General features: G+C 47.3%; 2 protein-coding genes and 1 long non-coding RNA gene across 3 annotated transcripts; 1 reads left to right on the top strand and 2 right to left on the bottom strand.

The window, feature by feature from the left end:
• The first annotated feature begins 2,759 nt into the window (after positions 1–2,759).
• LOC127329260 (uncharacterized) lies at positions 2,760–3,912 on the top strand. Its single transcript, XM_051355791.1, has 2 exons — positions 2,760–3,470; positions 3,544–3,912. The coding sequence occupies exons 1-2, from the start codon at positions 2,760–2,762 to the stop codon at positions 3,910–3,912; spliced, it is 1,080 nt and encodes a 359-aa protein (XP_051211751.1).
• A 54,774-nt stretch (positions 3,913–58,686) lies between these two features.
• On the bottom strand, positions 58,687–60,578 carry LOC127330547 (peroxidase P7). Its single transcript, XM_051356724.2, has 3 exons — positions 60,366–60,578; positions 60,085–60,276; positions 58,687–59,244 (listed from the first exon to the last, which is right to left on the bottom strand). The coding sequence occupies exons 1-3, from the start codon at positions 60,576–60,578 to the stop codon at positions 58,687–58,689; spliced, it is 963 nt and encodes a 320-aa protein (XP_051212684.1).
• A 6,663-nt stretch (positions 60,579–67,241) lies between these two features.
• LOC127335448 (uncharacterized) lies at positions 67,242–70,942 on the bottom strand. The gene is made up of 3 exons (XR_007872797.2): positions 70,104–70,942; positions 69,125–70,010; positions 67,242–68,644 (listed from the first exon to the last, which is right to left on the bottom strand). It is a non-coding gene; the product is annotated as an uncharacterized lncRNA (long non-coding RNA).
• Between the last annotated feature and the right edge of the window lie 1,147 nt (positions 70,943–72,089).

Genomic DNA, 72,089 nt, shown 5'->3' with positions numbered 1-72,089 from the left:
ACACCGACACTCGCCGTAGCGACTACCGCTTCAACGCCCGGCCAAGCAACGGGAAGCGCCGCGCTGATGGCGGCAACACCGATTTCGTCTCCAATGCCGATTACGAGTAGCGCGACCCGAAGTCCTTCAGCCGAGACAACCGCGCACCAAGGGAAGATCGCCCCCAGGGCAAGCGGTTTGACGCGCGAAGCCTGCTGGATGCACCATGCATCTACCATAGCAGAGAGGGCAAGCCCTCCAACCACACGACTGGTAACTGCTTCTCCATGAAGCAGATAGAGAAGGCCCGCCACGCCAAGGAAGGCAACGACGGCAACCAGAACAAGGATCATAGCAAGGACCAGGACCAGCACAAGGAAGATGGTTTCTGTCGCAGCGCCGGCTCGCTATACACCTTCACTGAGGTCGGCGATCTCCGCGACAAGAAAGTCCTCGCGCGGGCGGTGGTTGTTAACGCCGTCGTCATGGACGTCCCCTGCTGGCTCAACTGGTCCGAGCATAGCATCACGTGGAGCCGCGATGACCACGCACCGCGCATCGCGTATCCAGGGCGAGTGGCGCTAATCATCCGACCCAAGGTTGCTGACTACTGGCTACCCAAGACGCTGATGGACGGAGGAAGCTCCATCAACATCATGTATTACGACACCTTCCGGCGACTCGGATTACCCGACTCACGCCTCGAGCACACAAGCGTCACCTTCAATGGCATCGTCCCGGGACGGAAGGCCTTCCCAATCGGCAAGGTCACGCTACCGGTAACCTTCGGCACACCTGTGAACTACCGCACCGAGCGGATATCCTTCGAGGTGGTCAACTTCCGCAACCCATACCACTGCGTCCTCGGCCTCCAGACGTTCGCCAGGTTCATGGCCACGCCTCACTACGCCTACAACATGATGAAGATGCCCGGGCTGCGCGGCGTCATCACCATCCACGGCGACCCGGACCTAGCCGTGTAGTGCGAGGACAATGTCGCTAAGCTCTCCGACGCTGTCATCGCCGATGAACGCGACAACACCGTCGAGCTCGCTAAATACCCAGTCGACCGCAACGACCCCGCCATCTTCGAAAATCCGACTGAGCTCGACTCGTCCGCAGCAAATTTCAAGCCTACAACAGATACTCGACAAGTAGATCTAGTAGAAAATGACTCCAGTAGGCAGGTTACCATTGGGACGGGCCTGTCCGCCCAATAGGAAAGCACGCTCATCAAGTTCCTCCGTGAGAATCGAGATGTCTTTGCATGGAATCCTTCTGACGTGCCAGGTGTCCCGAGAGAACTTGCTGAGCACAAACTACACGTCGACCCCACCGCACGTCCTGTTAGGCAGGCGATGCGACCCATGGGGGAAGAGCGTCGGCGTGCAATCGCCGAAGAGGTGAACCGGCTATTCGCTGCCGGGTTCATCATCGAAATCAAGCACCCAAAATGGCTGGCAAACCCAGTCTTGGTGCTGAAGAAAAACAAGACGTGGCGAATGTGTATCGATTACACCAGCCTCAATCGCGCATGCCCCAAGGACCCATTCGTCCCACCGCGAATCGACCAGATCATCGATGCGGTAGCGGGGTCGGAGTCGCTGTGCTTCCTCGACGCATACTACGGGTACAATCAAATAAAGATGGCAGTAGAAGACCAGGAGAAAACAACATTCATCACGCCACTCGGCGCCTATTGCTACACAGCCATGACCTTCGGCCTCAGAAACGCCGGAGCCACCTACCAGCGGTGCATGAACAGCTGCCTGGAGAGCCAGATCGGTCGCAACGTCCATGTCTACATCGACGACATGGTGGTGAAGTCGACTCGGCAGGAAGACCTGGTCGCCGACCTCGCCAAAACATTCGCAAACCTGCGGCGCTACCAGATCAAACTCAACCCCCTGAAGTGCACCTTCGGGGTCCCGCACGGACAACTCCTCGGCTATGTCGTTTCCAAACGCGGCATCGAGCCCAACCCGGAAAACACTTCGGCGGTCATGCGAACCAAAATACCAACCTGCCTGCTCGACGCACAGAAACTCGCCGGGCGAGTCGCGGCACTCAGTCGCTTCATCCCCCGACTCGGCGACAAGGCCACGCCACTCTACCGTATATTGAAGAAATCGGACTCGTTCGAGTGGACGGACGAAGCACATAAGGCCCTGGAAGAACTCCAGAACGCCCTGAGAAACGCTCCTGTCCTCGCAGCCCCGCTCCCGCAAGAAACCATGCTGATGTACGTTGCCGCGTCAAATCGCGCAATAAGTGCGGTCATGGTCATCGAGCGCAAGGAAGAAGGAAAAGAGCAGCTCACTCAACGACCAGTCTACTACATCAGCGAGGCCCTGATCGAGTCGAAGCAGCGATACCCGCACTACCAAAAACTGGTATACGTAGTACTCAGGGCCCAGCGGCGACTGGCCCCCTACTTCCATGAGCATCCTATCAAGGTGGCCGCCTCAACGCCACTCGATGATATCATCCGCAACCGCGACGCAACCGGTCGGATCGCCAAGTGGGACGTTGAACTCGGCGTCCAGAACATCACGTACGAGTCACGCCATGCGGTCAAGTCTCAAGCGCTAGCCGACTTCCTCGCCGACTGAGAAGAAGCCCAGCAGCCGAGCTCCCCGACAGACCTCAAGCATTGGACTCTGCACTTCGACGGCTCCAAGAACTTCGAAGGAGAAGGGGCAGGGGTCGTTCTCACCTCGCCAAAAGGCGACGTCGTGAGATACGTCCTGCAGCTCCGATTCGAACCTTGCACCAATAACATGGCCGAGTACAAGGCACTGCTGCATGGCATGCACATCGCAATGGAAATGGGCGCAACACGCTTACGTTGCCTCGGCGACTCCGACCTCATCGCCAGCCAAACATCCGGCACCTGCGACGCCACCGACGCCAATATGATAGCCTACAAGCGCGCGGTCGACAAGGACGGCGCCAGCTTCGCCGGCCACGTTGTCGAGTGGGTCGACAGGCGCAAGAACGAGGAGGCAGATGCTTTGGCCAGACTAGGGTCTAAGCGACTGCCACCTCCTCCAGGCGTCTTCCTCGACATCCTCACCCACTCGTCGGTACACGCGCCCCGAGAAATTGACATCGCCGAGCCGCCCGCACTCGACTCCACGCTAGTCGTCGTTGTCTCCGATGCTGCAGGATGGACAGAACCATATATGAACTTCCTCGAGCAGCAAGTCTTGCCGATGGATGAAGCTAAAGCGCGCATGGTCGTGCGCCGCTGCAAGTCCTTCACTATCATCAACAACGAGCTCTACAAGCGCAACATCTCCGGCGTGTTCGAGCGATGCGTAACCCCAGAGGAAGGTCACAAAATCCTGCGCGACATCCACGCAGGGGACTGCGGACATCACGCGGGCGCTCGCTCAATCGTGGCCAAAGCCCTTCGACACGGCTTCTATTGGCCTACGGCTCACGCCGACGCAGCCGACCTCGTTCACGCATGCGTCGGGTGCCAGAAAGTATGCGAGTCAATCGCACATGCCGGGCTCGGCACTAAAAACCATACCCCTCACTTGGCCATTCGCCGTCTAGGGCATGGACATGGTGGGGAAGTTCAAGACAGCCCCCGACAGGTACACTCACCTCCTCGCCGCCGCGGACAAGTTCACCAAATGGGTGGAAGCAAAGCCCATCAAAAAGTGCGACGGCAAAACGACCACCAAATTCCTACGGGAGTTGATCTACCGCTACGGATACCCTCATAGCATCATCACCGACAACGGCACGAATTTCGCCAAAGGGGGAATGGCCGATTTCTGCGAAGAAAACGGCATCCGACTCGACCTTGCTTCAGTCGCACACCCTGAGTCGAACGGGCAGGCAGAAAGGGCGAACCAGAGCATCCTCCACGGAATCAAACCACGACTGGTGGTACCCCTGGAACGAGCAGCCGGATGCTAGGCGGAAGAAAAACCTTCTGTACTTTGGGGCATCCGCACAACACCGAACAGATCGACCGGCTACACGCCCTTCTTCCTGGTGTATGGCGCTGAAGCTGTCATGCCCACTGACATCGCCCACGACTCACCACGAGTCGTCAACTACGCCGCAGAAGAAAACGAGCGTGCAAGGCAAGACGATGTCGGCCTCCTCGATGAGGCGCGAGATCTCGCACTCTCCAGGATGGCCATCTACCAGCAAGGCCTCTGACGCTACCACAGTCGCCGCGTCCGCAGTCGCTCCTTTCAAGAAGGCGACCTCGTCCTTCGGCTAATCTAGGACAAGAAAGGCATGCACAAGTTATCTCCCCCATGGGAAGGGCCATTCGCTATCAGCCGAGGCCTTGGCAACGACGCCTATTACCTCATCGATGCCCGCAAGGACGATGATGGCGAGCCTCTCACCAGGGAGGTTGAACGCCCTTGGAACATCAACCTCCTCCGGCGATTGTACACCTAATGGCATGTATGCGAAACATGAATATCAATAAAGTTTCCAGTCTCATAATTTCGCACTCGCCGCCCGCCCCTCGTGCAATGCACGAACATATCTCCCAAGTCGCGCAACAAGCAAAGTGCCAAAACTGGGAGACGTTCGCTTGTTGCTTCTTGTAGCGCAGTCCATATCAGCCAAGTAGCTCGGCTAAGAAGGATGTGGCGTGCTAGCCGATCGTGATACCAGAGTCGGACCAACCCACACTCCTTACGCCGTCAAGTGAAAACGGCGAATGGACCCTATGGCAGGGTCGCATGCTCGACCAGCCTCCCGGGCCTTAGCAACCGTCAATGCTACATTATACAACATACAATCGCCCTCCTCTACCTTAGGCAGGTGACCTGAACGGCTAAGTACTTCGACCAGGGACCCCGCAAAACGGACCCGCGGCTTGCCAAGGAAAGCACGCCAAATTAGGAACCCCTTTGGAGTCGCCACACGATTGGTCCCACGGGCCACGACGAGAGGCACGCTAAAAGATACAACGTCCAAATACACACCCATGAGGCTGCTACTCGCGCTATATGACTACGTACTACGACTGGGGACGCCCAGCTCGGCAAGGAAAACAGTCAAGCGGTAGCCTTCATCGGGGTTGCTTAAGCGACTGGCCCCTTCTGGTCATGTCGAATTGGCTAACAAAGCCAACACAACAAAACCCGCAAGATAATAGCATTGTCATTACAAAATACCCTAACCAAAAGTATATTCGAGCAATGTCTTATTAGAAGTTTCAGGAGGGCGCTCCCCCAACCGGACCGGAGCTACTTCGAAGAGCCAGCTTCATCCCCAACCACCGGCTCGGGGCCATCATCTCTGTACACGAACTTCGGCGTGTACTTGACGACGGGATACATCGACAAAGCACTGTTGGCAGCCACATGGAACAAGCGCTTGGCGGGGAAGTCCTTCGGCTTCCCTTCCACGTCAACGTCTCCCGGCGCCGTCTGGCTGGTGATGTGCGTCTCCAAGTCCGCAATCGCCAGCACGCGGTCGGCGAAGGGGCGGACCACATCCATCAGGAGAAGCACCTCTGCGACATCAAACTCGCCGATTTCGGATGGGAAGCCCGCCGTCACCTCATCCACGTCGAAGCCCTTGGAGTAGTGAGCAAGAACCAAGCTCAGAGCCATGGTGACGTCCACGCGACACAACGAGCGGCGCAGCCAGTCAACCACCATCGGCACATCGGCAATGGCACGGAAGACCGATTGCGCGTCTCGCGGGATCCGCTCACTTGGGCTGATATACAGGAGCACCGCCAATATATCCCCCGCGCATTTGATGATACGCGTGGTCGCCGTTTCCAGGCAGTCGCGAGGGGTCGCCGTCTCCACAAAGTCGCATGTGCGTTCACGAAAGAAAGAAGTCAGCACCCGCTTCACGTCCGCCGGCTCGCCACGCTCGGGGACTGGCCCCCAAGAGGGACTTGCCACGCTCGGGGACTGGCCCCCAAGATGGACTCGCCACGCTCGGGGACTGCCCCCCAAGAGGGACTCGCCACGCTCGGGGACTGGCCGCAAGATGGACTCGCCACGCTCGGGGACTAGCCCCCAAGATGGACTCGCCACTCTCGGGGACTGGCCCCCAAGATGGACCCGCCACGCTCGGGGACTGACCCTGTCAGGATCTCGATTGATCCATGACTTGCTCGATCGAAGAAGAGGAAGGAAGGGAGCACGCGGGGCTCTAAAGAAGAAAACAACAGTAGACAAAATAGGGTTTTGATTATTGCTTCATCCTCCCATCCACCCACTCACACCTTTATATCCAAGGCATGAGCTCAAGCATTGACGGTTTTACCCTTACAAGCGACAGGGATACAGATTTTAAAGCTAGGACAGAAAGGTAAACAACTGCGGAGTTAGTCTCGCCGTAGGATCTTTAGTTTAAATCTGGGCTTCATCCTGACCGTCGGTTCTTGTCGCTGAAACAGAACAGTTAACTGAAGAACCTTGGTGTTCGTCAGGTAAGAATCCTGACACCGCCCCCCTTAAGACAAGGCTTCAGGGCTTGAATCCTGGGAACGTGGCTTGGATGAAAGCTGCGTCTTCCCAGGTGGCTTCGTCTTCGGATAGGTTCTCCCAAAGTATGAGCCATTGCGGAACAGCAACGTCGTAGCCGCCCGCACTGCGTGGGACTTGCCGGCGTTCGAGAACAGCTTGCGGAGCAACCTTGATTTTTCCTGAAGCAGTATGACTGTCTACAACTGGCGCGTGGTTGACGAGGGAGGAAATCTCCGTGTGTAGCTTTTCGTTCCCCGGCAACGGCGCCAGAAAATAGCTAGATGTCTACTCACGCTTCTTTTCCTGTAGACAGTGTTGGGCCTCCAAGAGCAGAGGTTTGTAGAACAGCAGCAAGTTTTCCCTTAAGTGGATCACCCAAGGTTTATCGAACTCAGGGAGGAAGAGGTCAAAGATATCCCTCTCAAGCAACCCTGCAATCACGATACAAGAAGTCTCTTGTGTCCCCAACACACCCAATACACTTGTCAGGTTTATAGGTGCACTAGTTCGGCGAAGAGATAGTAAAATGCAAGTGGTATGAATGTATATGAGTATTAATAGCAATCTGAATAAAATATGGCAGCGAGTAAACATGCAGTAGAACAGTAAATAAACGGAGACTCGATGTTTGGAAACAAGGCCTAGGGATCATACTTTCACTAGTGGACACTCTCAACATTGATCACATAATAAAACCACTCTACATTCTCTTGTTGGATGATGAACACCACTAATTGTGTAGGGCTACAAGAGCACCTCAATGCCGGAGTTAACAAGCTCCACAACATTCGATGTTCATATTTAAATAACCTTAGAGTGCATGATAGACCAACGCAATTATACCAAGTACTAACATAGCATGCACACTGTCACCGTCAAGCTATGAAAGGAGGAATATATCACATCAATACCATCATAGTAATAGTTAACTTCATAATCTACAAGAGATCACAATCATAAACTACGCCAAGTACTACATGATCCACACACTGTCACCATTACATCATGAAGGAGGAATAGAGTACTTTAATAACATCACTAGAGTAGCACATAGAATAGTGATACAAAGCTCATATGAATCTCAATCATGCAAGGCAGCTCATGAGATCATTGTATTGAAGTACATGGAGAGAGAGATTAACCACATAGCTACCGGTACAGCCCTTAGCCTCGAGGGAGAACTACTCCCTCCTCATGGGAGACAGCAGCGGTGATGAAGATGGCGGTGGTGTCGATGGAGATGCCTTCCGGGGGCACTTCCCCGTCCCGGCGGCGTGCCGGAACAGAGACTCATGTCCCCCAGATCTTAGCTTCGCGATGGCGGCGGCTCTGGAAGGTTTCTCGTACCGTGGCTTATTCGTATCGAAGATTTAGGTCAGGGAGGCTTATATAGGCGAAGAGTCGGAGTCGGAAGGGCCACGGGGGCTCCACACAATAGGGGGGCGCGGCCCCCCTCTTGGCCGCGCCGCCACCACGTGTGGTGGCCCTGGGCCTCCCCTCTGGTCCCTCTTCGGTGCTCTGGAAGCTTCCTGAAATATAAGATCGTGGGCGTTGATTTCGTCCAATTCCGAGAATATTTCCTTACTAGGATTTCTGAAACAAAAAACAACAGAAAACAGGAACTGGCACTTTGGCATCTTGTCAATAGGTTAGTTCCAGAAAACGCATAAAATCATCATAAAGTGTGAACAAAACATGTAGGTATTGTCATAAAACAAGCATGGAACATCAGAAATTATAGATACGTTGGAGACGTATCAGCATCCCCAAGCTTAGTTCCTACTCGTCCTCGAGTAGGTAAACGATAACAAAGATAATTTCTGAAGTGACATGCTACCAACATAATCTTGATCATACTATTGTAAAGCATATGAGATGAATGCTGCGATTCAAGACAATTGTAAAGACAATGATTAAACAACTGAATCATATAACAAAGACTTTTCATGAATAGTACTTTCAAGACAAGCATCAATAAGTCTTGCATAAGAGTTAACTCATAAAGCAATAAATTCAAAGTAAAGGCATTGAAACAACACAAAGGAAGATTTAAGTTTCAGCGGTTGCTTTCAACTTTCAACATGCATATCTCATGGATAATTGTCAACATAAAGTAAAATAATAAGTGCAATAAGCAAGCATGTAAGAATCAATGCACAGTTGACACAAGTGTTTGCTTCTAAGATGGAAGGAAATAGGTAAACTGACTCAACATAAAGTAAAAGAAAGGCCCTTCGCAGAGGGAAGCATGGATTACTATTTTTGTGCTAGAGCTTTTATTTTGAAAACATAGAGAGAGCATAAAAGTAAAGTTTTGAGAGGTGTTTGTTGTTGTCAACGAATGGTAGTGGGCACTCTAACCCCCTTGCCAGACAGACTTTCAAAGAGCGGCTCCCATGAATTTTTTTATTTTTGAGTGGTACTCCTTCCAACCTTGCTTTCACAAACCATGGCTAACCGAATCCTCGGGTTCCTGCCAACAATCTCATACCATGAAGGAGTGCCTTTTATTTTAGTTTTATTTAGATGACATTCCTCCCCACCTTTGCTTTCTCAAGCCATGGCTAACCGAATCCTCGGGTGCCGTCCAACAATCACATACCATGGAGGAGTGTCTATTTGTAAAATTATGAAAGTTAATTAACTCGGGACTGGGAACCCCATTGCCAGCTCTTTTTGCAAAATTATTGGATAAGCGGATGAAGCCACTAGTCCATTGGTGAAAGTTGCCCAACAAGATTGAAAGATAAACACCACATACTTCCTCATGAGCTATAAAACATTGACACAAATAAGAGGTAGTAACTTTTGAAGTGTTTAAAGATAGCACTCAAGCAATTTACTTTGGAATGGTGGAGAAATACCATGTAGTAGGTAGGTATGGTGGACACAAGTGGCATAGTGTTTGGCTCAAGGATTTGGATGCACGAGAAGTATTCCCTCTCAATACAAGGCTTAGGCTAGCAATGCTATTTGAAACAAACACAAGTATGAACCGGTACAGCAAAACTCACATAAAAGACATATTGCAAGCATTATAAGACTCTACACCGTCTTCCTTGTTGTTCGACCCTTACTAGAAAATATCTAGACCTTAGAGAGACCAATCATGCAAACCAAATTTTAGCAAGCTCTATGTATTTCTTCACTAATAGGTGCAAAGTATATGATGCAAGAGCTTAAACATGAGCACAACAATTGCCAAGTATCACATTATTCAAGATATTATACCAATTACCACATGTAGTATTTCCCGTTTCCAACCATATAACAGTTAACGAAGCAGTTTCAACCTTCGCCATGAACACTGTGAGTAAAGCTAAGGACATATTTGTCCATATGCAACAGCGGAGCGTGTCTCTCTCCCACACAAGCATTTATTCAGAGAATGAAAATAACAAAACGAAAATAAAAGCACACAGACGCTCCAAGTAAAGTACATAAGATGTGACCGAATAAAAATATAGTTTCAAGAGAAGAAACCTGATAAATTGTTGATGAAGAAGGGGATGCCTTGGGCATCCCCAAGCTTAGATGCTTGAGTCTTCTTGAAATATGCAGGGATGAACCACGGGGGCATCCCCAAGCTTAGAGCTTTCACTCTCCTTGATCATATTGTATCATCCTCCTCTCTTGACCCTTGAAAACTTCCTCCACACCAAACTCAAAACAAACTCATTAGAGGGTTAGTGCATAATCAAAAATTCACATGTTCAGAGGTGACACAATCATTCTTAACACTTCTGGACATTGCACAAAGCTACTGGAAGTTAATGGAACAAAGAAATCCATCCAACACAGCAAAAGAGGCAATGCGAAATAAAAGGCAGAATCTGTCAAAACAGAACAGTCCGTAAAGACGAATTTTTTAGGTGCACCAGAATTGCTCGAATGAAAATGCTCAAATTGAATGAAAGTTGCGTACATATCTTAGGATCACACACGTAAATTGGCAGATTTTTCTGAGTTACCTACAGAGAACACTGCTCAAATTCGTGACAGCAAGAAATCTGTTTCTGCGCAGTAATCCAAATCTAGTATCAACCTTGCTATCAAAGACTTTACTTGGCACAACAATGAAATAAAATAAAGATAAGGAGAGGTTTCTACAGTAGTAACAACTTCCAAGACTCAAATATAAAACAAAATTTCTGTAGTAAAATAAACATATGGGTTATCTCCCAAGAAGTGCTTTCTTTATAGCCATTAAGATGGGCTCAGCAATTTCAATGATGCACTCGCAAGAAATAGTAGTTGAAGCAAAAGAGAGCATCAAAAAGCAAATTCAAAACAAATTTAAGCCTGACCCACTTCCTATGAAAAGGAATCTTGTAAATAAACAAATTCATGAAGCATAATGCAACAAGCATAGAAAGATAAAACAAGTGTAACTTCAAAAATTTCAGCATATAGATAGGTGTTTTAGTAACATGAAAATTTCTACAACCATATTGTCCTCTCTCATAAAGATATTCAGTAGCATCATGAACAAACTCAACAATATAACTATCACATAAAGCATTCTTATCATGAGTCTCATGCATAAAATTATTACTACTCCCAACATAAGCATAGTCATTCTTATTAATTGTAGTGGGAGCAAATTCAACTAAGTAGCTATCATCAAATATAGGAGGCATAGTATCATCAAAGAAAATTTTCTCCTCAATGCTTGGGGGACTAAAAATATCATGCTCATCAAAACCAGCTTCCCCAAGCTTAGAATTTTCCATATCATTAGCAACAATGGTGTTCAAAGCGTTCATACTAATATCATTGCTACTAGCATGCAAATAAGATTCCATAGGTTTTTCAATTTTTGCAACACACCATTTATGTCTTAACTCAGGAAATAGATTAAAAAGCTCACAGTTGTTTTCCATTAAGCCTTACTAGTGTTTAACAAGAAACAAAAAGATGCAATTGCAGGATCTAAAGGAAATAGCTTCGAGCACTTACAACGGCGCCAGAAAATAACTTAGTTACCTGGGACCAGAGTGTGAGTGCCTTTTACCTTTACTCCCCGGCAACGGCGCCAGAAAATACTTGACTGTCTATAACTGGCGCGTGATTGACGAGGGAGGAAATCTCTATGTGTAGCTTTTCGTTCCCCGGCAATGGCTCCCGAAAATAGCTTGATGTCTACTCACGCTTCTTTCCTGTAGACAGTGTTGGGCCTCCAAGAGCAGAGGTTTGTAGAACATCAGCAAGTTTTCCCTTAAGTGGATCACCCAAGGTTTATCGAACTCAGGGAGGAAGAGGTCAAAGATATCCCTCTCAAGCAACCCTGCAATCACGATACAAGAAGTCTCTTGTGTCCCCAACACACCCAATACACTTGTCAGGTGTATAGGTGCACTAGTTCGGCGAAGAGATAGTAAAATGCAAGTGGTATGAATGTATATGAGTAGTATTAGAAATCTGAATAAAATATGGCAGCGAGTAAACATGCAGTAGAACAGTAAATAAACGGAGATTCGATGTTTGGAAACAAGGCCTAGGGAGCATACTTTCACTAGTGGACACTCTCAACATTGATCACATAATAAAACCACTCCACACTCTCTTGTTGGATGATGAACACCACTAATTGTGTAGGGCTACAAGAGCACCTCAATGCCGGAGTTAACAAGCTCCACAACATTCGATGTTCATATTTAAATAACCTTAGAGTGCATGATAGACCAACGCAATTATACCAAGTACTAACATAGCATGCACACTGTCACCATCAAGCTATGAAAGGAGGAATAGATCACATCAATACCATCATAGTAATAGTTAACTTCATAATCTACAAGAGATCACAATCATAAACTACGCCAAGTACTACATGATGCACACACTGTCACCATTACATCATGAAGGAAGAATAGAGTACTTTAATAACATCACTAGAGTAGCACATAGAATAGTGATACAAAGCTCATATGAATCTCAATCATGCAAGGCAGCTCATGAGATCATTGTATTGAAGTACATGGAGAGAGAGATTAACCACATAGCTACCGGTACAGCCCTTAGCCTCGAGGGAGATCTACTCCCTCCTCATGGGAGACAGCAGTGGTGATGAAGATGGCGGTGGTGTCGATGGAGATGCCTTCCGGGGGCACTTCTCCGTCCCGGCGGCGTGCCGAAACAGAGACTCCTGTCCCCCAGATCTTGGCTTCGCGATGGCGGCGGCTCTGGAAGGTTTCTCGTACCGTGGCTTATTCGTATCGAAGATTTAGGTCAGGGAGGCTTATATAGGTCAGCGAAGATTCGGAGTCGGAAGGGCCACGGGGGCTCCACACAATAGGGGGGCGCGGGCCCCCTCTTGGCCGCGCCGCCACCACGTGTGGTGGCCCTGGGCCTCCCCTCTGGTCCCTCTTCGGTGCTCTGGAAACTTCCTTGAAATATAAGATCGTGGGCGTTGATTTCGTCCAATTCCGAGAATATTTCCTTACTAGGATTTCTGAAACCAAAAACAACAGAAAACAGGAACTGGCACTTCGGCATCTTGTCAATAGGTTAGTTCCAGAAAATGCATCAAATCATCATAAAGTGTGAACAAAACATGTAGGTATTGTCATAAAACAAGCATGGAACATCAGAAATTATAGATACGTTGGAGACGTATCACAGTAACAGAGGGCAATTTGGGGTTGGGAATAGCTGACTTACCCAGGTGTTTTTTGAGCTGGTTGACATGGAAGACGTCGTGCATTTGATTTCCAGGGGGAAGGAGAAGCTTGTAAGCCACTTGACCAATCTTTTCCTGCACACGGAAGGGACCATACCACTTTGATGTCAGTTTGAGGGCATTGCGCAGTCCCAGAGCTGTTTCGCGGTATGGTTGCATTTTGAGGTAGACCATGTCACCCACTTGGAAGGTTCGTTCTGTGCGTTTCATGTCAGCATATTCCTTCATCCTGTTCTAAGCACGCAGAAGATTCTCCTGCAAGGTTTTCAGCATATGGTCCTTTTCTTGCACAGTTACTTGCATTGCTTCTGATACATTGCAAGGAAGAGCAATGTTGTGGAGCAAGGGAGGAGCATACTCATATAGCGCTTGGAAGAAAGACATTTTGATTGCTGTGTGATGGGAGCAATTGTACCACCTTTCTGCTGCTGGAAGCCACTTGCACCTTTTCTTGGGTTCTTGGAATGCCATGCAATGGAGGTACTGTTCGAGGCACTGATTGACACGTTCTGTTTGGCCATCAGTCTCTGGGTGGTGTGGTGAACTATATCTGAGTGCAATGTTGAAGGAGCCAAATATTTCTTTCCACAATGTGCTGGTAAATATGGTGTCTCTGTCACTAATTATGCTGGCCGGAGGTCCATGCAGTTTCACTATGTTATCCATGAAAATGTCAGCAATTTTCTGCACATTGTAGGGGTGTGCCAGAGGAATCAAGTGAGCGTATTTGGTGAGGCGATCCACCACTACCAGGATGACATTTTTGCCTTGTGACTTGGGCAATCCTTCAATGAAGTCCATGCTGATGTCTGTCCATTTCTGCTATGGAATAGGAAGAGGACTGAGGAGACCAGGGTATTGTACCTTTTCAGTTTATGATATTTGGCAAGTTGGGCATTCTGCTACTCTCTTAGCAACAAACTGCTTAAGTTGAGGCCAATAAAAGGGTTGTTGGATACGGTGGAGAGTAACTCGATGTCCAGAGTGACCACCATATGAAGAAGAGTGGAATGTTCGAAATATCTTGGACCTCAAGTCAGTTTTGCTGCCAATATAAATTCTACCTTTGTAGCGAATGATACCAGATTGCAGGGTGTAGTTTGGCTTGTGGTCAGCATTGATTGCAAGCTCCTGTAACAATTTGATAGCTGTGTCATCTGTAGTGTAGGAATCAGAGATTTCAGTTTGCCAAGTTGGAACAAGGACAGAGATCGCTTGGCATTGTTGCACAGGTTTTGGTACTTGCAAATCTTTGTCAGGTTCGTCAGGTTGAAACTGTCTGGAAAGGGCGTCTGCTACTGTGTTTTCCTTCCCTTTTTTGTATTCAATGGAATAATCAAAGTCCAACAATTTCAACATGAGCTTGTGCTGGATGACCTCGAGCAGCCGTTGACTTCCCAAGTATTGCAGGCTACGTTGGTCTGTTTTGATGATGACCTTGTTGCCCAAGAAATAATGTCGCCACTTGCGGAGAGCTTCCAAGATTGCTAATGCTTCTTTTTCATAGATGGACTGGGCACTGGTTCTAGGACCTAGAGATTTGCTGTAGAAGGCCAATGGTTTCTCTTGTTGCATGAGGACCGCTCCAATACCCGTGGCACATGCATCGGTCTCGAGAATGAAGGGCTTGGTAAAATCCGGTAAGCTGAGCAAGGGAGGCTTAGACATTACTGATTTTAGTGTGTCAAAAGCCTTTTGTTGATCAGTACCCCAATGGAAATTGTCCTTCTTGAGCACATTGTAGAGTGGATGGCATATGGTGGCATAACCTTGAATAAACCTTCTGTAGTAACAAGTCAGGCCCAAAAATCCTCTCAATTTTTTGATTGACTTGGGTATTTTCCATTGGACTATATCAGCAATTTTGGTGGGATCTGTGGCCACTCCTTCACCAAATATGATGTGGCCTAGGTACTCCACTTGCTTTTGTCCAAAAGAGCATTTGCTTAGCATGACGTTGAGCTCATGATTCCTGAGGATGGTTAACACAATTGTCAAGTGCTGCCTGTGTTGCTCTTTTGTCTGACTGTATATGAGGATGTCGTCGAAGAACACTATAACAAATTTCCTGAGGTGTGGGGAGAAGATGTTGTTCATCAATTCCTGGAATGTTGCTGGGGCATTGCTCAAGCCAAAAGGCATCACTTTATACTCATAGTGGCCAAGGTGAGTTGAAAAGGCAGTCTTGTGTATGTCAGAAGGATTCATCCTAATTTGATGGTATCCTGACCGTAGGTCCAACTTGGAGAAAATTGTGCTCCATGCAATTCATCCAGTAAGTCCTCTATAACTGGTATGGGGAATTTGTTTTTGATAGTTATATCATTCAAACTCCTGTAGTCAACACAGAGGCGCAAAGATTTGTCTTTCTTCCTGACTAGAATGACAGGAGAAGAGAAAGGACTAGTGCTGGATTGAATCTCCTCATTTCGCAACATTTGCTTGATGATTGCTTCAATTGTGTCCTTTTGTCCATGGGACATTCTGTATGGCCTGATGTTGGGAGGTGTTGCACCAGCCACGAGGGGTATACTGTGGTGAACAGCTCTGTGAGGAGGCAGCCCATTTGGAGGAGAGAAAATGTCCTCAAATTCCTGAAGAATGAGAGCTAGTTCTGCTGGTAACTCTGTAGTGGAATTATCAGCATCCTTAGGAGGGAGTAAAATATACCCTGTGGCCCCCTGTTCGAATATTTTGGAGCATTCTTTAGCTCTGATCAGTAATTTCTTTTTATGTACCAAGTGATCAGAGAAGGTTTGTTGAATTCCTTTATTGCCCAGTGTCAAGGTTCTTCCAATGAAATCAAATGTCACTGGGTTGTGGATCTTGAACCAATTAACCCCCAGAATGATGTCGGCTCCTTGCAATTTCAGGATTCTGAAGTCTGCATGGAACAGTGTATTATTGATTCTGAAAGGCTGATTGATTGCCACTGCATCAGAGGTCAGGGTGCCTCCACCAGCAACTGTGACTGTTCTTTTGGGTGCAGGTCTTGTGGGAATATTGTGTTTGGGGGCAAACGAGTGATCTAGGAATGTGTTGGTGCTGCCAGTATCTGCCAAAGCAATGGCTTTTGCTCCTTTTAGTTGTAACAGCAGAGATATAGTTGATGCACTAGGGGATCCAGTATAAGCTGCAGCAGATATGTGCATCAGATATGTGCATCAGATTGTCAACAGGTTGGTGTTGAGCCTGTGGATCTGCTGCTGGAGGCTCTCTGTTGTCAGGTGGGTGGCCGTCTTCTTGTATACTTTCCCCATCACTGTCCTCCTCTGAATTCCCTTGCATCTGTAGTGCATTTAGTGCTCGTTGCATAGGTTGACACTTGTGTCCCATTGTCCAATTCTCGGGACAATACCAGCACTTCCTTGGTTCCCTTTGACGAACATTTGCTTCTCTGTTCCTGTTATACCTGTTAGGAATGTTCCTGGATGGCAGAGGTACGGCATTGTTTCCTGGCATGTATCTCCTGTTGGACGATAGGTAAGATTTTTCGTACTGTCTGGCATACCAATAAGCAGACAATAGCGAATCAGTTTTCTGGCATTGCACGGTATGTTTGATGTTGTCCTTAAGGCCACTGACGAATCTGTCGATGAAGAAGTCCTGGGGCAAGTATGATCGTCCTCTTTTCATCAGTGTCATCCAGGTTTCATATGCATTGATGTAGCTGTCGACACTGGCAGTTTGTTTCAGGTGCTGGAGCTGGTCCATTGGATCCAGAGAGAGATTGTCCGGAAAACGCTCGATCAAAACTTGGCAGAGGCGTGACCACGACAGCTGCTGTAAATTAATGCCTGAACTGCTCAACCACGTCTTGGCCTGCCCTCTCACATGTTCCAGACCCCATCTTACTCGTTGATTCTCTATAATTCCCACCAAAGAGAAGATATCTTCGCACTCCAAGATCCAAGCGCTGGGTTTTCTCCCTGAAAAGTTGGCAATTCCACATGCGGGGCTCGGATATTGGGTTCGTTGTGATGGTGGTTTGTATTGTCGGTGGCTGGTTGTTGGAAGGTTTGGGTGGCTGGTGGCTGTGGTATTGGGGGTGGCATTGGGTAGAGGTAGTTGTAGGGTGGAGGAGGGGGGTAGTATGGTGGGTATGGGTAGTATGGGTTGGGTGGGTATGGATTTGGTGGGTACGGTGGCTGGGTGGATGGATAGTAGGAGTTTGGGCTGGTGTGTGGGATGGTAAATTGTGTGAGTTCGGTCTGGTGGGAAGAAGATGGAATGGAAGTGGTGATCGGAGGAGTAGTGGTAGTCACATGGGTAATTTGCCGAACATGAGATGGGCGTTGCATCTCTGGTGGATGGGGAAGCTGATCTGGTATAAATTTGCCGAAGTTTGGTGGGAAAGGTGGTGGTTTTGGGTTGGGTGGTGTGGAAACGGGAGTTGTTCCTTCGAGAATTGGGGAAAGGCTGGTATTTGGGAGAGGTGGCGGTGATGGAAAGGTGTGGTTTTGGCTTGACGATGTAGCAGCCGGCGCATGGAAGAAATTGGACTGCAGGTTAGCAACCATGGATGTGAGTTTGGCCATCTCACCTTGGAGGTTGTGGAAGGCTGCTTGGTGTCGATCGAGACGACGACCGATGGCGCGCACGTCGCGAGGAATGCGTTGGCGCTGTTGGGCGTCTTCATGCTTGTCATCCGTGGTCGTCGCTGCGCCATTGTTCCGGGCAGCACGCGCATCCCCATCCCTTGATGAGGACCGGGATCTGGTACTAGGTGGCATGGTGGATGGCGAGGGAAGGGAGGGTGGGACGAGCCGCCAGCGGGTAGGGAGGAGGGGGAGATGGACCAGATCGACGCTCTGATACCACCGTGTCAGGATCTCGATTGATCCATGACTTGCTCGATCGAAGAAGAGGAAGGAAGGGAGCACGCGAGGCTCAGATCTACTTCTACTTGCTAAAGAAGAAAACAACAGTAGATAAAATAGGGTTTTGATTATTGCTTGATCCTCCCATCCACCCCACTCACACCTTTATATCCAAGGCATGAGCTCAAGCATTGACGGTTTTACCCTTACAAGCGACAGGGATACAGATTTTAAAGCTAGGACAAAAAGGAAAACAACTGCGGAGCTAGTCTCGCCATAGGATCTTCAGTTTAAATCTGGGCTTCATCCTGACCATCGGTTCATGTCGCTGAAACTGAACAGTTAACTGAAGAACCTTGGTGTTCGTCAGGTAAGGATCCTGATAGACCCCCCAGATGGACTCGCCACACTTGGGGACTGGCCCCCAAGATGGACACGCCACGCTTGGGGACTGAGTAACAAAACCAATCCCCAGCTAAGAGGAAGAAAAACTTACCAAGCAGCTGCCGCGACATTTCCCGCACGAAGGCCTCAAAGCTGGTCTTCTCTTGCTGGATGGCGAGAATGGTGGCCGCTGACGCCTCCTTCTCCGCGGCAAGCTCCTTGGTGTGCTGCAGCTTTAGTGCTGCGAGCTCCTCCCGCACCGCTGCAGCCGCCGCTCGCGCACTGTCCCGGTCCTGTTGCGCGGCCGTACGCTTCGCCTGGTCATCGGCGATTACGTCCTCCAGCTCATGGCTCTTGCGCTCAAGAACCTTGGTCAAATCGGCGACCTCCGTCTTCACCTTCTTCGCAGTCGCCTCAGCCGTCGTCGCACGAAAGTCAGCCTCCCGGTATAGAGATTCCTTGACGTACCCTTGATGAGCCTGGGCAAGTGCTTTCTCACGCACCTCTGCTACAGAAGAGGGACGACCATGAGCGTCAAAAATGCATTATTGCATCAAGAGGTTCGAGGAAATGAAACTCACTGCCTATGGCGATCAGCTGACGGTTCTTCTTCGCGGCCTCTTCCACCTGCGCCGTCAGTCGCTTCACCTCCGCCTACACACAAGCGAGACTCAGCATAATTCGCACGAATAGAAGGCCCGACTCGCCCCTACCGAACCAAGTCGACCCTCGGGGACTGGGGGGAACCGTGCTCACCGCATGGACGCCGCCAAGCGCCGCGTGCAGCTCGGCGAACGACAAGGACGCGAGCGGAAGTTCGTGAGGCTCAACCGCGCCATCCCTGCGCACCACCGCCGCCGCCGACGGCGCTTCCTCCACTGGCTCGTCACGCTCGGTGGGTCGAGCTGGGTCCCGAGCCGCTTTCGTTCGCCGCTCCTTCATCTTCGCCGGAGAGACCGTTCCTCCGGCGGCGGCTTGCTCCTCTTCCGTTGGAGAAGGGACGACCCGATGTTCGCCCCCCATGCCCTGGCCGGGCCTTCTTCGACCCGATGTCCACCCTCGCAGCTCCGGGCCCGCTCGCACCCACCGTCTCGGTGTTCGACCTCGCGGCGCCAGCGTCGCCCGCGCTTGCCGAGGCCGCGCCCCCAGCGACTGGACCCTTCGAGCTGGCGGTCGCGCCGCGGGCCTACCCGCAGTGTCGTTCTGCCCCAGAGACGACGCTATGTCCATGGTGTCAGGCGCCGCCTTCTTCATCTCGGTGGCCTTCTTCGCCTCAGCCGCCCTCGTTGCAGCCGCTCCAGTCGCAGCAGCGGGCTTCCTCAGCACCTTCGGTTTGGCCCTGTAAGGCGCCCCTATGAGCATTCCGGCGGCTTGGCAAGGAAATAAGGAGAATATGAATGGCAAAACTTACTTCACCGTCGGGAGCGTCTTCACGCCGGTGCCGACCCGCGCTCCTGTATCAAGCGCGGCCTTATGGGGTCGCCGAAGCTCGGTCGCGCCCTCCAAGATGGTTGGGCGCAGCCGCTTGGCACGAGGCGCTTCGGTCTCCCGGGCGGCCCCCTTTCCTTCCGGGGGCGAGGTCGTCTCTTCTCCCTCATCATCCTCCGGAGGACCATCCTCCGGCAGGCTTTGCGACGAGGAAGCCGCACCCCTCTTCGAACCACGAGGCATCCGGCCCTTGCCTCGGAATCCGATTCGGTGCGCTCCCCGTCGTCTTCGGCTTTGTCTTCCTTGGCCTCCTCACCCTCGGTCATCTCCGAAGGCTCCATCCCCGCAAGCGGGGGAAGGTGGTTGGCGATCTTCCGCCACCTCTAATCTCCAACCAAGAAAGCATGTCAGATAACCTTGCCGCCCTGGGCCGTCCATGGAAAAGCCACGAGAAGGACGATTTAATACCTGAGGCGACGGCTTGTCCTCGGAGAAAGGCTGCAACCCATCGTCGAGGGAAGTGAATGTGGCCGTGGTGACCTTGGTGAGTACCTTCCAGTACTCGTCCTCGCTCCAATCGACCGTCGTCGAGCGGGTGCAGTCGTTCTGCCCCCGGTACTCCCACATGTAATGGGCTCGGCTGCACAAAGGGATCATGCGACGAGCGAGCCAACGATTGTACATGTCGGCGGCCATCAGCCCATCGTCCTTCAGCCCCTGGATCGCCAGGCGCATCTCCTTCACCACCTCCTCCTGGTCGCGCGGCAGCCACCGAACATTGAGGCGCCGAGGCGTGCTCGGCCCGGGCGAATACTGGGGAATGGGAACTTCCCCAGGCCGCGTGTGCTCCCAGGCGTAAAACCAGAAGCGGCGCCATTGCGATTGCGCCTTCTTGGGGAGCACCATGTCGATGAAGCTTTCCCCGGACTTCACCTGAAATGTGATCCCGCGATTCGGAATGAGCGAGGGATCGCTTTTGCTGACCCGGGTCACCCGCCCATGGAAGATCGATACCCACAATGGGAAATAGGGCGGGCAACCTAGGTAACACTCGCACAGCGCCACGAATAGCGCGATCTGCTAGACGCTATGCGGGCCAAGGTCGGAGATTTTGATACTGTAGAAGGCGAGGAGCTGGCGCAGGAAGTCAGAGGTAGGAAGCGCGAACCCACGATCGAGGAAGCTCATGAAGATCACGAACTCCCCTGGCCTCGGGCACGGCTCCACCTCGTTCGCCGCCGGCACTCTCCATCTCTCGTGCCTGAACTCCGGAATGATCCCTGCAGAGATGTACGGGAGGAGGGATTCTTTGGTGACCTTGGATTTGCCCCACCCTTTGGCCGCCATTGAAGAGCTCTAGCTCGGACGCGGAGAAGTGAAGGAAGGGGTGAAGTAGCTTGCGGGGAAGAAATGCAATGGAGTGATGAACCCTAGTTCCTGGAGCGGCCCTTTATATCGCTGCCCTCGCCAAAATTAAGGAACAAGATCCACCCTTCAACGTCGCTCCGAAATTGCCGCCCCGAGATCAACGGCCGAGATTGGCGCCAGATTAGGCTAGGTAACTGTTAACTAGCCGTTAACGGTCACGTCAATTCCAACGGTCAACTGCATGCCAACGGCTCGCGCCTCGGTCAACGTGAAATCTAGCCGTTGGGCCCTCCACGTGTCTCCGTGGCGGACGTACGCTGACTGGCAAGCGACGACTGGCCAGCGCCGACTGTCACACGCTGACTGGCCAAATAACCTTTGGTGACTGAAGACTGGGACCAAGTCTGCGACTTCATTTCTGAGAGCCAGATGACGACTCACGTTGATCCATCACCGCGCCTCTTCAAGGCTCGTCTCGAATCCACGCTTCATCGCCATCGCGCTCGGGCACTACTGATGGGGATATGCCTTAAGGGGGGTGTGTCGCCAGTCCCACTCGCCATGAAGACAAAGGCCCAAGAAGGCTGCCAGTCGCCAAGCGACTGGGTGACTGGGCCCTGCAGCGACCAGGTGATTGGGCCCTGAAGCGACTGGGCCGCTATCCCTAGAGGAAGATCTATGCGATTGGAGAAGGAGATTACTTGCAAGAGGGGTGGCAAATCCCGGATTAGTAGCAACCGATATGATTCGGAGTTATCCTCATGTAACCCTAGATCGGGGGTGCCTATATAAACCCCCGAGCTAAACCCTAGAAGACACATCATCTGAGATCCAATCACCCCCTTGTAGCTCTTGGCGTAGCCGCCGACTGAGCCCCCCCATTGTAATTCTCCACTGAGTAATAGATCTAGCAGGACGTCGGCCTTTTACTCTCCGGAGGGGCTGAACCTGGGTAAAACCTTGCGTCTTGTGCACCTCGTTCCGCAGATGGCTGAGTTTCCTTCCCCCGCATCAACGAAGTGATGCCCCCCGTAGAACCTGCCGTGGTCATATCCACGACAGGAAGTGCCCTTGCCCTTTACAGGATGGACATAGTCCATGGTCGATTAAAGTGCCGGTCCATGCCAGGTGCTGAGGTCGTCGATGATGCCTCCGGTGGCCGTATGTGCCATCCACCCGAACTTGCACCAAAGTGGCAAGGACTGGGCCCTGGCGCTTTGGTCCTCGGCGAGCCCGCTTTAGCACCAAAGAGGCAATGGCGTCACGCCTCCTCGGGGCAGAGCTTTTGAGCTCAGCCATGTCGTGCACGGCGCCAGCCTGGTTTGTCTTGTAGTCTTCGGAGCCTGCTTTTCCTGTCCTTATTGCAGGTCCTACGAGGAGGGAATCCAATGCTCCCTTCCTTGATCTTATCGTCCCCAAAGGGGGCGCTTCCACTTGGGGAGGCTGGTGGCTAGGGGACCTCTGAGAGGGAGTTTCTCCCTGCGCATGTCTTCCGCTCCAACTTGGTGTCTCCAAGAGGGTTTTATACCTCGTGCAGCCTCACCCGGGAGTAGCCTCCGCAAGTGAATGTTTCCAAGTAGCCACTATGGGCCCAGCAACCATAGGTCCATGACACCCTAGTTGCCAGGGGTCCCATAGTAGCCCCCGGGCGCCTGTCCTGCACGTGTCCATTAGGAAGCGAAAGGGCAGGGACCCTTTCGTGGTTGGTCCCGGCCTGCGACCCGAGTCAGCGCACAACTCAAGCGGTTACCACTCGTGCTGCTGGTTACAGAGGAAGTGCGTCATCTGGACCGTTGGATCGGGAAGTGGGCTTCGTGGGAAGTGGTGCCACCTTGGGAAAGCCCTCGATAAATAGGGAGTTGTTCCTTGCTGTCGTCTAGCTCATCCCTGCTTGCTCAGCTTCCCAGACATTACTAGTTCCAGTTCTCCAGCCGCCTTCACTCCGTCCGCCGTAGCTTTTGTGCCTCCGTATATATGGCGATAGAGGGATCGTCTTCCGAGTCGGCCAGAGCTCCACCGCCTCCGCCCCCCAACCCGCTCTGGTGAAGTCGTGGATCACCGATGCAAGAGGCCTTCGGTCAGCTCGTTCGGCCGGCACTGGCACGAACAATGAGTGGGGTGCCACCAAGATATGGCCGGCTACCACGCGCTTCGGTGATCTTCTGGCCACGACGTACCCCCTCATCATCCACTGCGTCACCGCCCGGCTGGTCACGTTGTTCTCCCCCTTCTTCACCGCCATGTTGGAGCATTATCAGATTTCGGTGCTTCACCTTCATCCCAACAGTATCACCACCTTGGCGATCTTTGCCTTCTGGTGTGAAGCCTTTTTCGGCATCTTGCCGTCAATTGCCCTCTTCCTCTCCTTCTACTCCCTGCACCTCATCGGCCCGATGGAGTGTTCAGGGTGCCTCGTCTTCATCCCTGTTCCCGGTCGAGCCTTTGTCCCCATGAGCTGGTCGCAGTCATTTCTGCACTTTCGGAAGGACTAGCTCTACGTGAACATGGGAGAGAGGAGCCGCCACTACGACATCCCCACCGCTCTTCCGGCGTATGGGCGCAACTGGGAGAGCTATCCCTTCCCCTTCGATGGAATGGAGGCTCTGGAGGAGCGAATCTCTGACCTGGAGACAATGGGGCTGACAGGCGAGATGGTGGCCGCCGAGTTCCTGTTGCAGCGGGTCGCACCCTTGCAATGCCACTCCGCAGGTATGTCGGTGCTGAACAGTAGCAGCGCTTCGCTCCGTCTGGAACTTGCTGGGAGTGGAACAAGTGCCTTCTCTCCCGCCGATGGCCACCCCTCTCTACGACGTACCCGAAGCAGAGGATACCCTTGGGAGGATGCCCCACTTTGACCAGTGGGGGCCATGCCTGCCGGGTACGGAGAGAGACAACCCCTACCCCTTTTGCATGATTGGGGAGGAGGCCCTCAAGCTCGAATGTGAGGGGATTGACCATCTCCAGGCGAGCACGAATCCTCATGCTAGGAGGAATGCTCGCGTGTTCCTCTCCGTGTCTTCTTCGAAAGAGGGTCATGGTGTCAACCCCGCCGCCGTTCAGATCCCAAACAGCCCCACGCGAACCCAGCCTACTCCGTCTGCGGGGAGGCTTCCCATAGGTATATACAGATGGGCATTTGGTCCAGGTTGGTAAGGAAACCGGGACTAAAGGGGATCAGGGCCTCACACGGCCTGAAGCGCTCTGCTACAAACCGGGACCAAAGGTCCCAAACGAACCAGGACAAGAGGGTGGCGCCGCGCCGCGCCGATCGAACCGGGACCAATGCCACCCATTGGTCCCGGTTCATTTTAAAACCGGGACTAAAGCCCCCACGGGATTTGGACGTAAGCCTTGTTTTCTACTAGTTCCTTCTATGAATGGTTGCATGAAATGTAGCCCACCCTCCAAGTTGTGTCTTACACGGGAGAGCACAAATATAGTTCCTTCTACAAATGGTTGCATAGAAGGACAAGGAGAACACAAATATACTTTGATATTTTACTTGATTTAGTTGGGGAGGTATGATGGCGTGTAGTTGACGTGGGAGTCAGAGATCTTTGTGATGCACTTTTCTTCAGATCCCCGGCAACGGCGCCAGAAATTTGCTTGATGCGTGTGGTTGACACGTCCGTTGGGAACTCTAAGAGGAAGGTGTGATGCGCACAGCGGCAAGTTTCCCTCAGTAAGAAACCAAGGTTTAATCGAACCAGTAGGAGTCAAGAAGCACGTTGAAGGTTGATGGCGGCGGGATGTAGTGCGGCGCAACACCAGAGATTCTGGCGCCAACGTGGAACCTGCACAACACAACCAAAGTACTTTGCCCCAACGAAACAGTGAGGTTGTCAATCTCACCGGCTTGCTGTAACAAAGGATTAACCGTATTGTGTGGAAGATGATTGTTTGCAGAAAACAGTAGAACAAGTATTGCAGTAGATTGTATTTCAGTATAGAGAATTGGACCGGGGTCCACAGTTCACTAAAGGTGTCTCTCCCATAAGATAAACAGCATGTTGGGTGAACAAATTACAGTTGGGCAATTGACAAATAAAGAGGGCATGACCATGCACATACATATTATGATGAGTATAGTGAGATTTAATTGGGCATTACGACAAAGTACATAGACCGCTATCCAGCATGCATCTATGCCTAAAAAGTCCACCTTCAGGTTATCATCCGAACCCCCTCCAGTATTAAGTTGCTAACAACAGACAATTGCATTAAGTATTGCGCGTAATGTAATCAGTAACTACATCCTTGAACATAGCACCAATGTTTTATCCCTAGTGGCAACAACACATCCATAATCTTAGAGGTTTCTGTCACTCCCCCAGATTCACGGAGACATGAACCCACTATCGAGCATAAATACTCCCTCTTGGAGTTACAAGCATCTACTTGGCCAGAGCATCTACTAGTAACGGAGAGCATGCAAGATCATAAACAACACATAGACATAACTTTGATAATCAACATAACAAGTATTCTCTATTCATCGGATCCCAACAAACGCAACATATAGAATTACAGATAGATGATCTTGATCATGTTAGGCAGCTCACAAGATCCGACAATGAAGCACAATGGGGAGAAGACAACCATCTAGCTACTGCTATGGACCCATAGTCCAGGGGTAGACTACTCACTCATCACTCCGGAGGCGACCATGGCGGCGTAGAGTCCTCCGGGAGATGAATCCCCTCTCCGGCAGGGTGCCGGAGGCGATCTCCTGAATCCCCCGAGATGGGATCGGCGGCGGCGGCGTCTCAGTAAGGTTTTCCGTATCGTGGCTCTCAGTACTGGGGGTTTCGTGACGGAGGCTTTAAGTAGGCGGAAGGGCAGGTCAGGAGGTGGCACGAGGGGCCCACACCACAGGGCCGCGCGGCCAAGGGGGGGGCCGCGCCGCCCTAGGGTGTGGCCACCTCGTGGCCCCACTTCGTCTCCTCTTCGGTCTTCTGGAAGCTTCGTGGCAAAATAGGACCCTGGGCGTTGATTCGTCCAATTCCGAGAATATTTCGTTACTAGGATTTCAGAAACCAAAAACAGCAGAAAACAGCAACTGGCACTTCGGCATCTTGTTAATAGGTTAGTTCCAGAAAATGCACGAATATGACATAAAGTGTGCATAAAACATGTAGATAACATCAATAATGTGGCATGGAACATAAGAAATTATCGATACGTCGGAGACGTATCAGCATCCCCAAGCTTAGTTCTGCTCATCCCGAGCAGGTAAAACGATAACACAGATAATTTCTGGAGTGACATGCCATCATAACCTTGATCATACTATTTGTAAAGCATATGTAGTGAATGCAGTGATCAAAACAATGTATATGACATGAGTAAACAAGTGAATCATATAGCCAAGACTTTTCATGAATAGTACTTCAAGACAAGCATCAATAAGTCTTGCATAAGAGTTAACTCATAAAGCAATAATTCAAAGTAAAGGCATTGAAGCAACACAAAGGAAGATTAAGTTTCAGCGGTTGCTTTCAACTTATAACATATATATCTCATGGATATTGTCAACATAGAGTAATATAATAAGTGCAATATGGATGTAGGAATCAATGCACAGTTCACACAAGTGTTTGCTTCTTGAGGTGGAGAGAAATAGGTGAACTGACTCAACAATGAAAGTAAAAGAATGGTCCTCCATAGAGGAAAAGCATCGATTGCTATATTTGTGCTAGAGCTTTGATTTTGAAAACATGAAACAATTTTGTCAACGGTAGTAATAAAGCATATGTATCATGTAAATTATATCTTACAAGTTGCAAGCCTCATGCATAGTATACTAATAGTGCCCGCACCTTGTCCTAATTAGCTTGGACTACCGGATCATCGCAATGCACATGTTTTAACCAAGTGTCACAAAGGGGTACCTCTATGCCGCCTGTACAAAGGTCTAAGGAGAAAGCTCGCATTGGATTTCTCGCTATTGATTATTCTCAACTTAGACATCCATACCGGGACAACATAGACAACAGATAATGGACTCCTCTTTTATGCATAAGCATGTAACAACAATTAATAATTTTCTCATATGAGATTGAGGATATTGTCCAAAACTGAAACTTCCACCATGGATCATGGCTTTAGTTAGCGGCCCAATGTTCTTCTCTAACAATATGCATGCTTAACCATAAGGTGGTAGATCTCTCTTACTTCAGACAAGACGAACATGCATAGCAACTCACATGAAATTCAACAAAGAGTAGTTGATGGCGTCCCCAGTGAACATGGTTATCGCACAACAAGCAACTTAATAAGAGATAAAGTGCATAAGTACATATTCAATACCACAATAGTTTTTAAGCTATTTGTCCCATGAGCTATATATTGCAAAGGTGAATGATGGAATTTTAAAGGTAGCACTCAAGCAATTTACTTTGGAATGGCGGAAAATACCATGTAGTAGGTAGGTATGGTGGACACAAATGGCATAGTGGTTGGCTCAAGTATTTTGGATGCATGAGAGGTATTCCCTCTCGATACAAGGTTTAGGCTAGCAAGGCTATTTGAAACAAACACAAGGATGAACCGGTGCAGCAAAACTCACATAAAAGACATATTGTAAACATTATAAGACTCTACACCATCTTCCTTGTTGTTCAAACTCAATACTAGAAATTATCTAGACCTTAGAGAAACCAAATATGCAAACCAAATTTTAGCATGCTCTATGTATTTCTTCATTAATGGGTGCAAAGCATATGATGCAAGAGCTTAAACATGAGCACAACAATTGCCAAGTATCACATTACCCAAGACATTATAGCAATTTACTACATGTATCATTTTCCAATTCCAACCATATAACAATTTAACGAAGAAGAAACTTCGCCATGAATACTATGAGTAGAAGCTAAGGACATACTTGTCCATATGCTACAGCGGAGCGTGTCTCTCTCCCATAAAGTGAATGCTAGGATCCATTTTATTCAAACAAAAAAAAAACAAAAACAAACCGACGCTCCAAGCAAAGTACATAAGATGTGATGGAATAAAAATATAGTTCCAGGGGAGGAACCTGATAATGTTGTCGATGAAGAAGGGGATGCCTTGGGCATCCCCAAGCTTAGACGCTTGAGTCTTCTTAGAATATGCAGGGGTGAACCACCGGGGCATCCCCAAGCTTAGAGCTTTCACTCTCCTTGATCATGTTGCATCATACTCCTCTCTTGATCCTTGAAAACTTCCTCCACACCAAACTTAGAACAACTCATTAGAGGGTTAGCGACAATAAAAATTAACATGTTCAGAGGTGACACAATCATTCTTAACACTTCTGGACATTGCATAAAGCTACTGGACATTAATGGATCAAAGAAATTCATCCAACATAGCAAAAGAGGCAATGCGAAATAAAAGGCAGAATCTGTCAAAACAGAACAGTTCGTATTGACGAATTTTATCGAGGCACCAGAATTGCTCAAATTGAATGAAAGTTGCGTACATATCTGAGGATCACTCACCTAAATTGGCATAATTTTCTGAGTTACCTACAGAGAAAACAGCCCAGACTCGTGACAGAAAAGAAATATGTTTCTGCGCAGTAATCCAAATCTAGTATGAACTTTTCTATCAACGACTTTACTTGGCACAACAAAGCACTAAACTAAGATAAGGAGAGGTTGCTACAGTAGTAAACAACTTCCAAGACACAAAATAAAAACAAAGTACTGTAGGTAAAAACATGGGTTGTCTCCCATAAGCGCTTTTCTTTAACGCCTTTCAGCTAGGCGCAGAAAGTGTGTATCAAGTATTATCAAGAGACGAAGTGTCAACATCATAATTTGTTCTAATAATAGAATCAAAAGGTAACTTCATTCTATTTCTAGGGAAGTGCTCCATACCTTTCTTGAGAGGAAATTGATATTTAATATTACCTTCCCTCATATCAATGATAGCACCAACAGTTCGAAGAAAAGGTCTTCCCAGTATGATGGGACAAGATGCATTGCATTCAATATCCAAGACAACAAAATCAACGGGGACAAGGTTATTGTTAACGGTAATGCGAACATTATCAACTTTCCCCAAAGGTTTTTTTGTAGAATGATCAGCAAGATTAACATCCAAATAACAATTTTTCAGCGGTGGCAAGTCAAGCATATTATAAATTTTCTTAGGCATAACAGAAATACTTGCACCAAGATCACATAAAGCATTACAATCAAAATCTTTAACCTTCATCTTAATGATGGGCTCCCAACCATCCTCTAGCTTTCTAGGAACAGAGGCTTCGCGCTCTAGTTTCTCTTCTCTAGCTTTTATGAGAGCATTTGTAATATGTTGCGTGAAAGCCAAATTTATAGCACTAGCATTAGGACTTTTAGCAAGTTTTTGCAAGAACTTTATCACTTCAGAGATGTGGCAATCATCAAAATTCAAACCATTATAATCTAAAGCAATGGGATCATCATCCCCAATGTTGGAAAAAATTTCAGCAGTTTTATCACAGGCAGTTTCAGCAGTTTTAGCAATTTCAGGCAGTTTCTCGCGCTTTGCATTAGAAGTGGAAACATTGCTAACACCAATTCTTTTGTTATTAATAGTGAGGTGCAGCAACATGTGTAGCATTAGCATTGCTTGTGGTGGTAATAGTCCAAACTTTAGCTACATTCTTCTCTTTAGCTAGTTTTTCATTTTCTTCTCTATCCCACCTAGCACGCAGTTCAGCCATTAATCTTATATTCTCATTAATTCTAACTTGGATGGCATTTGCTGTAGTAACAATTTTATTTTCAATATCCCTATTAGGCATAACTTTCGATTTCAAAAGATCTACATCAGCAGCAAGACTATCTACTTTAGAAGCAAGTATATCAATTTTCCCAAGCTTTTCTTCAACAGATTTGTTAAAAGCAGTTTGTGTACTAATAAATTCTTTAAGCATGGCTTCAAGTCCAGGGGGTGAACTCCTATTATTGTTGTAAGAATTCCCATAAGAATTAGCATAACCGTTACCATTATTATAAGGATATGGCCTATAGTTGTTACTAGAATTGTTCTGGTAAGCATTGTTGTTGAAATTATTATTTTTAATGAAGTTTACATCAACATGTTCTTCTTGTGCAACCAATGAAGCTAACGGAACATTATTAGGATCAACATTAGTCCTATCATTCACAAGCATAGACATAATAGCATCAATCTTATCACTCAAGGAAGAGGTTTCTTCGACAGAATTTACCTTCTTACCTTGTGGAGCTCTTTCCGTGTGCCATTCAGAGTAATTGATCATCATATTATCAAGAAGCTTTGTTGCTTCACCAAGAGTGATGGACATAAAGGTACCTCCAGCAGCTGAATCCAATAAATTCCGTGAAGAAAAATTTAGTCCTGCATAGAAGGTTTGGATGATCATCCAAGTAGTCAGTCCATGGGTTGGGCAATTTTTAACCAGAGATTTCATTCTTTCCCATGCTTGTGCAACATGCTCAGTATCTAATTGTTTAAAATTCATTATGCTACTCCTCAAAGATATAATTTTAGCAGGGGGATAATATCTACCAATAAAAGCATCCTTGCATTTAGTCCATGAATCAATACTATTCTTAGGCAGAGATAGCAACCAATCTTTAGCTCTTCCTCTTAATGAGAAAGGGAACAATTTTAATTTTATAATGTCACCATCTACATCTTTATACTTTTGCATCTCACACAATTCAACAAAATTATTAAGATGGGCAGCAGCATCATCAGAACTAACACCAGAAAATTGCTCTCGCATAACAAGATTCAAGAAAGGTGTTTAATTTCAAAGAATTCTGCTGTAGTAGCAGGTGGAGCAATAGGTGTACATAAGAAATCATTATTATTTTTGGTTGTGAAGTCACACAACTTAGTATTTTCAGGGGTAGCCATTTTAGCAACAGTAAATAAAGCAAACTAGATAAAGTAAATACAAGTAACTAATTTTTTTTGTGTTTTTGATATAGCAAACAAGATAGCAAGTAAAGTAAAACTAGCAACTAATTTTTTTGTATTTTGATTTAGTGCAGCAAACAAAGTAGTAAATAAAACTAAGCAAGACAAAAACAAAGTAAAGAGATTGGGAAGTGGAGACTCCCCTTGCAGCGTGTCTTGATCTCCCCGGCAACGGCGCCAGAAATTTCGTTGATGGCGTGTAGTTGACGTGGGAGTCAGAGATCTTTGTGATGTACTTTTCTTCAGATCCCCGGCAACGGCGCCAGAAATTTGCTTGATGCGTGTGGTTGACACGTCCGTTGGGAACCCCAAGAGGAAGGTGTGATGCGCACAGCGGCAAGTTTCCCTCAGTAAGAAACCAAGGTTTAATCGAACCAGTAGGAGTCAAGAAGCACGTTGAAGGTTGATGGCGGCGGGATGTAGTGCGGCGCAACACCAGAGATTCCGGCGCCAACGTGGAACCTGCACAACACAACCAAAATACTTTGCCCCAACGAAACAGTGAGGTTGTCAATCTCACCGGCTTGCTGTAACAAAGGATTAACCGTATTGTGTGGAAGATGATTGTTTGCAGAAAACAGTAGAACAATTATTGCAGTAGATTGTATTTCAGTATAGAGAATTGGACCGGGGTCCACAGTTCACTAGAGGTGTCTCTCCCATAAGATAAACAGCATGTTGGGTGAACAAATTACAGTTGGGCAATTGACAAATAAAGAGGGCATGACCATGCACATACATATTATGATGAGTATAGTGAGATTTAATTGGGTATTACGACAAAGTACATAGACCGCTATCCAGCATGCATCTATGCCTAAAAAGTCCACCTCAGGTTATCATCCGAACCCCCTCCAGTATTAAGTTGCTAACAACAGACAATTGCATTAAGTATTGCGCGTAATGTAATCAGTAACTACATCCTTGAACATAGCACCAATGTTTTATCCCTAGTGGCAACAGCACATCCATAATCTTAGAGGTTTCTCGTCACTCCCGCATTCACGGAGACATGAACCCACTATCGAGCATAAATACTCCCTCTTGGAGTTACAAGCATCTACTTGGCCAGAGCATCTACTAGTAACGGAGAGCATGCAAGATCATAAACAACACATAGACATAACTTTGATAATCAACATAACAAGTATTCTCTATTCATCGGATCCCAACAAACGCAACATATAGAATTACAGATAGATGATCTTGATCATGTTAGGCAGCTCACAAGATCCGACAATGAAGCACAATGGGGAGAAGACAACCATCTAGCTACTGATATGGACCCATAGTCCAGGGGTAGACTACTCACTCATCACTCCGGAGGCGACCATGGCGGCGTAGAGTCCTCCGGGAGATGAATCCCCTCTCCGGCAGGGTGCCGGAGGCGATCTCCTGAATCCCCCGAGATGGGATCGGCGGCGGCGGCGTCTCAGTAAGGTTTTCCGTATCGTGGCTCTCGGTACTGGGGGTTTCGCGACGGAGGCTTTAAGTAGGCGGAAGGGCAGGTCGGGGAGGCGGCACGAGGCCCACACCACAGGGCCGCGCGGCCAAGGGGGGGCCGCGCCGCCCTAGGGTGTGGCCACCTCGTGGCCCCACTTCGTCTCCTCTTCGGTCTTCTGGAAGCTTCGTGGCAAAATAGGACCCTGGGCGTTGATTTCGTCCAATTCCGAGAATATTTCGTTACTAGGATTTCTGAAACCAAAAACAGCAGAAAACAGCAACTGGCACTTCGGCATCTTGTTAATAGGTTAGTTCCAGAAAATGCACGAATATGGCATAAAGTGTGCATAAAACATGTAGATAACATCAATAATGTGGCATGGAACATAAGAAATTATCGATACATCGGAGACGTATCAAGGTAACACAAATATAGTTCCTTCTATTGTGTGTTACACTCCATTAATAAATTTATGGAGTTGATGAACCATTAGGTTTAGTTGATTTCAAATTTATGGAGTTTATGAGCACGAGTATAGTTCCTTCTTTGGTTGTGAGATGCATGATAATGTTCCAATTCAAATGGATGATGAACCTGTAGTTAATTAAACCTTGCTCATCTTCACTTCTCACATGCTCTAATGTCTTCATATTATAATTATCTATTCAAAATATGACTTCAACCTTCTAGATGGGATCCACTGAAGAAAATTTCTCCTATAAATGTTGAAACACTACCCTCTCAACCAGGCCATCTCAAAGGGGCAAACGAATCTGGTTCGTCCGTTCTACCCTGCACAGTAAAATCTTAGTCCCACTTTTCATCACAGCCGTTGGATGAGTCAAAAATTTCCTCACATGTTGGTTTTCTTAGACAGTCCATGACGCGTGGGACCAGCTACTTGCGGGACCGGTAGTTTGAGACAGCCATGGGCTCTCGTTCGTGTGCACTTCGTATGCGCGTGAGGTCACAGGGTGAAAACCCTAGATCGGCCACCACTCCCCAATCGCAGGCCTCTGCTCCTCCTCCAATCCCCACCTGCTCCTCTCCTCTCCTCCCCCAATCCCGCTTGGCTGCCTCCTGCCTCCTCTCATCCAATCCGCCGCCTTCCTCCTTCTCGCGCGGCGGCGCGTCTGGAGGAACCGGCCTGATAAGGAGCGGCCAGCCTGAGCGATGGAGGTGCCCGCAGGGGGTCACCACGGCTTGGGAGGCCGATTCGGGTGGTGGCGTTGGTGGCGGCGGGTGGAGGTGAGGCCGGAGCGGGCAGAGACGGGATCGCGCGGGGCGGATCCACGGCGGTGGCGACTGGTGGCGCCGGGCGCGGCCGGAGACGGGCCGGCGCGGGGTGGATCCGCTCCGGCGACGACGGGAGGCGACGGGCTCGCGCGGGGCGGATCCGTGGCGGTGGCGACTGGAGGTGCCGGGCGCGGTCGAAGACGGGTCGGCACGGGGCGGATCCGCTCCGGAAACGACCAGAGGCGATGGGCACGGCCGGAGACGGGCCAACCGGAGGTGGAGGAGCAGCGAGGGGCGACGCTGGGACGGTGGTGGAGGAGGAGTGACGAGCGCGCCGGCCACTCGCCGGAGCACATCAGCATCTCGTCTCTCGTCAATATTACTTCCCCATGTGAGCTCTTTATTCTCGTTTTCCTCCCACTTTAATTCTTTTTTCGCATGTCCATGATGGTGAATCTGCTCAGCCACTCATGGGTACATAGAAAATCATAGCCATCTCTTCCTCTCAGGACGGGGAGCTTCCCATGTACAACCTGCTCGCTCAGAACACCGTATTTTGTACAGATAGCCTATTACAGTTTTTAGTTTGTGGGGATTTCGGCAGTGGCCTGTTTTGATTTCTCCTCAAGCTCGCTTCTGTTAGGTATAAGAGAATAAATGAGGCCGATCATTACATAGTTGACAAATTTGTATACAGAGTCCGGTGTACAAAAAAAGGACTAGAAAGATCACAAATTACTATGAATATGATGGATTATATTTGCCTTTTTCACCCTTGGTAGATTAATAATAATTTTATGTAACAGAGGATTCACAGTAGTGTTATTATGTAGATTATATATGGAGAGACTCAGAGATGCGGATGTGTGGTTACATGATGACCTCAAGGCTTAAAAATGTGACTGAAATTACCAAAAAAATCAGGAATGGACATTCCTTTTTTACAATATCCCTGGTTTCACTGATAGCTATGATTACCTCAGGAGATGTTGGCTTTTCCTTAAGCGTATTCTTTTTTTACTTTAGAATGTATATCATATTTTTGCTATATATAATTTCCTAATGGGTAGTCATATCGCCTGAATGATTTTTTACTGTCCGGTTCCACCGTCAGAGATATATAAGATTATAACTTTGCATGCCCTTCTACAGGTTGATCTTCTCATTTGATTTTGCTTAGACATGGGCTTGCACTGTCTGGTTTTAGTTGCTAAAATGATGAGGGTCATTTTATACAGCTAGGTGAAATTTGATTTGTGACCTTTTCTGGATGCAGGTTAAGCTTGACACGGCCTGCCGAAGTTGCAAGTGGTGACTGGTGAGCAAGAGCAAAGTTGCTACCTCGCTTGAAGAGCTCTGACCTGTCACCGGGAGGCCTCATCCAAATTGCTACCCATCAACTTCGTTGGACTCGCCAAGGTAAAACCTCTTATATGTTCTCCATGAAATTACTATAGTGTAAAGGATATGATGATCCTAAGAAAATCACAACAGTACATACCATTATGTTCTTGCCGGAGCTTACTCTTTCCTTTGATGACACAATCAAGCATGTTTTGATAGCAGGCGGGGCACCCCTCTCGGAAAATCTGAGGGTTATTAGGTCATTTGAGACCTGAATTATAAGCACAGTCATGTATTTGTGACAATTATTAGAAGGAAATGGTCGAGGTACTAGATTATTTTCTTTTAGCTTGCATGGTTTGTTGAAGATCTGTATCATTTACTGATTCCAAATTTTAAGCAATGTTAGTACTGAGGCGAAGTTTTCTACCTGCAGAACTTGGATGTGAGGGTGCCCTGGTGTGGGAGGCGCCGCGGCCTCGGCAGACCAGACGGACTCCAATGTGGAAGGGAGCAAGAAGGAAGGGACAATTTTTTTTCGGGTCGATTGTTGCTGTTTTGGGTTGGTTACCACATCAACTAGGTTGTGTTCTCCTTTAAGCTCTCGATCTCTTGACGGCGCTGCTGCTCCTGGTATTCCTATCTTCTCGATATTTATTATTTTGTTTCTTACTTTGTAGGCTTATTTGTGTTGCCTCAAACATGAGACTGCTGAGAGTGTTCCTAGGCTGAATATGGCTACTATTTGGGTGCCAGGTGACATGGTTTTAAATAGGGCATTAGATTTTGATTTGCTGTGAAGGACACAATTATTTGAGCACGGAAGGCAACAAAGGTGCATGATCTCATGAAGAGGGCATTCTTTTATGTGAGGTCAGGTCAGATCTGAATTGAATATGACTGATGAATGTTCATTTGACTTTTGCACATAATGGGTGTACAATTATTTATGTTAGGTGCATTCTCAAGCGTGTATTTGAGCAGTGACGATGATCTTGCCGATTCAGTCCGCTGGAGAGTCTAATACTAGGTGTTGTTGCTCTTGCAGGCTTGGTACAGACGTCTTGTCAGCCCTGCTGTCTGCGCTACTCAACTGAATGTCGGCGTGGACGCTGGCGCATTCCAGGGGGTGCATTTGAGCAGCGACAGTCATCTTGGCGATTTAGTACGCTGGTGATCTAATACTTGGATCATGCATGTCTCCACTTCTCGTTGTCTTTTAATGTTTTTTTATCTCTCTGAATCATCTAGCATAAACGAAAATCATGGTTTTGTAATTTGTAACGAAGAGATCTGTGACAAGTTGAGTAATGTATATGCAGGGGTCACAACCATTGCCGGGAGAAAGTCAACGAGAAGTGGAGACATGCATGATCCAAGTGATGATGCATGAATGTTTACTAACGCTGAAATTTGCTATAGCAGCAGTAGATTGACAGAGAAAACCAAGCAATGCTGGAGATTCAGCTCCAGCCTGATGGACTGATATCAGGATGAAGCTGGTTTTCCTCTAGGTACATTCCACCTAAACCCTGCAATAGTACTTTTCACAAAAGAATATTGTTCTTATTTGAAGCCAAACACTGATAAACTCGTTGTTCATGAGGAGAAGTACCAATAAAACTGCCAATACTAATTTATTCAGTTTGAACTCTTACAGGCGTTGCCTTGCTTTTTTGCTACTGGTTTCTTTGGCTACATGCTTTGCGTTGCTTGAAGCCAGGTTTTAGCAATGGTGTCAACCTCCATTGAGCCGTTGCCGACCTCCACCGAGCAGTCGCTGCTTCTCCTAGGGCCCCTGTCTCGGTCCTCTCCAACAAGGGTATATATCAAGAAGGTTGTTGGTGAAAGGGGCGAGTTCTGTAGACGAGTGCACCATGGGATGAAGGAGGTGAGAACCAGGGGCCGTTTGGCAATGGCATATGTATATCTCAGTTGGTTAGTAGTATCTAAAATTCTTAAATTCGTAGAACATTCTAATTGCTCTTAAATGAAGGTTGTGCAATTGCAATGTGTGATAAGTGCATATATGTAATATATAAATTGCTCTAAAATGAACGTTGTGCAATTTATTCATTTTCCCCTTTTTCACATCCGTATATTCTGGTTGTCTGTAACTAGCTTCTAATTGTTAGAAGCATGCATCTAATTATTCATTTCCTGCATCTTTCCTTGCATAACTAGCTTCATGTTAGAAGCATGCCCTGGTTGTCTGTAATTGCTATTTATTGATAGTTTATGCGTCTTCCTGATTTCAGATAAACCTATTAGCCTGCTACGAGGTGAACGAAAGCTGCTTGGCACTCTCTGCTCATTTTATAGCCTACCAGCTAGGACGGACTGACCCTTTTGGCACATCTCTACAACTTAGTCATGTGTGTACATAGGATAGTTAAACAGCTACACGGGTGGTGACTTGCTTTGTATTTTTTTGCATCTGGTCATGTTTACCTCAACTATATGGTTATAATTAGAAGACTACTACTCTTCTAGACGTACATATATTTTCTAATTCACTACACAATGTTATTTAATTTCTAGATTTGTTGCGCATTCAAGGATGTGAATCTCCAGCTATATCTTTGGATGTCGATTATGTATTAGGTATAGATGATTGGGGCACATGTACCAATGCAATTGGAATTTTTAATGATTTGTCTTACTGTCCAGATCAGATAAAAAAGTGACGGAGACATTGTATATATCTTTACTTTTATCAACTGATTAGTGTAATTTATGCCTCCTTATTAAGCACTGCTGCAGGATGTTTCACAGTGTTACGAGATTAATAACAGTTAACTTTTGCACTACTGCAGGATGCTCTTAAGCATGTATTCGTGAGTAGAGTGATGGATGTCAAGGACTTTCCTGTATGGATTCGGCTTTCGTATGTCTGTGCTTCTAATGGTCTGGTACTCATGGACGAGTTGTTGCAACTGTTACCTGCGGTTGAAATTGTTGATCTTAGTCGGAACCAGTTTGCAAATGTGGATAATCTATGGAAATGTACAAAGATGCAAAATCTGGACCTTGGATTAATCATTTGCATTCTGTTTCATCCCTGAGTGAGGTAAACTTCCTGTCTAATTTAAGTTAAATTAAAAATAGTACAAGGTTGATTATCACTTGGTTCTGTCCCTGCTTAATTTGCTTACTGGTTCTGGATGGTTTTCTAGGATTTCTGATGAAGGGTTGTGTTAGTTGAGGATCCTTTGTTTTGTTGTTCAGGTGTGCCTTCGAGTCCATCAGGTATAGTTTCGCTCCACCTGCATTCTTTTCTTTCCTGTTGTCATGATGTCTTTCTTGGTTCCGTTTCCTTTGTTTATCACGATGCTCAAGTGCATCTGTTCATATTCCCGAATATTGCTGATTCTCTTTGTTACGATATATATTTTTGCTGCTAATGCACTCCACATGGATTCATGGGCATCCGTGGTCTTCTAGATGAAGGTGGATTTAGCCAATGCCCGAGAGTGGGGTATATCACAGAAAATAGGCAATCACAGGTGTAACAGATGAGAGGATAGTTGATACATGCTTGATCCCTTCTCCTCGTGTTCTAAAAGTATTATTTTAAAAATGTGGTAATACACAACTAGATCCAACTCCATTTTAATAACTAGAATGGGAAAATGGATTTAGCCAATGTCTGAGACATATATCTCGGAAAGTAGACCATCACAGAGTTTTCTCAGGGGGATATCTTTTTTGGTCATTTGATTGGCTATACATAGTACTTTTTCACCACCGCTTTCACTCCACCCAACGATGTGTTTGGCAAGTCAGTGATATGCTGATATTTAGTATTTCATATTTGGAGGTAACAAAGTTAAGCTGATTCTAATATAAAACAGGAGAATCTCTCCTAAAACAGGAGAATATATTGTGTAAAGCTAGCTGCAGAAGTGCATATCGTTTCTGAGTTTGTTTTCCATTTGAGGTTGTAGGTGTGCCCAGCAGATGCTTGTAAAAGCAGGAGGGGAAACACTGGTCACTGGAGCTGCCACTGAACCTCCATGTATGTCCACTGCAGCCTTCCCTATAATTGAGTTGATGTATTTTTGTGTACACCTTATTATGTTTTTGTGTGTTCGACTGCTTGCAGACTTCACACAAAAGGCTTTGGCTCATATTTTCTCTCTATTCTATTTGTTAGTTTGGCATAAGATTGTTCCAGCATCAAAAGGATAAATTGCATATATTGGCATAAGATTCTATCTGTTAGTTTGGCATAAGATTTTTGGTCCCCGAGGACGCCGGATGGGCTGTCGTCGCTGGGCTGGAATTCCGCGGCGCTGTGCTGGGCGCGGTGTCCGACACTCACGACTTTGGGCGTGGGAGGTGGTTGCTCCAGTTATCGTCGTTTCTAAATCGCAGTTTGGGTTTCTAGATGTACTCTTTGACTCTTCCAAAATCACAGTTTGGGTTTGAGTTGTCAAGCTTAGAATTCATATTACTAGGATTAGGATTAACTGCATGGGAATAAGTGGTTGTGCTGATGACTTCTGTTATTGAGTCATAGGAAGGAATATGTTTTGTTATATGTTGGTATTTTACTTTGGTGTTTGACCAGAGAAGGGGATGGCTGGTAGCATTGTTGCATTATTTCAGTCAATATTTATTGCACACACATACTTTAAGTTTGAAATTCGAATGAGATAATTCAGAAGACTAATACGAGCAATCTCTGTTCTTTTCTGAGAACATCGTTATGGTCAAATTCCATTCAGACACTTTGTTTTTGTCTTCACTGTTATTGGTAGAGATTTGTTTCCTGTAATGTTCTCTTTATTTTCCGAAGTTTCTTCAATTCTTCCTAGCAGTTACTTGAGTATGTTGCCAGTTTCGTACTTCTGACTTTGTTAAATTATCCAGCGACCTCTGTTCTATGGATTAAATATTGTGCTAGGTACATCCTCCAACCATGCTTCGGACTGACTTGTGTCTCAGCTTAGTATCCTTTCTTTTGTATGGCAATTCTATTACTGATAGTGCCTCCTATCTAAATTGCTGACAAATATAGTTCTCTATAAAGAAAATAACCTGGTTATCTAAATTTGGATGCGCTTCAGTCAGTGTTTAAGGAATTGTGTATTCTGATACGTTCCTTTTTTTCCCTTTTCATGTTCGAAGTGTTAATTTCCTAAATGAATCAGTTACCTCAAATGGGATGCAAAGCTTCAATTAGTGCTAAAGGAACTGTGTGCTCCTCGACTGAAATTAGTCTTGAATATAATGATAGATGTCTCTAAACTTGATTCCTTATGGGTTCTACTATTCAGTTCTTATTTTTGCACTAGGTTTCAGTGATTCCAGTAAGTTTCACTGCATGGTTTCAATTCACATTTGGTTGTTATTCTATAAGAACAAATTTGGCAAATTTTATTAGTCTCATATACTCCCTATAAAAAACATAAAGTTGTTATGCCACCAGGTATTTATTTTGTCATTAGCACTTTAGCAGTCATATGACTGGTATCTTGGCCGACAACAACCTGCACCGTGTTTTATGTCTAAAGAAAAGGAGACAAATGCAAGGAATTTCCATAGTTGGTTTAGAGGTCTTTCGTATATGTGATACCTTTATTTTCTTATTATCTTTGTAATTATTTACTTGTGGCAAGTTAAACCTGATGTAGTAATATTCAAATGGACATTTAATTTAGGTTCACGAGAAGTGAAATTGCATTTTTATGATGTTAACATCATAAAGTTACCTTACCTTAATTGGCAAAGTTTATATTTTGTTTTCTACTGGTATTGATGGCTTTCTAGCAGATTGCATTATTGGTATTTCTGAAATACATTTTTTAAGACTTCCTACTATTTCTCTAAATGTATTGTGTTAGGATTTTGAAATGACAATATATTGTCTTAGGATTCTGAAATATTTAATATGTTTTGTCCTTTATCAAGTGTTAGGTAAATCTTGTGGCGAGCAGCGGATGGTCGGATAGCTGTGGCCGATGGTGTGGATGGCGTAGCGGAGGATTAGATGGGGTGGAGGGCATGGAGGGAGGTGTAGCACATCAAGGAGGGGTAGGGACATAGGTCAAGAGGAAGAGACTGGACTGTTAGCGCAAATCGGGATGGGATGAACGGTATTAGCTGAAAATAGTGGTGGAAATTATTTACGCACGGGAAACATTTGTAACAGTTCCTGTTTCCTGTGGTATCGGTTAAGGCGCTCAAAATCTTGAACCGAACTTTTCGCTGTCTTATACTCACAATAAGTAGAAACATTCTTCTTGGAATTAGTAACTATTCTTTTATGCTTCTTTTAGGATGTTACCTCTTTTAGTACAATAACCATGATTTTGTGTTGAAGCTTATGCAAAAACATAAAAGTTAAAAAAAGTGTAAAATCGTACTAAATTATCACATCTTGCTGTAGCACCTAATTAAATGGCATATCTATAAGATACTAAAGCAGTTAAATTATGGAGTAATTCTTAATACTAAAATATGCTAAAGATTATGGGTTAAATTCTGATTTGATTTTGCCTTTGCGCGATAGCGCAACGGGTCATCTAGTCCAATAGAAATAGACAATGATCCAAGCTCTGATAGTGATCCAAGCTATTTTAGTGGTTGAAGCACTGATGACTCCATGTCTGATTGTCATGACAATATGCTCTTCAGAGGTATGAACAAGATGGTTAGTTAAAGTTTTGTACTAATGTAGGCTTGCATTACATAACAATAAAATATCTCTTTGTTGCCAATAGTACCACTGGTAGGTGGGAGAATGGATTTTTATGAGCACTCAATGTTTGGAAATGTCATGTACTTGACACCAGATCAAGTAACGTTCCTTGAAGAGCACTACTACAACTTCCATCAAAGGAATTTCAGTACTATGTCTACAAGATGACCAAATCAACAATGGCAAAAAATAAATGCAAGCTGGTAAACATACAAAACCTATACCTTTATAAATCCGGTAACATAAAAAACTTGTAAATGATTAGAAACATTGTATGATTGACAGGATATTGGAAAGAAGTTCACATATACGTACCTGAAAAGGTACATAGACGATGCTGCAGACAATGCTACTACTATTGCTCTTGAGTACATAGATAATACTGCATGCTTCAATATCACCATGAAGATGGCAAAGAGAAAGGCAAAGAATGCAATGCTTGCAACTAGATGGTCAAATGTTATATGCAAACCTACGGCATCAAAGAAGAAGCTATTTGCCTGTTTGAGTTCTACATTACCAGGAAGGCTAAGCTTGGTCTGATGATTCACAACATGCCTGAGCACTTTGATTCATCTGAATCTGACATGTCTCCTTTGAGCCATCAGAGTAAGTGCTGAACTTTCCTGGAGTAGTATAATTTCATGTTATCTGTGGAATGTTAGTTATCTATGGACTGTTAGTTATCTATGGACTGTTAGTTATATCTAAACAGTTATCCTGAACTAGTAATTGCTGAACTATGTAGACTGTAATAGTTAGTAAGTAGTGAAGTATCTGTACTACAACTGATTTTGAGGTCTACCAGTGGGCATTCTACATGGACTGTAATATGTAGCTAAGTAGTAATCTGTGGACCTTTTATATGGTAAGTAATATGTGGTCTTTCTGAAATATGCTAGCAATTGTACAATTGAAGTGTTCAGCAAAATGCCTGGAAACAATTGTACACTTTCAGGTAAATGCCAGCAAAAGGAATTACCGGCACTTAACTATATGCCTGTAGTGATCATATTTTAAAGGCAATTGGAAAAAACGTCGTTAATACTATGCATTGCCGGCACTTTTGGAGAAATGCCACAAAAAACTGGAGGCATTTCGATAAAATGTCGGTAATACTAGGCATTGCCGGCACTTTTGAAGAAATGCCACGAAAAATACTGGCGGCATATCGATAAAATGCCAGTAATACTAGGCATTACCAGCACTTTTTGTAAAGTGCCAAGAAAGATATGGATATTAGTGGCACCGGTCAAGAAAGTGCCAGAAAAGAGTATAAATGGAGGCACATTTCAAAAGTGCCGGTAAGAAAGTGCCTGCAATTCTAGCACCTGATGTAGTTATCGAGCTGAACGTGGTCTTGATCTTCCTCTGCACGACGACGCGCCATGACTTCGCCGCACTTACGATGCTATCCCAGTCCGGCTGCACTGTCGACCTCCAGAGGCTGCTCCGCCGCTGCCCGTGCCTTGGCGTGCTCAGGCTAACCCAATCTGACTATGGGAAGGGTGAAGACATTGAGTTCTCTTCGGCTTCGCTGCAGGAGCTCGTCCTGCAGGGCGTTATTAATAGAGCCTGGATACACGGCATCAGCATCGCGGCCTAAGCGCTCGAGCGATTGACGGTGTCCTTCCAATTCCATGCCCCCGAGGAGCTCGGCGTCTCCATCCTGTCGCCATGGTGGAGATCAAACTTATCGTGGCATTGCCAGTACATCGGCAGGAGCTGGCAGCTCCGATACAAACCAATATGACCCAAACAGATTTTCGCGTTGATCTCGATTAAACCTTGTCCCCCGACCTAACCCTCCCCCACGTGGCGGTGCCGCGCCACTCTGGGGAGCCCCTCCTCACCGGCTCTCCGGCCCTCTCTAGCGCCTTCCTCCCCTCGCCGTCGCTGGAGGTGTCACCGGGCAAAGCCCGCGCGGCATGGCGGCGGCAGGGGTTTCACCTGGTTGCGACCCTAGGGGTGGGGGAGGCGCTCTTGATCTCTTTTGTGGTGGTGGTGCGCGGCGTCGATGGCCGGAAGGCGAGGCGGCGGCGGCGGTGGCGTGGCCGGATCTTGGCCCTTGGGGCCTGGAGGCGGCCGTGTCTGCTGCGCCTTCTCCTCCACGCGACGGGCTGCTCCGCCCGCATCACATGGGAGCCGGGGCGGTGGCCCCGGGCATGGCGGCGGCGACCTCCTATCCGGAGGTGGATGGCCTCGTTGGGATCTGGGGTGGGGGATCTTGGGATCCCACACAGATCTCCGGCGGTGAAGATCCATTCAACGACGAGCTTAGGGTGACTGGGCAGCCGGTGAAAACCGCGCTTCGCTCCCGGTCTTGGCGGACGATTGCGGCCACTACTAGGGAAAAGCCTATAGGTGGAGGCAAGTGGTGCCGGCGCACCACCTTGGTCATGCGCCGGTGGAAAGGATTGCCGGCGCACCACTTTTCAGCCGCGCCGGCGATGAAGGACTACTGCCGGCGCACCTCGGGGAAAGACTCGCCGGCGCTATTTCCTGGCATGGCCCCGGCCGATTCGGGCCAGGCCCAAGAATCATTGCCGGCGCACCGGCCCAGTGGTGCGCCGGTGGAAAATTTGCTATTGCCGACGCACCCCTGGGCCGGTGCGCCGGCAATGATTCTTGGGCCTGGCCCGGGGTGATATAGCCGAAAGGGTATGTGCTGCCGGCGCACTAGCCTAGGGGTGCGCCGGCGAGTAACTGGGCAGTTATTTCTGCTCAACAACCACTCCCCCCACTACTACCACTCCACTCCTCCACACAAACCCGAGCCTTCTCCCAACCCAGCTCATTTTTGCCCATTTCTATCCCCAATTTCACCAATTTGACCAAACAAAATCATATTTTTTGAGCAAATCTTCCCTTCCTACATGCATCTCCCACATCCCCCTATGTAGATCTAGATCTACTATCCCGCATTGACCGCTCAATCTAGATCTAGATCTAGAAAGTCGGCTTCCATACGCCATTGTCGCGGCGCGTCGTCTCGATCTTATCGACGAATATATCAAACAAATAGGTGATTAATGAACAAATTAAGGAATGAAATCGATGTATGTTGGACATTTGAAGAAAAGCTCTCGTGTGTGGCATATATATATGTTGTGCTTGTGCTTGTGTGTGTGTTGGCGTTGAAAATGAGTTGCCAACGTTGCGCCGAAATGTTGATTCTTCAAGTTTCCGTTTCGGCACATTTCTGGCGCTCCTATGTCCTACCGTGTAGGAAGGTCATGCCGAAATTTTCCGTGAAAACTACCGACGGATGCATGGTTCTAATGAATTATGTAATCTTACCATGCAGGCGATAATGGTTATCGAGATGAGTGAAAGCATCGTGATGAGATATCTGAAACACGCGATCATCGACATGTATGAAAATAACCGCACGGAGGTATTGTGTCCGTGCCGGAGATGCAAACGAGGGAAATGGTTTGACCCGTATTCAGGCAAATTGCAGGGGCACCTGCTCACTAATGGTTTCATGCATGGACACACTCAATGGATGAGTGATGATGGCGCGGAGGTCAATGGGGCGACGGCGGCAGGTGGTAAAAATGGCCGGCAAGAAGGAGGGCATCATGATATTGATGACGATGAAGAGTTTGTCGCACAGGACGATAACCTTGACGACGACAATAACCTTGACGACGACGACAATAACCTTGACGACGACGAAGAGGTGCCGCTAGCTTCAGTCGTGCGGGACCCTCATCTTCAAGATCTGCTTCTCGAAAAGACGAAAGGCGCCAAGCGGAAATCAAAGCTTGAGCAACTCGAGATAGACTCGAATACTCCGTTGTACGACTCAGGTCGCGGGTTGGGAGAGTCTCGCTTGAGAGTAGCTCTCGATGTGCTGCAGATGAAGGCGAAACACGGATGGACGGACACAAGCGTCGACGACATCCTGGAATACGTGAAAGATCTCCTTCCTGCCGGGAACACGTGTCCTGGTAGTCTAGCCGAGGCCAAGAGAATCACGTGCCCTCTCGACTTACCCCACGAAAAGTATCACGCCTGCATCAACGACTGTATCATGTATCGCAAGGAGCACATGGACAAGACCAAATGTCCTGTGTGTGAAGCTGAACGGTACAAGAAAGGGAAGAAGAAAGCTCCTCGGAAAGTTGTGTGGTACTTCCCGCTCGCCCCCCGGCTTCAACGGTTCTACGCGGACTGCAAGGAAGCAAAGCTCATGCGCTGGCACGCAGAAAGAAAGGAGGCAGTGTTGAATGATAAAGAGCGGATTGAGCACCCAAGGCCTTTGACGCACCCTTCGGATGCAAGCCGGTGGAAAGCATTAGACAATGAATTCGGAAGTTTTGGGGCAGATCCCCGAAACATCAGGTTGGGTGCGAGCACGGACGGATTCAATCCGTTCGGAAACTGCAGAGCAGCACACATAGCACATGGCCCGTGTTTGTATGGATCTACAACCTCCCGCCCTGGCTGTGCATGAAGAGGAAGTACATACAGATGAGTATGCTAATTCAAGGGCCGACACAGCCAGGAAACGATATCAACATGTATCTCGAACTATTAAAGGAGGAGCTTGAAACGTTGTGGGCGGAGGAAGGGGTAGATACATGGGACGCCGTCGCGGAAGAATATTTCCCTTTGAGAGCCGCGTTGATCATGACGGTGCAGGACTACCTCGGATACGGTTACATTTCGTGCCAGGTGTGCCATGGACACAAGGCATGTGTCAGGTGCATGGAAGAGACGATGTTTTTGCAGCTTGGTAAGGATCCCGGCTCTTCGAAAACAGTTTACATGGGGCATCGAAGGTGGCTACAGAAGACTGACCCGTGGAGAAAGCGTGGAGATCTGTTCGATGGTACAAATGAACCCCGAGGATCTCCACGTAAGAAGAGCGGCGAAGAGATCGATACATTACTGAAAGGTTGGAAGGAGTGCCCTGCGCCGGGAAAGATTCGTCAAAAGCCTGGAGAGAAGAAGAAGAAAAAGGAAACGACGCCGCTCATTGGTGTATGGAAAAGGAGGTCCGTGTTTTGGGACTTGCCGTACTGGAAAATTCTCGATACACCTCACTGCCTTGATGTCATGCATATTACAAAGAACGTGTGCGAGAGCTTGCTTGGCACTCTTCTCAACATGCCGGACCGGACCAAAGATGGGCCGAAAGCAAGACAGGACCTGAAAGTTTTGGGCATCAGGGAAGAGCTTCAGATCCCGCCGGCCCAAGAGGGACAGTCGGAGGAGGAGGCGGATGGCGGTCAGAAGCGCAAAAGGATTAAGCAGCCAGACTATTACTGTCCCCCCTCCTGCTTCACTTTTAGTCCGGCCGAGGTCGATCAATTTTTCAATTGCCTTGTAGGAGTCAGAGTGCCCTTCGGTTACTCCGGGCTAATAAGCAGATACATGGACCCCAAGAAACGAAACTTCAGCGGCATGAAGTCTCATGACTGTCACGTGATGATGACGCAGATTCTTCCGGTTGCAATCCGAGGTATAATGGATGACCATGTCCGTGCAATGCTGACTGGGCTCTGTAACTTCTTCGACGTCATAACTCGGAAGTCGATAAGCGTGAAGAAACTCGCAAGGCTCCAGGAAGAGATCGTGGTGATCCTATGTGAGATGGAGATGTACTTCCCGCCTGCATTCTTTGATGTGATAGTCCATCTGTTGGTCCATATCATGGATGATATCGTCAGTCTAGGGCCGGCATTCTTACACAACATGATGCCATTTGAAAGAATGAATGGGGTCATTAAAGGATACGTTCGTAACAGGTCACATCCGGATGGAAGCATCGTACAGGGCTGGCTCACCGAAGAGTGCATCTCTTTCTGCACGAATTATCTAGACATCGAGGACCCTGTTGGTTTGCCTCAAAACAAGCACCTCTGCAGGTTCGAGGGAGTAGGCCACAAAAATGGAAGGAAGGAACTGCACGTGCACATGTCTGGTCGGAGTTCCGACTTTGACAGGGCCAACTTAGTAGCGCTACAACACATTGACTTGATCGATCCTTGGTTGAAAGAGCACAAAACCATGATAGAGAACAGTGGCAAGCCGATGATGACGGAAGCAGAAATATACAGAGAGCACAACTCCTCTTTCGCGCGCTGGTTCAAAGACCACATTGATGCTAATCCCCCACCAATGGATTCTGACAAGGATAAACTAGTATTGGCCTTGTCACATGGCCCCGCGCCCAACATCATGACTTACCAAGCGTACGATATCAACGGGTACACATTCTACACGGAAGAAAAAGACAAGAACAGTGTTTACCAGAACTCAGGGGTAACGATGGATTCCTGGACGGGTGACGTAAAGACTAGATACTACGGAAGAATCGAGGAAATCTGGGAGCTTAGCTACGCTGGGGAGAAAGTGCCGATGTTCCGTATCGATGGGCTAAGAGCGTCGTAAAAGAAGACCGGTATTTCACCACCATGTTTCTACCCGAAGCCAACAAATCAAAGTCCACGAACGCCACCGCGCAGAATGAGCCATGGGTACTGGCAGAACACGTGCACCAATGCTTCTTCATAACCGACCCATCCAGGCCTAGCCGTGTTATCGTGAGGAGGCAAGAGGACCATCGTCGGAATGGATGGAGTCGCCAACGAGGAAGACTTCGAAGGACAAGTCGGAGACCCAATGATGGAAGAATCCGAGGACGAAGACACAACATACACCACAAGAAGAAGCAGGACCACGCTACCGAGGTCGGTCGACCCTTCAAAAGAAGAAGTCACGACACGGGGCTAAATTATTCAACGACGAGCAAGAAAAGCAAGAAGAAAGCGAAACACTCTTCTCAATCGATGATGTAAAACTTTATTTGCAATGTATAACTCATATTTTGTGTAATTCATAACTACTCATATTGTCATGGCCAATATTTTATGTATGACTAATTAATATTGTGTTGGTCAATATTTTATGCATGCATATATTTTGTGAAACACTCTTCATGTTTTTTACATAACTCATGCATATTGCTTTGTTATTATCTTGAAAAGTTAAGAAAAAACAGTATACAGTAAAGAGAAAAGAAATAAATAAATAAAAATAGTATAGGATTTTGTAATGCAAATGTATACTGCTAAACATGTCCCAGGTTTAGCTGTGCCAGGGTTATTGCCGGCGCACCACGTCCTTGCTTCGCCGGGGGTATACTTGTCCCCGGCGAACGTGTGACCTCGTGCACCGGCAATAACCCTGGCACAGCTATAACCTGGACTTAACCGTTTTTCTTCCTTTCCTTCTCCCCTGCCACATCTCGATCCCCCCTCTCTGCGCACATCGAGCACCGCCGGCCGGAGCTCTGCCGCCACCCTAACCGTTCCATCGTCCCCTCGCCTTAACCGCTCCGCCGCCGCCCATCCCCACAACCTTCCCGCACCCGTGCCCATCGCCAAAGCCGAAGCAACTCACCGCTGCCACTCGGGGGAGCAGGAGGGCGCCGCCGCACATCGAGGAGGAGGAGGCCGCCGCACATCAAGGAGCAGGAGGCGCCACCGTTGGAGAAGAAGTCGCCAGCCACGGTGAGCTTCCCTCTCCCCTTCCCTCCCCCTTCCCTCCCCCTTCCCTCTCTCCTTCTGTTAGGGTTCTTCCTCGTAGGTTGCTAGGGTTCTTCCCTCTGATTCTTGCATTAGTATATTGAGGGATTGGATAGCCTAAAGCTGAATTAGTGCAAGTCAATATGATCCCTTGGATTTCTGCTTGGTTACCTTTGGTTAACATTGCAAGAAATGCAAGAAATGCAAATTTTAGCAATTCTCTGGTTTAAAATGAATGATAAAACTGCTATTAGGGTTCATTGCGGTGTTCATTGGTTCAATGCAAATGAAAATGTAGTAATTTTTAAATGAACCATATTGCAATTTCCTTGTTCAAATTGGAAATAGGGTTCTCTGGTTTGAATTTGTTCAACCCTAAACCAATTGGTTCTCTGGTTTGAATTTTTGAATGCTAAAAATTGGTTTCAAATTCTAGCAGTAGGTTTCAATTTTTCATTATAAGTTATACATAAAATTTTGAATGCTAGCAGTAGGTTTCATTTAATTGATTTAGTTAAATGCTAAAAATTGTTCTCTTGTTTTGGTGATATAGAAATAACTAAATGAAAAAATGTAAATAGCTAGTATTAGTTGGTTTAGTTGATAAAATTTGTTCTCTGGTTGGAAATTGTTACAGAATGCTAAAAATGTGTTCTCTGGTTTGAATTTGTTAGTTGAAAAATCCTAAAATGCTATTTCTGTGGAAGTATGTTAGTTCTTGATTAAATGTTAGTTCTCTGGTTTAAAAATGCCCAGGAAATTGATGCTCAGATGCTTGAAATTGATGCTCAGTTGGTATACAAAAGTAGAGAAATATATTTGCTTACAAATGCCTAATGCCCAGGAAAATGGTTCATTGCGGTGTTCATTGGTTCAATGCAAATGAAAATGTAGTAATTTTTAAATGAACCATATTGCAATTTCCTTGTTCAAATTGGAAATAGGGTTCTCTGGTTTGAATTTGTTCAACCCTAAACCAATTGGTTCTCTGGTTTGAATTTTTGAATGCTAAAAATTGGTTTCAAATTCTAGCAGTAGGTTTCAATTTTTCATTATAAGTTATACATAAAATTTTGAATGCTAGCAGTAGGGTTTTTTGGTTATGCTACTGCCAATTCATATAAATTAAAGTAACAATTAAGCTCTCTGGTTTGAAACTAAACCAATTTTAAAATGAAATGCAAGATGCAATGCTTATGCTACTACCATATATATATATAATGCTCATGCTTATGCTACTGCAATCAAGTTGAAAATGAACTTTATATATGTTGGTTTAGTTGGTTTAGATGAAATGCAAATGAAGTAGCTAGCTAGGTTCATGTTTCTTAGGTATGTTCATAATAATATGATGGTTCTCTGGTTAAAATAATTTAGTAGGTTTAGTTAATAAAATTTGCTAGCAGTACATGGTTCATTTAAATGAAATGAACACTAGTTGGCAGTAGCAAATGCTACTACTGGTTTAGCTACTGGTTTACTTAATTTAAGAAGAACAAGTGCTATGTTCATTCTCTGGTTCATTTAAAATTGTGTTTTTGCAAATATATGATGTGCTGTTGCAAATGGACAGTAGCTAGCTAGGTTCATTTAGTTGATTTATAATTGGAGCTTTCTGATAATCCACAAGCTCTGTTTGGCACTGTTTTAATTATGTAGCCAGAGAGTAGCATGGTGTTGATGTAAAATGGTTATGGTTTTTATTTTAGTGTTTGAATTCTGGTTTGAATCCAGGGTTTGAATCCAGAACTAGGCACTAGGCAGTATGTTAGTTTTTCATTATGTTTAATTTTCTAAACTCTGCATTATTTAGATGTTTGGTATGATAGTAGCAACTACAGAAATAAATAAAGAAAAAGACAGTAGTTGGAAATGTTGAGATGGATATGTTGTCTCTGGTTGTATTTGTTATACTAAATGCTTCTGGTTTGCTTCTGGTTGAGATGGAAATGTTGTCTCTGGTTGCTATGTTCACTCTCTGATGCTGTCAAGTGTTCACAAATGAGAAATGACACATGTTGTTGCTATGTTCACTCTCTGATGCTGGTTGGAAAAGAAATGAAAATGAAAAATGTATCATATATGTGAATTGCATTTCTGTTACAGGGATTGAGTTGCTATTGAGTGCCGGAATGTCGATTCATTTCCGTTCCGGCAATTCTAGCACTCGGCATGACCAATTTTTAGGAAAGGTCATGCCGAATTTTTCCGTGAATTCTAACTCTTTTTCATCTTCTATTAGTGCAAGCCACCATGTCGTCTCAAGAAGAGTTAGAGGAGCACTACAATAGGCACTTCTTTAGGACGGAGGAGGATGCCGAGGCCGCTGGTGTTGGCGGCGACGAGGACCATGAGATGGAGGATGCCGCTGGGGGTAGTGCCGACGAGCCGAGCGGCAACGAGGCAAGCGCCGCCGCCAGGGGTAGTACCTACGAGCCTAGCGGCGATGAGGCAACCGGCGACGATCCTAGCGGCGCCGCTGGGAGTAGTGGCACCGGGACAAGTGGAGCCAAGAGGCCGCGGAAGGCAAGGCGCCAAAACACGGTCGGCACCGGCAGAGACACAGTCACAGAGGTGGACCCCGCCAGTGGTTTGCCGGTGGAGCCTAAGGATGTTGCCAAGGGGTACGGCAACCAACTGGCATGTATCCTCCGAGAGGTCGTCAATCTCAACGAGACGGACCTCCGAGCTGAGAGCAAAGCGCCTTTGCGAGCCCAGCTCATTGCGAGGTTGCACGCACGATACAAGTTCCTAGGCGACTACGCCTCCAGTCATCAAACCAACAACATTGTGAACTCACAAGCCCTCCTGAAGTTCACCAAACACCTCAGCAGCTATAAGTACATGGTGCGGAAGCTGATTGCTGAGGGCAAAGGTTTCGAAGAGGTCCACTCCGCCTTTCCGCATGTCACCCAGGCGGACTTTGATGCTTTTGTGGCCAATGAAGAGCTACAAGCAACCAAGAATCGCAAGTTGTGGGGGAAGGAAATGCGGGAGCTTAACATTGGCAACCACAACCTTTGGAGCCGTGGGTACGAGGGAAAGGAGCCCTATTGGGCGAAGGAGGACGAGGCGTATGTAAATGCCGGCATTGAGAACCCCTGGCTCAAGTACAAGGACCCGCTTGAAAGAAGATTCATCAGGTCCCGGTACCATAAGAAGAAACTAACCGGGGAACTTGTCACGGACCCGAAGGTCGTAACCGACATAATTTGGTTCACGAACGACCAGAAGGTCCTGGCGTTGGAGAAAAAACTGGTAAGCAATTTACCGGTTTTATTAGATCAAGTATCGTTCATATAATAGTAGCAACATTTCTAAATGGTTCGCGTTTCTTCCGCAGGAAGAAGAAAGACAAAGACTTTCTCAAGGCTCCCAAGGTGACGAAGGCTCCTCGTCCCAGGCGTCGACGGGCAGGGTAGCCTGGGACAAGCCTCTCGTACGGGCGCTAAACATCGTTAATGAGCATTCACCGACGAGAAGGCCGCATAGAGGCCGTGTGGCTGGCGCCGGTACAGGCTACAAGCATGGTCACTATGGCTTGTCGTCTGCGGCCGATAAAAATGCGCGTAATGAGAGGAAGCAGCGGGAGGCGGAGGAAATGAGGGAGTCAATCCTAGCCCAAGTCCAAGCTGGTTTGGTACCGCAACTGGTACCGCAACTCAAAGGTACACTCGTACCTGAAGTCAAAGCTGAAGTCGCCGCTGGAGTCCAAGCAGATTTCAACGCTCTACAAGCGTGGTATGAGGGTGGCAAACAAGGCCCCCCCCCCCGAAAATGCAAGTGGTTAGCTTCAACGGCAGCAACTCGATGGTGCCGCCGTCCGCCGGCAATGACAATGTTATAATGGAGACTCCTCCGGCCGCCGGCAATGTCGCTGGTGCTAGGGATTCACCGTCCATGCCGGGTAGCAGCCCCTCCGTCACTTGCACGCCGCCGCCGCCGCATGTGCTGGCCCGTCGACATTAGCCGAGCTCAACGCCCTCACGGTAATTAACTAATGTGTACATCAAGTTAATATATTAGTTTCGTCATCCTTGCCCTCTCTCTAACGCCATACACATGTTCTCGCAGGCGCTCTCGACGCCATGCACCTTTTTGATGAGAGTAAACGACGAACTCAAAGACGTCGCGAGGGGGTCCATCATTCGGCCCCTGGATAAGAAGTGGCACACACGAGATATGGCGAATGACGTTTACCGGGTTGAAGTGGATCGGGCGTTACCGGGCTATGAGGATTTGTTTCCTCCTAATCAACCGCATGGTGCCGATGACGATAGCCCGTTGAATCTGGCCTCACTGAAGGGTTGGGTACTGCTATGGCCGAAGACCCTAATTCGGATCAACACCTACTCGGGGTCGACGGCAAGCAAAGACAAGCACCTTGCGGCACCACATGTCAGCGTCCCTCCACGACAGCCAGCGGCGCCCGTGGTCATCGCCCCACCAGAACGGCCAGCTGCGCCAGAGGTCAGCGCCCCACCACAACAGCCCCGCGCCGCAGGCCGAGGAATACGAACGTGACAACTTCCAATGGGATATTCCTACGTCTTCACAAGTTGTCCATGAGGATGCGCCGGGCTTGAAATATGTGTGCTCCAAGAAGCTGTTCGATTCTCAAGAAACGGCTGAGGAGGAAAATCCTGAGGAGGTCGCCACCGCCGCCGTCAAAAATATGTTGAGCCCAAACACACTCCGTGCTACGGCCACTACGGCGATGGAGGGTCCATCAGTACAACCCAAGAAGAGGAAGAGGCAAAATAAGAAGGACGCCCAAGACAAGGCGGCGGCCAAATCCAAGGACAAGGTCCCACTCCTTGACAAGTTGCCAAACAATTGGCGACCTCTGCATCACTTGGGTCAACCGTTGCTGCCGGAGCATGTCGTGAAGAAACTCACCCCGGATATGAGGAGCTTGCATGAGACTGTCTTGCATGTGGAGAACCTTCTTCTCAAATCAAAAGATCCTGGTTACCCTCTCTTCGTGGCGAAGGTGCCAACTGGCATGAACTTCATCGAGAAGTACCCCGCGGACTTGTGCTTCATCCGGTTCAACGACATCTTCAGCATCTATCGCATGCAAGCGCTCCACTTTAGTGTGGTTCGCCTAGTTGCTCTTAGCTTGTCTTCCCAGATTGTTAAGGAGGGGACGCCGACCATCGCGATAATGGACCCCTTCTATATGCGGGAGAGCATCATCTGCAACCCTGGGGATCGCGCGATTGCCACCCAGCAGGTCGAGGATTTCATGCTGGCGAACATTAAGAAGGGCGCCATTCTCATCCCTTACTTCCCCGAGTAAGTAATCACTCGCTAGTCCCCCATCACCATTCTATCCTATATCTCCATTTGCATTTCCAAAGGTTAATCCGTGTGTTTTCCGCAGAGACAAGTTCTGCACCCTCATCGTCGTGCACCCGCAACACTCGCATGCAGTCTATCTCGACTCGGGTAGGGACCGCAAGAAAGACTACTCCCACATCAGGGCCCTTCTCAATGATGCTCTCACCGGCTTCGCCAACAAGGCAGGCCCCCTCAAAGTAGAGAGGAAATCCCGAGGAGGCTTGGTCTTAACCCACACAACCAACTTCCCCTGCCTCAGGCAGTCGACGCCCGACAATGGGATGGACGCGTGGTACGCCATCCTTCAGATGCAGGAGTACATAAAGTACGCAGATGACATGTTGCTGCCAGAGAATCTCATAAACAGGTTTGCAAACATGGCGGATGTCCCTGATAGAGAGATTAGAAAGAATCGGGGTCGCATCCAGCAGTTCATTTGCACGATAATCCTGCTGGATGTCAACAATAGGTCTGGCGAGTTCTTCTACGGCTATGGTCTACCACCTAATGACGAGATAGACCTCCGCTTGGAGATGTCGCGTGATGAGAGGCCGTTCAACTCGCTTGAGGGCTGCCGTCCATTCCCCCCTAGGCGTACAACCTGATCCTACGACGGGAACACTTGCTAAAGCTTGAACGATATGTCCTTGAACTTCCGTACTGTAATAATTGCTATATATTCCCATAGAATCGACTAGTTGCTTTTATTTAGTTGTATGAATGTGCATGTGAACATGTGTCTGTAGTTTCATTTACTTTGCTATATATTTCAAGATTATGGCGTACATAGCTTAATAATTATTTGCATTTACTCGACCACTACTTGCCTCGTATTTGGAGTTCGCCGATGATTAGAATGTTCGGTCAATCGTACACTCGGGGGTGGAGCCAGTGAGCCTTGGTGCGACGGCCACAAGTATCAATCTATTGTGCATCCTACCTAGCCTCACTGACTCCATCCCTGGATGTTAATATTTGTTTCGACCGACAAAGTATGAGGAACGCTATTTAATTCGTACTACTTGTCTTCTATTTGAGTTCGCACTTCTTAATTGCATTGGCCGATGATTAAAATGTTCGGTCACTTGTACACTCCGGGGTGGGGCCAGTGAGGCTTGGTGTGATGGCCACAAATATCAATCTATTGTGCATCCTACCTAGCCTCACTGACCCCATCCCTGTATGTTATTATTTATTTCGACCAACAAAGTATGAGGCACATGCTATTTAGTTCATACTACTTGTCTCTTATTTGAGTTGGCACTTGTTCATTGCATTGGTACTAACGTTTTACTTGTCTTGTGAATGGAGATGCCGACGACATATGTCGTGTACAAGGGGAGGGTTCCTGGAGTCTACGACGACTGGGAGGACTGTCGGAGACAGGTGCACCGTTTCAGCGGCAACAGCTACAAGGGATACCCCACTAGGGTGGAGGCGGAAGGAAGATACGCCCGTTATCTAGCGGGAGAGATGAGGGACATGAGGAGGAACCGGATGAAGACCATGGCCTTCGTGATGATGGTCATGACCATGTTAGTCATGTTCTATGTGATTCTAGTTTAGGTTAGGACCTACATTGTGAGGTGTATGACGATACTTGTGACGACTATGTACCAAGACTTCTAACTTTGTGAAACTTCGTCGTTCGGTGTTGCATATGCACATGTGTTGTATGAATCAACACATTCCGAAACGAGACTTGCGTATTTGTGTACTGATACCGAAATGAAACTTGGCTCTCTATGTGCTTCTCATATTGCATGTAATACTGTATAAATATGAACTGCGTTGTAAATATATACTGCTGTCAAATATGTATTGTAATATGCTGGAAAAAAGCTGGAAAAAAGAATTTTCGAATTAATTGCCGGCGCACCTAAATGACATACTGCCGGCGCACGTGGCATGCGCCAGTGCTGGAAGCACTACTGCCGGCGCACCTGATTGTGCGCCGGTGGAATATATCTTTGCCGGCGAAGCTTGGGTGGTGCGCCGGCAGTAGCTGACATATCGCCGGCGCACTACCTGGTGCGCCGGCAGTGTCCATTTATCACCGGCGCGTTCGCACCGGCGGGCTCGTGGTGCGCCGGCAATGGGCATTTTAGGTGCGCCGGCAATGGGCCTTTTCCTAGTAGTGGGCGTCGCTTGGCGTCGTTACCTTGTCGAAGTCATCGTCTTTGCTTGTCTCGTCACTACACTCGGCGAGTTGGTGAGGTGCGGCTGCTGATGAAAATCGTGGTCCCACCCTGGTCATGTTATGCGATGGCGACGTTACGCGTCATTACCTTATTGAAGGCATCGTCGTCGCAACCTACATCTACCCACTCGTGCTGCTCTGGGGGAAACCCTAGATCTGGGTCTACCGGTTCGGACGATGGCGGCGCTACCTGTGTCGTTCTACTTCTTGGGGCATCGTTTTTGGAGCAGCTGCTCGATGTTGGCGGATGTTGGTGGAGTTGTATTCATCTACCACATTGATGGCGCTAAGTCTCGGTGGCATGGTGCTGCAGGGTATCGATGACGGATGCGGGATGATGTATGCTTGCAGGATGGTGGAGCCGTCTGGCGTCATGGTGGCATCGACGACAGGACTTGCAAGGTTAATGCAATGATCTCTCTGGAAGATGGGGCCGAGGAAGATGGCGGTAGCAACTTCTATAGCGTGTGTGTTGGTATGCGCTGAGAGTCTGCTTGACTGGATGTGCTTCTCACCTGCTATTGGGTGGCTTGGGAATGCATTTGGTTTTTTGGATGATGTGAGTTGGTGTTTTGTCACCCCTTCATCCCTCTGTAGGTTTAGTGAGGTGGTTTCAAGTTTAATCTTTTGTATTGCCCTTGTAAGGTGTTGTGAATAATCTAATAAAAAAGCCGTGTGCATCCATTGGATGCAGAAGCTGGTTTCCCCATTTCAAAAAAAAAAACCTTGTACTAGGTTTTGTTGTGTGTTGTCTACATTTGAAGGGTCCAAGACCGAACTTCATTAAGATAACAAAAAGGAGTACATAGTAGGAGGTACAAAGTCAGCTGAGGTAGCCGAAAAGGTCAAAAACAAAAGCGAAAGAAGACTACTGGTTCTCTTAAAACCCCAAAAAAGGGTTCACTACAGCCTCAGCCACCCCTACTTGTACTAGGTTTTGTTGTGTGTTGTCTAAATTGATCAACACGGCGTCCTCACGTAGTGCACCGAAATGCCAAGGCCGCACAGTACCACGAGCGAGAACCGAGATGACAGGGTGTGGCCCTCAACTATTCTGATACACGAAGAGCTACGACCAGCTTGACAACAAGCAGCCCGCTTCCAAATGATAAGTGCGCCTCCTGCAAGATGATGTTCACAGTTCACCCAGGTACATCACACGAGATCAAGAAACATATGAATCAATTTGGCTATGGTTTCACACCTCTTGTTCTCTGTCCTCCTACGTTTACCGATTGCTGGGTGCAGGCTGGTGGTGTCATGGTGCTGCCAAAAGATCTCTCTTGGATCTCTGCACACTTGGATTCTGCTGTACGTGCCCAATGAGCACTTCAGTAAAGGGTAAAGAAAATGGATTGATCTTTATTTAGGGATTGCGATGGATTGATCTTTTTGTGTGTATCCGCATAAACTAGCTTAATTAACTTGTGCTGACCACCGCAGCAACTTCAGGACACTCTGATTAGACATTGTTTCGAACAAGAGCACCAAGAATAGACAATAGGAAGAAGAGGTAACTAACATGCAGAACAATGTCCAACTCAGATACCGTCCACATGAGTTACCATGTAAATTATTACGCGGTATTGCTCAAATAATACCCGAAATATGTAGTCAAGGCAAATGCATTAGAAGTTGCGGACAAGTAGTTGCATGGAGGATAGCTGGTGAAGAACTAAATGTTTTCTTATTATTCCGCGGCAAGGCGCGGGTATTTTGCTAGTCTTTTGTTTTACTTTAATTTTGCTCATGTGCAACATTATATATTGCTGCCGCAACAGCCTCATCTAGTATCCTCAATTGGGACGACGGCAGTTCAGCCGGACCTCACCGTCCTGGACCGCCATGTTTCCCAGCTTGATCATCGCCATGGCGAATTCTGCAGCGAATCTATCTGCGTTGGCGGCGTACTCCCGGACGAGTGCGTCAGTGGTCCCGTGGCTGCCGCTGCTGCCGAGCAGCTCTTGATCCGTCCGGAGAAGAACTTGGCCAGTGATGACGTCGTTGAAGAAGCCGTTGTCGAACTTGTCCGGTTTCTGCAACTCAAGGGGCGCGAGGTTGTCGTCGCCGCCGACGAACGGGCAGACCTTGGCGCGGAGCTGTGCAGCGTAGGTCATGTTGATCTTGGTGTCTTTGTAGACATGTTCCCGAAAGTTGGAGCAGTGCGCCATTCCTACGCTGTGAGCACCGGAGAGAGCGACGAGATCCCGGGCGTTGAGCCCCTTCTTGCTGAAGGAGTGGAGTAGTTGGGGAAGTCGCGAAGTAGGGCTTGGCAAACTATCTTCTGCCGCTGCCTTGGTCGTCATGAGAGCATCCCGGCGTCCTAGCAGCACCGGCCAGGACGGCCCTCCAAGCTGCATGCAATGATCGAGGAGATGTTAATCACCCAGACAGACCTAGAGACAGGAACCAAATGAGTAGTTTTTTTCTACCAAAGGGCGGGTTTGGCAGAAATGACGCACATTCATCTAATATAGTAAACCTCCTTATATTAGTATCCTTAGCTTGACATTCCTTATAATACCATTTTTATTTTATTTCATAGACTCATTTGTGGACAAACAATCGATCCGTGCATGTAGATCAGAAAATCGGATCAAAACTTCATTCTAGAGAAAATAAACTGTTATGAGTGGTGACGTGCATGCAGATCCCACTCCATTCATTAAAAAAAGTGAACTTATTTGTATCTCAAAATGAAGCAGCAACAGTCATGTAAAATGAACACGCCTATAAAAAATGGGAGTAGGATGGGTTTAATTTCTTTATAATTAAGATGCATGTAAAACCCATGTAGTATAAGACTATCTCGCAGGATAAAGATGTTGTTCTTCAGTGTTTTGGACCACAACTGCTTACACACCTTGAAACGCAGTAGGTCTTAAGTCCAGATGTATACAGCAACGCCTCACAACACATGTTCAAGGTGTACGTAGAATAGGAAGGGGGCGATCGAGTCGTATACTATATGGTAAGTATCATTAGAATATCAAATTGTGATGTGGCATGATTGCACTTATCATAGTAGCAATTAGAATCAATTTTCTATTGTGATTTTCTTACCCAACGATTTATCCGAAATACTATTAGCCCTATATAGACTAGTAAATTGCACGGTAAAAGGACTCAGAGGAGGCAGATATATTAGTTGGGCGACTGGCAACGTACGAAACAGAGTAGCTAGCTAGGTTTACCAGGTTAACAGCGTCACGGGCGGCGAGGGCGACGATGTCGGCGCAGGAGACGGTCGCCTTGCAGGAAGCCTCCACCTCCGCCTTGATGGCGTCGATGACTTCGTATCCGCGCAGTGAGTTGGCGTTGGGCGCCGCGCTCTTTTCGCCGGTGAAGTTTGCGGTGTCGTCAAGAAGGATGGACGCGTCGCACCCCTGCGCACACGACGGCCCGACGGACAACTCAGAATAAGGACGCAACCGGGGCATGTCGTGGTGACCGATTTAGGTGCTTAGCGACTTACTTGGACGAAACAGTCGTGGAAGAAGAGTCGGAGGAGAGAGGCGCCCATGCGTGCTTCCTTCTTCACGGCTTGCGCGACGCCGCGGCGCACGGCAGGCTGCAGTCCGGGGCAGGTGGCGTCGTAGAAAGAAGGCGAGAGCGTCCCAGTCCCGTCTGCGGCGACGAAAGCGGCCGCCACAAGTGCCACTGCGGCGAGGCGAAGTAAGAGCTCCATCGCTAGAGTGACAAACTTTTTTTTGGACGAACTAGTGTTAGTGACTAGTGGGAGAACTGACCTGGAAGAGCCCCGGCGCGCACGTTGGTTTATATAGACGCGCAACCAGCTGGGTGCCCACGTTGTAACTTGTAAGCACCTAGGTGCCATACGAGGATGCAAAATTATTCGATTGCGAATTCACTGCTTCTGATTCTGATCGTGACGATGTGGAGGCACCTACACAGTTTGCGATCGTATGTATCCGTGCTGCCGGCCGGCATCTCCGTTCTGTGGTGTGTACTTTTTTTTATAGATCTTGCCCAGAATAACGGCGAGGAAGCGTGATGGAGAACCTGCCCCGCCGGTCCGGTTTGGCAAATGACAATAATGCTGATGGAGCTTATACAGAACTGAACACGCAATTCCTCATCCGGTTGTGGTGGCCGGTAGGGCGATGGCCACTACTTCTCCTACTTTTCAAAGTGACTAATTCTAGAGTTATTCTCGGTTAGGTGATGTTATCGTAGTTGCAACAGACAACTTATACTGACATGAAACTATGAAATAAATCTAACTGCGCGAAGCATTTTTTTTTTGTAGCAACCCATATACAAGTAGTAGCAGCTGCAACCTCATGTACAACTAGGAGAATCTCACTTGTATCAGGGCTAGCATTATCTCCTATCTGACTCTGCAAACAACTTAAGCCGTTGAACTCGAGAACGTTGATATTTGGGATTAAGACTAAAACGGTGTCATTAAAATCCTATGGGTACTCATTTCCCGCCACAAAAAAAAAAAATCCCGCACCGCGCTGCATACATGATGTTTTAGAAGAGACTAGTGTCTTTGATAAGTAGAGAAGGGGTGGAAGCCGATCCGACCTAGGGGCCGTCGCCCATCCACCTATCCAATCTAACTAGCACATTGTCTGCACCTTCTCGTTTGTTGTTCCCTCTTAAGTCATAACTTTTGTACCCCAGGTCCGTAAAGATGACAGTCTGCAAGACATGTACGGCATGTGGTTCAGATCATGGCAAACCAGCAGACGCACGGCAAAATACAGAATTCCTGTAGTGACTGAACGCTTTCATCTGCGCCGGACTTCTCGGATTGCCACCTAGCCGTTGAGAATGATTTTCGATTTTGTTGTAATCTCCGGCGCACAGCAAAGGCATATGGTCGCGTTCACACAAGTATTTGACGGCATCCCAAGTTCTGCTTTGCAACTCCGTCTGTTGCTCACCATAAATACTATACTAAATCTCTATAATTCGCCATCTATTGTGATTTTGCCATCCATTCTGCTATCACCGATATGGCTCTACTGAAAGTTAAAACCTGTCAGAGTCAGGTGTCAGTGTTGTGACATAGTACTGACACCTTATTTCTCCTGACGTACACCGATGTACCGCCCGTCCAAAAAAATCCAGCCATTCTAGGTCAATCCGGAGTTTGCAGTATAACCTGGCGGATGCCCAGACCAATGGGAAGCTGGGACTCTACGTCAGTAGGACATCAGTAGTAAGTTTACAGACTAACCACAACAAGGAGACATGAAAAAACACTCTAACTTTATTACAATATTACCGATTAATCACAACAAGTAGAACACAATCAGTTTAACAATCTTCATAATCTAGCTTCCCTTGCTCCTCCTCCCAAGTTGTGCCTAAACCATCTACTTTGATGCACACTTTGTTGTTCTAACCAAATGAAGTTCTTCTAAAAATGTCACGCCCCTATTGCAAAATTCTCATCTCCCTCTGTAGGAGATAACATCAACGATGATTGAATGCATACAGTTGTCGATTAAGATGCGGTACACAAAAGGTCCGGTGATGTAATGGTTGGGCACCCGTGCCATCACTTCGACCTCCGTGATTTCCGTGCAAACCACCTGTGCCCTATTTCTGTCGAGGCTCTTGACAATCTAGTGGCCGACCGACTCCTTGGTGGTTATAGGGAGACTGTAGAATGTTAGAGCAATTCCAATAGTATAGCCAACTGCTGGCTATTACAAGATGCCATATTTTAAATGGGATTTCCACCGACGTACCTAGTGACGGGCGTCATTTACGAAAAAAAATCGACTGAAAGCTAGAAATAAGCCTGGTTTTCAAGTAAGTCATCAATCGGTTACAGCGAGGGGTGGCTTGCCCTCAAAACTCGTCCGTCTTGTGTCTAGATACCCGACGCCAACATTTGAATCATATTATTGCATGATTCGTTGTCTCAATAGAGTTTCATCGAAATGTATTTAGGCGGTATGGTCAGTTCGATCGCAGACAAGGCCCTTGAGAAGGTTACTCTCATCCCCCTAGCTCTCAGCCCTCTATAGTACTCGGTCGCCTTCCTCTCTCGTCCGGGCCGATCCGAAGTCACTCCGCCGGAATAGCCGGCCGGAGGCGGTGGAGGTGAAGCGCCGGGGTAGTTTAGGTGTAGATCTGTAGGTTTTGTAGTGTTTGTGGCAGTTTGCCACCGTTTTGGGCGGATGCCCCGTAGAGGAGCCGGTGGCCTGGGTCCTCGCCGCTGGATCCCGACCAAGTTAGGGTTGCTGATGGTGGTGGCCTCTCTGCCCCGGTGGTCGGAGGGAGATGCGGCGGCAAGCAGCGCCGTCTCCTTCAATAAGTCTGCGGCGGCAGGCTCTTTTCCATCCCTCATCCGCAGTCAAGACGGAGATCTCCAGGTCGGCCGTGGAGGCGAGGTGGGGAATCTTCTCGGATCTGCAAGGTATGCTACTGCATCCCTCCTGACCGGCCTTGGTGGCGAGGAGGAGCGGAGGCGTGGTGTGCTATTTTTGGATCGAGGCGGAAGATCATGTCTTCTCCGTCGACGCGGCTCGTGGTTGGCGGTTGCTAGTCAGCATCTCCTTCTTCCTTGCCATGGTGGCCAGAAGAGGGGCGGCGGCGATGCACTGGCGAACCCGGCTCGTTGATTTCTGCAGGTAGGGTGCTACGGAGATGCTGTTCTAGCTCTCCATCGAGCGACACACGCGGCGTCTTCCAGCGACGCCGTGATCCTTGGCCAGCAAGGCGGCCCATCTGCTACCTCCAAGACGGAGGCCCTTCTGTGCTCTGTTCCTCGGAGCTCGACGCTTCTCCACCAACAAGTGGTTCGTCCCCGGAGGAGGAGGAGCGGCCAGCGGATCAGCAGCTTCGCCGGAAGTATGCTTTTGAGCAACTTGGCATCGCATCTCGACGGCAACGTCTCGAGGTTGCTAGCGAATGGTGGCGGAGGCGTCCAGGGACCCGATTGCTTTCTTAATTTCTGTCTCAGGGTGCTAGTTGTAAAATCTGGAGGGTCTTTCTTCAAATTCTGGTTTCTCTGTACAATATATGCCATAGGACCTCCTTGTAATTTGTACCTGCCACGTGTGATCTAATGAAATCTCTGGGGCCTTCTAGGTCCTTATCTTGTTCAACAAAAAAAAAAGAGAAGGTTACGCTCACCCCGTGTGGAAGGACCTCACGCCGCGTCACGTGGTGCAGCACCTGCTCAGTTGGTTAGGAAAAAAAAGGATTGTTCATATGGAGGCGGTATTTTGGCTCTCATGTGCATAAGAATCTATTATGAAAAAATACATAAAATATAAAGTTTAAAATATAAATATAATCTGATTTTCTCGTGTGTATATCCCCATATTCTATGTTATGACACAAGTTTTAGAAAGAAAAAAAATTATGTGGCCTATGTAAAATGAAAAAAAATGCCCAGTGAATAGTAATGTTGGAGCATCGAAATTATCTTTTTTCACACGGGACACAAAAAAAGTTCTTTTGTCTGGAAAACTTGTTTGAGAACATGTAGTGTCCTGATGTATATATGTGAACTTTCTGATCTTTTAAGCATTTTAAAATATGTTTTTAAACTATAGGTTCATATACATCTGGGAGGCGAATTGGATTTTGGGTTGCCAATAGAGTATTGACGAGAAAAAAAACAGTCAAATCCTGGTGCTAAATCCAGCTGTGGTGTTATGTCGACGGGCGCTAACTGTATCGGCTTGCCTCTTAGCTAGGCAATGCCTTGAAACAAATGAAGAAGAACAAGACATCCAAAATTGGGCAATAGGCATCGTCATACTCCATATCTCATCTTGCCTTGTCTTGGAGGATCACCCACAGTCCCACACATACGTTGCTGCCGGTGGTTGGTAGAGACAACGAAGGGACAACATACATACACCGATACACGGCGATGGCATGCTCTTCATTTTCCTCGATCTGTGTGATTGATAGTGTAGCAATGTTTTTGTGGCAACGACATTTATAGAATTTCTCCGCTACTAAAAACGTATTACCAAGAAATTGTACTCCATCCGTTAGTGGAATTGCGTGATGAAGTTTTTCAATGCGCACTTGATAAATATCCTTGATCATATCGGTAGGAAATCAGTACACCTATGTACTACTATCATTTTTCTGATACGCAACAAAGAGTTCGTTTGCGGGGAAGATATGCTAAGAAGGTTATCCGTGTGTACTTTTGTATAGAATCTTAGAAAATAGTAAGAAGGGGTTGGCAGCTCAGAATGTGACGCCGATGAAGCGTGATGGAGAACCTTGCCCGGCCGGTCCGGTTTGGCAAAAGACCATGCGATGGAGGTTGTACAGAACTGAAGCAGGCAATTCCTCATCCGGTTGTGTTGGTAGGGCGATGGGCACTACTTTCCTACTTTCAAGAGTGACTATTTCTAGAACTATTCTTGGTTAGATGATATAATAATCTATCTTACCAGCAATTTATATTGTAACTTATAACTAACAGAAACCATGAAATAAGCCTAACTGTTCAAGTGTAACCCATATATATATATCTACTAGTGGGCAAGCGCGCTTCGCTTCGCCGCGCCGCTTACATTGCGTTTTAGCATTGTGCGATATGTATAGCAATTTTATCGATGTAACACATTCAATTTTTTGTGATGCTAATAATGTCACCCATGAATCAAATGAGTGGCCTCGCCACACCAGCTGCAACTTGTGTTGATACTGGCAATTGGCTGGGGCGAAGGGTTTTCCTTTTTTTCATTTACTAGTACAAATGCCCGTGCGTTGCTACGGATCTTTAAATTTTATTTCTCAATGCACATATATAATTCATAACTCACTATGAAAATTCAAAACACAGCGAAACGATGAAAATGGTAGGCCACTATTTTTTCTCATAACATGTCAATACAATACATGCAAAACTTCACATGTTTGAAAAAAGGGAAAATCTAGGGAGAAGCGCCGCACGATTCGCTCCGCGTGCGGCGGTGCCTTACGATTGGTGAAACGCATCGCGTCCTTATAGGCACGGGAGCTGACCCGCACGCACCTTATCTCTTCCCCATGAGCTTTTTGTAGCCACACACGCAATCCCTCTCAGTCTCTCAGACCACCATGGGGAGCAGCACACGATGTCGCCGCCGGAGAGGTCGCCGCCGGAGAGCACCACCGCGGGGAGGCCGCCACAGGAGGAGGTCGCCGCCGCCGAGCACCTCCGCGTAGAGGCCGCCGCCGCCGCTGCTGAGCACCTCCGCGGGAGGCCGCCGTTGGGAGAGGTCGCCGACAAGCACCTCCGCGCGGAGGCCGCCGCCGGGAGAGGTCGCCGCCGCCGAGCACTACCGTGGGGAGGAGCTGCGCTCGGGAGGTGGAGGAACACGGCGCCCGTAGACTCGAGAGGAGGAGGAACGTCGGCGCCGTGCGGGGAGCTTCGCGCCAAGAGCGCATGAAGCCACTCCTGCAAGGAGGAGACGCCCACCGGCTTCTCTGGTCTTCTCGATGACCATCTCTTTTCTCCTTTCCTCAATGGCCTTGTTTGCCTTTGGGATGCCATAGGCGGTGTGTTGCCGTGACCCAGAGGAGCTGGGGAGAAGCTGAGGCACTAATTACGTTGGAAAATAATTTAATCTGGCAATTAGCAAACGTAAACTTGGCAGCTGTTTGTAATTAATCCGGCAATGTAGGCTCCAGTTAATATGATCATTATTTAACGGTTAAACCTGGCAACTAGGGCTAATTAATCTGGCAGCGATGAACTACTACATAGTATGGTAATCAGTAACATTACTAGCAAACCTGGCAGCTATGTCGAATTAATCAGGTAATTATACAGAGGAGAAAGTGTGTGTTTTTATATCGTCCCATGTAAACCTGGCAGCTATGCCGAATTAAACCTGGCAGCTATGCCATGTAGTAAATGGTCCTGCAAAATGTCAGGCAAACGAACCGAGTGCAGCTCATCCGTTCTCGCGTTCTCATATTTTATTCAGCAAAAGACAACTTTACCTCCTGCCACTGCATGTGTCAGTATAAAGAGGAAGTGCTGTCTGACATCCAAAACAACGTGTTTAGAGGGCAGTGCCGTTTCGTGACTTTCGTGCATCCTTTTTGTTTGCCATCGTTTGGAACATAGTGGTAGCAGCCGCCGCACAGATTCACCTATATGCGGCGCCGCCGGGTAGCAACGTCCTTGAAAAAAACCACAATATACTCCACAAACCAATAAGATTCTATCCCGTTTAAAGCATATTTCGACAACTCATATAATTGATATTATTTAAATATGAAATAAATACTCTACCAATACATTTGTATTAATAAGTATGTCTACTCATTAATACTCGATAGATATTTGTACACCTAGTATATTGATTCACAAAATCGTTAACATGACATGGGGTCAGTATCTATCCAAGGTGGCATCATTACAGAGAAGGTTCATCGAAGCCATCAGGACACCAAATGAATCCGGGTAACAATCCATCCAAGGTCTAGATATTCAGTAAAGCATCAACTCCTTGACTTTCGAGATAACAATCAACAAATGTTTCCCAAACACAATGAACAAAACCCAAATTCTCTGCAGATAGTTTCTCACCTTTAGCTTCACCTTATAAGTCAGGAAGTGAAAAGTCATTCAATCATTGATCAGTTGGATAAATCCTAGGAAAAATGAAACATACGCAGTAGTGATAGAAAGTACTCTGTTGGATAGGGTCATATTAACAATGGACAATTCAATGAGCTGCAATCGTGATATAAGAGCTGCGCATGGACATACATCATATTACTAATACTACAGAGTAGTTGAGAGCCAGCAGCACAGAGTCGATCCACAACAATCACAGGAGTGCTCAGTCCATGTTGTCTGCTGTCCCAAGATGAAGGCCGACAAACACTAAATTTTTGGTCCTCAAAAATTGTACTAATCTTCAGTTTCATGGCCACCATGATCCCAATTCCCAAGCATGTTGGCATTGCAGATTAGCCAACAGCGCATGATTTGCGCAGATGAAAGAGGATACTAATGATGTATTGTGTTAGGACTGAAATCAGTCACAGTTGGCGACATGCTCCGTGCCTCCTTCTGGGAGTCTTCATGGCTCCTTGCGCATCCCCTGCGCTTAGCTTTCCCCGCGCTATTTAAGCACTCCAAGAGAAAGAACCGAGCTGTCAAAACAGACTTATTGGACAACACTTGGATAAAAAATCTTGGGCACAACCTCATTAATGCATGCAATCTCTCCCTTATTCATGGCGTCTTGCTGATGCCAAATGTCTAGTAGCTCCCTTCAGAGAACCTTTGTGAGGTCCTCTGTCTTTGTATACTTTTACTTACCACACTTCGTGGTCTTGTATTTCCCTCTGCTTAATATACAAAAGACAGCCAAGCTAGATCTTTCAAAAAAAGATTTCTTGGATGCCTGGATTGACTCATTGTGTGTCGATCTTGAACACGTCATGCATCCGTTCCAGTGGTTTCAGGCACTGGAATTTCCTTCCCCGACGTGCCCCACATCGCCGTTTCTGAATCCCCAAATTGGTTTGTGCTACATGCCATCTGCTCCGACGCCCCGCGTCCAATTATGTAGGGTTCTTCAGCACGACGTGAAGGGAGTCCCTGACGCAACAATGTTCAGTTCCGGCTGCCCTACTGCCGACAGGTTGTCAACATCGTAGGCCAGCAGCCCAGCTTTGGTGACACGTAAGTGTAGGCTGGGGTAAGCGGGCAGAAGTACTCCCACTTGGCCAGGTTGTGGTAAACCTGCACCATCCTCTCCACTCATGTGTCTGGGTTTTCTATTCCGCTTTCTGCACGAGATAAATCATAAAACTGAGACATGGTACTATGGTACGCACAAAGGTAAATAAATGCATTATAATATACGTGAGAATCGGTGATCCCCTAAAGATGTTTCCATGGAAGCTGATGCATATTTGAAGGCAAGATTCAACACATATGCTTTTGAAACACCTATGATATATTTTCCATGGTAACTATCATGGCTTGAGACAGTTTTAAGCATCCATATAAGGACGTCCAAGCAGAAACACTTACCAGCTGTTGTTCAATGTCCCATGAACAGAAGTAGTTCAAAGCGAGAGATTAGGATTAGTTTGGTGTAGTATTCATAAAATTTTAGAATGTTGGCAGCAGTAGTTAGAAGGTAGTGTGCATAGAACAAAGACTCCAAATATTGACAGTCTTGGCAAAGCAAAGAAAATTGTTTTAATCTAGGTTCAGCTATAATTCAAACAGAAGGTCTAAAAGCAGAGCAGAGTCAGACTGACCTGAAACAAAAGAAGCAGCCCCCATAGGCCTACAGGTGCAGCAGCAAGAAGATTGTCTGCATATCCAAATGCACCAGCTATCCATGAAGATTGTCTGCATATCCAAATGCACCAGCTAACCGTGCATTTTGACAATAGTGGACCATTTAGAGATATTACTCTGCTAACAGATACCATATCTTCTTTACTTGATGTTAAAGTCCATGCCAAGAGACCAATCGTAATCGATAGTCAGGGTTATTAACAACTGTTCCTTTGTTGGTCTTTGTCTTTCTCCCAAACAGCGAACAAGGATGGAAGTCACCAGATTAATGAAAATAGGCGATTGAAACAACGATTCACGTTACCACCAGAAGTTTGTGAACCAACCACATGTACTACTTCTGGACTGAGACTGATCTATGCCAAGTTCCATCACTTCCGGTTTAACCCAAGAGTTGAGGTCAAATAAAACTATCCATTCTCAACATCAATCACTGGAACATCTAACCATTCTCAACAGATGCCGCCAAACTTCCATCCTTGGAAGCTAATAAAACATTGGCTCTACCAAATACATCACAAACTTCACCATAGGACTTCTCTTTCATGAGTTTTAATCGCCAGATACCCGTTCAGGAGTCCAAAGCTCTGACTCAAATTGGTGGCATGAGGCTTCCTAGCAGATGCACCATCTGTCTTCCATAACTCATATGTACCAGGTGTTTGACTACTGAAGATGCCCGATATCCTGGCTCCTAGGATTCCTTTGCATAACGACATGCTGGTTCAGAACTCTGAATTTATTGTCACCTCCGTTCACCTCCGTTCATCCCAAACAAAAACCAAAATATGATCAGATCCAGATCTGACGTGCTCCTCGACCATCTTCCAGGCACAGCCGAACCTGAAATCTAGCTGCAGATTAGCTGGATTCATATTTGTTCAGAGCAGAGAAGAACGAACAGGGCACGTCCCAGTGGCATGTCGTTGCACTGACCTGAGTTGGGCATCGAGGAAGTGCTCCTCCGGGTACCAGCTCTCCCTTGGCCTGGAGAGCCTTCCTCACCTTCCATCTGGCCGCCCCTCTCTCCCCAGCACGGGCACGGGCGGGGATCTGCTGGACGGGGGGCTAAGAATAACAAGCCGGTGGCACCCCCTCTAGGTCCTCTCCCCAGTGGCACCACCACATCCTCCCACCTCCAACAGCGACGACCCTTCTTCCCCTCTCCTTCGCGACTGACCTGAACACGATCCCGCCATTGACGCGATGCAGGTGGCGTCAGGATTTGGCCCAGGCTCCTCCGCCTCTTCTTTGACACGTTAGGGCATCAGACGGTGCAAGGGTGCCCGGGGCCCGGGGGAGACCATGCCGGCCATGGCGGCGCCAAAACCCTAGGCGTCCGGTCGGATCGACTTTTTTTTAGGGGTGGCCTGGTGGGAGCATAGAGTAGGGGACAAGGGACAAACGATGGGAGGCTGGCAGTTTTAGTTGGGCCTGGCCCATATGGGCGCGTGCGGGAGTACGACGAGGACAACCAAAAGTTTGACATATCGCTGTCTGGGGAGAGTATGATATTGACTATTCGTATAGCTTACAAAGATAGAGTGAGTAGTGATATTACGACGATACAAAGAAGAGAGCGATGTGGTAGTACAGAAAATCTATACTACACCATATTTGTTACCAGAGAAAGGACAGTACATTATTTTGATAATTAAAGTAGTTTATGCATAGGGAAAAGGCAGTAAGTTAAGGTATAACTATGTACTGATTTGTGCAGGAGTACGTCACGGTCCAGTTATTGCATCAGCGTAATACATCCTAGAGGAAAAATCTGCATATTTGTTCCTTCGACCTGCACATAAGTATGACTTCTTACTATAGAGAAGAAAAGGTAAACATTGCAACGACAATAGAAAGCTGAACAATGCAACTCAGAGAAATATTTGATTTCTTATGAACATAATATAATTTAGGGTGCAAGGAGAAGAAAAGCGGGATAGAGAAGGAAACAAAATGAAGTAAGAAGAAGACCCAATTAATGGTTAGACCTGCGATAATACTCCCTCTGTGGTTGTATCCTTGCAGTAATAATCATCATCAATTGGACTCCGCGAAAGAACTTAAAAGTGACAATTATCAATCATGTATCTGCACATTGCTATATTACAGTATGTACCCAGTCGGACTCTGAACAGAGCAGATCAAATTCATCATCCGCCTGTATTAATTAAGAGACAACGCTATTCTCCGCCTCCTCAGCATAATTAATCCAGACCTTTGTGCATGAGGTCAAGATATCATTACCTATTATATAAACAAAAATATCATTACGTAGTAAGAACCTTTGTTACCTACATGACTACATCTCAATTATCATCTCAAATACTCACTTGAGGGCATTGTCCCGTTGGTCAACTGAATTGTCTGATTAGATCACTTCACTTCATCAACAAGTAATCTGCATATTTGTTCTTTTGACCTACACAAAAGTGAATAAACACTTGAAAAGCACATGGGAACCTCACATGATTTAGAAGCCTGACCTAATGCATTGTCCACCACCTACAAGCTACAATAAATCACAAGTCTGAAATAAGGACATGTCCATTACCTCACAGAAAAGCATGTATCCATGTTGGGTTTCGAGTTGGTGTTGCAGACGTTTCTGTAAGAGAGAGTAGAGAGGCTGGTGCGTGTTGGGAGGGGTGGCCCGGCAAGGATGGGTAGAACGGCAGGGAGATCCGACCCCCTCCTCTCCCGCCTGACCATATCGTCGACCGCTCCTGCGCCGGTGCCGTGCTTGACGACGAGAGCCGCCACCTGCTGCGAGGAACTCGAGCGCCAGCTAGAGTCGTGGCCGCCCTGGTCAAGGAAGAGACCTTCCTGCTAGGCGAAGCGAGGGAAGGGGAGCGCGAGGAGATGGGAAGGTGAGAGGCGGCAGAGCACACGGGGACGGGGCGGCTACGACAGGCGAATGGA

This window comes from Lolium perenne, chromosome 2 (genome assembly GCF_019359855.2).
Source record: "Lolium perenne isolate Kyuss_39 chromosome 2, Kyuss_2.0, whole genome shotgun sequence".
Classification (NCBI taxonomy): domain Eukaryota; kingdom Viridiplantae; phylum Streptophyta; class Magnoliopsida; order Poales; family Poaceae; genus Lolium; species Lolium perenne.
This window is presented reverse-complemented; position numbering and strand designations above follow the sequence as displayed.

What these genes read in the sequence shown, in the direction of transcription:
- LOC127329260 (XM_051355791.1), top strand. Translation starts at nt 2,760, where the DNA reads ATGGCCGAGTACAAGGCACTGCTGCATGGCATGCACATCGCAATGGAA. An exon ending in CATGCGTCGGGTGCCAGAAA is followed by an intron (nt 3,471 to 3,543) that starts GTATGCGAGTCA and finishes TTCGCCGTCTAG; the next exon opens with GGCATGGACATGGTGGGGAA.
- LOC127330547 (XM_051356724.2), bottom strand. Translation starts at nt 60,578, where the DNA reads ATGGAGCTCTTACTTCGCCTCGCCGCAGTGGCACTTGTGGCGGCCGCT. An exon ending in TCCACGACTGTTTCGTCCAA is followed by an intron (nt 60,277 to 60,365) that starts GTAAGTCGCTAA and finishes TCGTGTGCGCAG; the next exon opens with GGGTGCGACGCGTCCATCCT. An exon ending in CCCGTGACGCTGTTAACCTG is followed by an intron (nt 59,245 to 60,084) that starts GTAAACCTAGCT and finishes CATTGCATGCAG; the next exon opens with CTTGGAGGGCCGTCCTGGCC.